A 72,089-nucleotide genomic window follows, 5' to 3' on the forward strand; every position below is an offset into this window, starting at 1 on the left:
TCCTACGGACTCGTAGACTAAGTGAGCACGCGCAATTTAAGGCCACGAGACCAAAAGTCCACATGAAGTGCGCCATTTGGGACAAGGCCTCATTGTCAAAGAAGGATCCTCTGAAGCCAGAATTTCGAGGATGGTATGTCATCGACATCCGTTGAAGGACTGTTCCAATGTCGAGGGTCCTCCGAATTTCAACCAAGGATTGAGTCCTTCGATCGAGAAATATCTCATATACAGGAAAGGATGCATATGTGTATCCTTTGCGCTCTTCGCTCGCTGAAATCACCCACAATCCTATGTGCGCAGCGACAAAAGCTGCGCACATAGGTTTCTTGCAAACTGGTTTCTTGCAGTTTCTTGCAAACTGATCGTTTTGCTTCACAAGAAGTCAATATGTCACCAGGAGTTATAGGGGATTACTTTTGTATTGGATCTGCTTTTAAGGTCTCAAAGGGGCGGATCCATTGACTTGCATGACAGAGCACTGAGGTTTCTGCAAACTAACGTTATCAAATTTATTGTACTAATGAGAAAAAAAAACATATCGGATGGCTTAAGTGTTAGTAAGTAAACTTGATTTTAAAAGTATACCACTGTGTTCTTCATTACAGTTAGTTGAACTTTGTTCATTTATTTCGTTGTTCTTTTATTTAAATGGCCTACCCTTAACGTTGTCAGTAATTACTGTGCTGCTAATTTCTGATATGGGAGTGTTTGTTAGAAAAATTGCTCCTAACAGACCTTGTATCCCTAGGGGACGGGACACACCAAAGCTTTTTTACGTGGCTGAAAACGCCTGGAGGACGCCAAATGCCAGCTGTTTTTTCAGCTGAGCGCCAGCTTTCTTCAGCCAAGCGCTTTGGTAGCGTGATTCTTGAGCTGTGAGCCCGTTGTTTGTTATGATACTTTGATGGGCGTGTGAGAACTGACATTGATGAGTGGAGCTTTTCACACATCTCTTGAATCTCTTTCAACTCTCGTCGCTCAGAGCTGAACGCTGAAAAAACGCTGAGCGCTGAAAGAAAAAAAACCCCGCTAAGTGCTGGCTTTTTTGAACACAGCCCTTCCATTGGAAACAACTGAAAACATGCGCCGGCCGTGGGCGTAAAAGCTTTGGTGTGCACGCCCCCTAATGCAGTGCCTGTTCTCGGAGCATGCGTGATGCACGCCCCTTCCAGCTCGCACTGTTTTGTAGTTTATTAAAATTTTAATAATTCTGAACGTGTCACATACACACCAAAATGCAACACTACACTCCATTGGGTCCGCAGCAACACACCTGCTACATAATAAAACTACAGACAGACAGACAGACAGACAGCGGTTTCTGCCTTTATTAGAGAGAAAAATATGTTCAGCCCCTCCTTCCGAAGCTTCAAATATTCGGTGTGATTTCTACTAAAGCTTCAAAGCTCAAAAAATGGTATTCGGACCAGCCCTATTTGACGCATAAAGCAAACAACCTAGAAACGTAACCACAGGTTTTAATAAGCTGTTGGCTACTAGAGGGTCCTTATCCATAAAACAGAACTGTACATCATAATAAGATGACTGCACAAATTACCTTTAATGTCGTTTTTTTTGTAGGACAGTAAGGAAATGCATATCAATGTTTTTAAAAAGATTTTTTTTAAAGTATTTTTATTAATTATTTGTTTTCTTTTAACAACAGACTTTAGTGAGATACATTGAAATATGTAAACACATTTATTAAGTTTGAAACAAATATTTATAATAATAATAATAAAGACATATCAGAATAATGTAACTAAAACATGTGTTATGTTCCAGTGTCTCTCTCTCTCTCTCTCTTTCTCTCTCTCTCTCTTGGGTGTGGATCAAAATATCATAACTTTGTTCTTGGCCACAATTAAATCTAGAATACTTGTTGATTTTCATTTTTATTCATCCAGAAATTATGTTCTAACTATTGAGACAAAATCGTGTCAGAATGGGGCTTTGTGCTACATTATTGACGGAAAAAAAAACATTTTTCTTTTCTGTTGATGTAAGAATTTGTATTTGTTTTTGTAATGGTTAATGTGAATTTGTGATTTTGTTGGTGTTTTATGTGAAATATTGTAATAAAGTATTTTTTCAAAATTCAAATTCTCTCTCTCTCTCTCTCTCTCTCTCTCTCTCTCTCTCTCTCTCTCTCTCTCTCTCTCTCTCTCTCTCTCTCTCTCTCTCTCTCTCTCTCTCGCTCTCTCGCTCTCTCTCAGGCTAATTACCATCAGCTGCAACTTGTGCGCATGCCTGAGTCTGAGCAGAGCAGTATAAATGCTGCTGTCTGAAGATCCTGTGTGGAGAAACACTTCTCCCCAGCCTTAGAGTGGAAATTGTTTGTGCTTGTGAAGTTTGAGAGAGAGAGAGAGAGAGAGAGAGAGAGAGAGAGAGAGAGAGAGCGCGAACTGCGCTTATAATCTTGAGCCAGGTGTTGGCATATATACTTATTTGCAGTGGGTTAGCTGTAGTTTCCTTTGGCTAACCAATCTATCCTTGTGTGGGTAATTAAAAGGTATTGTATCTCTTTTTGTACTAATTACTGGGAAATGTAGGGTGAGAGTGCCTTTTTATTTTGTAACTTTCTCCTGTTTTGTGGTCAGCTAGGAAGCTCAGGGAAGTTTATGTTGTTGGTTTTCATCTTTGTTTTCGAGTAGGGTAAGTAGCTTCTCTAAACCTTAATTAATTGCTGTTTTTTATTATTTTAGGCCATACTCTCTCCTGAAGATTTAGTCCTTTAGTTTTGTTAAACCTTCTTGATAATGGGAAAATAAACATTATCTTTTTCCTTAAAGTTCTGTTTTCACTCTGAGACTGAGGCTGAAGTGTGTTCTCCACGTTTTTTTTTCTTCTAGACCTTAACGTTACTTTTTATTATATTTCCTTTCTTTTGTTATCTCCCCTCCTTACCCCTAGACTGGGAGGGGAACATAACAATTGGGGGCTCGTCCGTTGCCGTCACTAATAATAATTGACAACACATGTATTTACGGGTAAGTCTAAGTTCTTCTGAGCTGTTTGGCAGTTTTTTCATGTGAGGGAGGGAACTGTGGTGGGGTGGAAAGATGGAGTTTGATTTAGTTGCGTTCACTCTCTCTCCTTTCACAGAAGTCTTTGAGCATTGTAGGAAAAAGGATTTATTGTTGATTGCAGACTTTTTCAATATTAATATTCCTACAGTGGCAGTGAAACGTGTTATCAAGTGCTACGTGATAAGCTTGAAGAGATGGGGATTTTGCAGAAAAACCTCTGCCAGGGAGGAGGCTTTGCCCGACATGGCAGAAGGAGCTCTGTCGGACTATAGCCCTCCTACTGTCCCTGCAGTAGAGCCTTCTGGTGATCCATTGTTAGAACTTAAAAATGAAAGAGCTTGATTTCATGATTAAGAAGAAGGAACATCAAACAATGCTTGTTAAACTGTGTGTTATAGAAGCAGAAATCGATCATGATATTCGATTGCGGTGAATGGACAGTAACGTGTACGAACGTGTTCTTTACTCCACGACGTAATGCAAGTCCCCCACTAACATTAATATGGACAAAGACGTAAGACCTGCCTTGACACATGCTAAACTTTTCACACAACCTAGCTCACCTCGTAAAAAGGCAGAAAAGTGAGCTTGTTTTTTCTGCCTGGATCCAAGTCACCTAATTTCTTAGTGTCAGGGCTGTAAACAGAAAACTGCTGCTTCACACCCTAAAAGTGCAGCTTTGGTGCACACCATTGGTGACATTAATTGTATTGCGGAGAGCGTTACGAGTGCGTATCAGCCATTATTACTGGATGGTACAGTGTGTCATTTGCCTGACTCCACAGTGGGTAAGTCAGTGAAGATTTTAAGAGACACTGGATCAGTCCAGTCACTTATTTCTGAAAATTCATTACCCGCTTCTAGTGTTTATGTCACGGCCCGAGCGGACCACGAACTACGTGGGTCACGCTCTTACCAAAGTTCCGCCTCGAGGAGGTCCCCAAAGCACCCCAATGACCAGACAAACGAAAGATAAGTAAAATGATAACAACTTTATTTAATTTAATTAAAAAGAAGAAAGGAAATGGGGAAGGGAAACTAAAAATGTCCTCTCGCCCTCAGGGGGAACACTACGGGCCTGGGACGTTGGAGGAGAGAGGTCTATGCTGTAGGGCCAAAGGATCACAGGGCAAGGGTCGGGCAGAGCTCCTTCGTCCTCGACCCACCTCCTGTATAGACGGTCTCCTCACGGCCCGCTTCGTCCTCCTGAGGGCAGAATAAAACACAGAGTGAGTGTGATGATATGTTCACGGGCTCACGTCTTCGTCGCTGAATCTTTCTCTGTTTCTCTATTTCAGGTTCTTCGGGCCAAGCTGGAGATGGGCTGCGTCACCTCGCCACAAGGTAAGTATTCTCTCTCTTCTAGGTACCACTATGTGTTCGAGCGTACAAGGTAAGTTCACCCTAGTCCACTACATGGTAAGTTTGTTCTTCCACTGGGATCTCGGGGCCTTCGAGACGAGTTGGGTAAGTATAGCTTTAGCTCGGTGCAATGGGTGTGTTCTCTCTACAGGGCATTCACAACGTGTTGGGTGAGTATAGCTTTAGCTCGTTACAATGAGTGTGTTCTCTCTACAGGGCATTCAAGACGTGTTGGGTAAGTATAGCTTTCCCTGCAAGTAAGCTTACAATGGGCCTGTATGGGCATAGCCTAAGAGCCCCGCACAGGTTTGCTCACTGGTGAAACGTTGGCCCCTTAGCGCTGGCCCTGCATGGGCAGCCCTCACTTAGCCCTCAGGAAGCCCTCACATAGAGAAATCCATAGAGTTAAATGAACACTGCTGGATGTATATATTGTCCCAATCTTACAGAGTGTTAAAAAGTAACAATGAAGCAGAATTAAAAGCGCTGTTATCCTCTCTCACCATCTCTGTCTGAAACCTAAAATTGCATTTTTACATCTTATTGGTAGAGTCATTTTCTTACTTTAGGTTGAGATTTTGTTTCATTTAAAGTCACCACTATTGTGATCAGTGTTTGATTTAGTTAAACTTGACTTGTGACTCTGACATTGTTCAATTGTTTGATTGCTATAACTTTGTGTGTTTAAGACATGTTTGTTATAGCAGAGTGCGATACTTTGGTGGTGGTCAGTTCAGTAAATAAAGTCTAAACGTCATCATATAAAAACGTATGTATTCATTTATTGTTTGCACACTTATCAGAAGGATCTTTCTCTGACAATGTGATACTACAGTATGAGATCCAGCTCTCTCTTAGCAGTTTGTTTTCTGAAGAATGTTGAAACACTGACACTCAAAATTAACTGCTGTACAATGTAGACACACAAATATCAAGAATCAGAGTATGAATCACAATGATGGTGACAATAAAATGAAAAGCTTCATGCTGCAATGCATGCTGGGTATCAACAAATTACAAATCTCATCCAGGACTCCCAGAATGCACTGCGGCATGAATAAATAATGACCTTTATTTACCATTTTCTTTGTCACCATTGTTGAGATTCATACTCTGATTCTTGATGTCTGTGCATCTACATCATTCAGTGGTTAATGTTTATGTGCAAACTATCAAAATCCTTCAGAATAATAAACTGCTATGAGAGTTCTGGACCTTACACTGTAGTATTTCATTATTAACAGAAAATGATGCTTCTGATAAGGGGGAAAACTATACTAATAAATCTGTTCATTAAATGATTATGTTTGACAATGTTTATGTATCAACCATCAATATTCAATAACTATAGCCTTTTCTTTGCTATAACATGTGTTTTAAACCCACTTAGATATAGCAGCCAGAAAACACTAACAAGTCAACAGTCAAGAGTCAAAGTCCAATTAAAACAACCACTGATCACAATAATGGTGACTTTAAATGAAACAGCCAACATCTTAATATAAGTTAAGAAAATGACTCTACAAGTAAGATGTGAAATGCAATTTTAGGTTTCAGACAGAGATGTTGAGAAAGAGGATAACACAGCTTTTAATTCTGCTTCATTGTTACTTTTTAACACTCTGTAAGATGGGACAATATATACATCCAGCAGTGTTCATTTAACTCTGGGGATTTTTCTGTATGAGGGCTTCCTGGAGGCTAAGTGAGTCCTGAAAGTCAGCTGTGTCTAAGTTTTGCCGCTCTTGTGGTGTTTGTCAAATTGCCGGCAAGCTGAACCAAAAACTTCCTGTTGCTCCCCTGCGGCATATCCCTGTTATGTGTGAACCCTTTGAGTGCCTGTTACTGGACTGCGTTGGCCCTTTGCCCAAGTCAAAATCTGGTTAAAAGTACATCCTGTCTGTAATGTGTACTTCTACACATTTCCCCGAAGCCATTCCTCTCCGCTCTGTGAAAGCCCACATCATTGTCCGTGAATTTATCAAGTTCTGTACTGTTTTTGGATTGCCGAAGGTCATACAAACTGATCAAGTTACAAATTTTACTTCAAAGTTGTTCTTACAGACACTAACTCAGTTTGGAGTTGTGCATAAACTATCTCAAGTGTATACCACCCTCAATCGCAAGGTGCTGTGGAAAGATTCCACCAAACACTCAAGATGATGTTACGTACTTACTGTCTTTCTAGTGGTAAAGAGTGGGCAGAGAGTTTACCATTCTTGATGTTTGCTATAAGGGAAGCAGAACAAGAGTCTCTTGGGTTTAGTCCTGCAGAACTCGTCTTTGGCCACACGGTGCGGGGCCCTGCTAAAGTATTAAGCGAGCAGTTGCTAGCTAAGATGCAATGCCTATCACAGTTATTGATAATGTAAGTTCATTTCGAGAACGGTTGCACACAACCTGTAATCTTGCTAGAGAACATTTGGTCGCAACACAATCTAGAATGAAGGAACGCTACGACAAAAAAAGTGTTTCTGGTAGATTTCAGCTGAACTATGAAGTTCTTGTACTTCTGCCTGAGCCTGGTTCAGCCCTACATGCTAGGTTTACAGATCCATACTCTGTGAAGGAGAAACTTAATGAAACTGACTATGTTGTCAGCACACCAGATGGTGGCGTAAAACTAGAGAATGCCACATTAACATGCTGAAGAAGTTTGTACGCGACTCTCCATCTGAACCCCCATGTAACCCTGTGACCATACCCTTACCAGTTTCTGTAGCAATGCCAGTTATTATCTTTTTCCTTAAAGTTGTGTTGAGTTTTCGGTCTGAGACTGAGGCTGAAGTTTGGTCTTGTTTTTTGTTCATGTTGTTTCTTTGTTCTAAACCAGGGATCCCCAAATCTTACCCTGGAGGGCCGGAGCACTGCAGAATTTAGCTCCAACCCTGATCAAACACACCTGAGCAAGCTAATCAAGAGCCGTTTCTCAATATGCGTTCTTGTCTGTACTTGCGTTCTTGTGGACTTGTGAAACGTCATCAGTCGCGGACCAAGTACTGTTCCAATTCAAAGTTCGCATCGAGCCCAAGTTCACATAAAATCCCCAGATGTGTTCTTGATCCGTCCATTTTATCGAGGATGCATCAGAGGAGACTTGTGTGGACTTATGACAGCGAAGTTTCACAGAATGCATTTCGCGTCAGGAGTTTGTTCTTCCGAGTGTGAACTTGCAAGTTCGAACTACGAAGGACACAAGTCCGAGTTTGGCGTACTTGGTATTGAGAAACGGCTAAGGTCTTCATGATCACAAGAAAATCACAAGTTTGATTAGGGTTGGACCTAAACTCTGTTGTGCTTCTGCCCTCCAGGGTAAGATTTGGGGAACCCTGTTCTAGACCTTAACGTTACTTTTGTTATCTCCCCTCCTTACCCCTAGACTGGAAGGGGAACATAACATATGAAATTATACACACTAAAAAAAAAATTGATAAAATAAGTAGTAAACAAGGCATACCGGGTAGTTTTAATAATGGAACATATATACCTCAAATCAACCAGTTAAAAGAGGGCTAACAGCATACTATATCCAGGATTACTGATCAGTGGCAGCATTAAACTTAGTAAGATGATCCTGAAATGGCTGCCATATAAGATTTAATTTGCCAAGGTTGCATTTTTAAGTCAATATAGATTTTTCTCCATGTGCAATAGTACATTATAAAACGGGCAGTTCTGGTTCTTCATTCTGATTGGTTGAAACGCGCTCTAAGCCGTGATAAAAAAAACGGTAACCTCACGGTTCAGACCACATTACATAAGTATCACTGCGCAACTGTTGCTGTGTACTGATTTAAGAAAATAAACACCAGTGTCTTTAATCATATTTTTAATTTGTCTACAATTGCACAATTAATGGCGATATCCAGATAAATGTCAATAAATATTGTTGAGTCATCTCGTTGATAGAGAGAAAACGTTGTCTGAGGAGTTTATAACTCAAGTTCATATGTCCGCTATTATCCACTGGGTGGCGATCTTACCCAATTGAAACACTGACGCATTCACTCAAAACTGAAAACACAGCGTGTTAAGTTTTGATGGCTCTGAATCTGATCTCTTACATAAGTTCTTCACAAAAATGGAATCATCTCCGCTTTTAGCTAAAAAATTTGAGAGGTGATAAGAGAACAAATGAAGGTAGGATTAAACTTTTTTTGTTTGTTTTTGTTTGAAAGTGGTGGTCTGTTCTTTCATTTGATGTTTTATGTTAATTAAAGAAGAAAATTTTTCTTCAAGGCATTAAACTAAAACTGGGTGCCAACTTAAACAAAAAAAAAAAAAAAAACGCTTACGGGGAAGGAGTTCAGCATGCTTCCAAGCATATTTGATCATCACTTCAACAGTTGCACAATATAAATGTTAATGTATAAATTAGATGAATGGTGATTTATAAAATAAACACCACAGTCTTAAATCATATTTTCATTGTGTCTTTGCTGCATCTGTGTTGGTTGGGAACTGCGCTCTGTTTCAGTCACACTTGATTCTGAGGAACTACTTTGTTTGGCGAGTAGAGTAATATTTGTACTAATATAATTACAACTTATTTGTGTTTTATTTTATAAAACCCCGCTAACGTTATGCATATGAAGTAACCGTTTTATAAACGCAATAAACCCCCTCGAAGCAGTGGGGTTACAGTGCATTTTATAACAGCTAAGGGGGTTTTAGGCATAAAGGATAATTCAGGTATTTAACACTTTGAGTCTCATTTCTGGTTTGTTTTGGATGAACTACAGTGATGGACACAAAAATTTTGACAATGGGTCGTGTCTTGACTTTTTGACTCGTTTAGAAGCGTCTCTTGACTGCTTCAGAATGGAAGTCAATGACCATGCACAAACATGTCATTAAAACAATGACAGTGCTGTGGTTGGATAGTGCAGATTAAGGGGAGGTATCCCCTTCTGACATCACAAGGGGAGCCAAATTTCAATGAGCTATGTTTTCACATGCTTGCAGAGTATGGTTAACCAAAACTAAATTACTGGGTTGGTCTTTATCACATGTTCTAGGTTGATACAAGCACTGGGGACCCAATTCTAGCAGTTAAACATGGAAAAAGTCAGATTATCCTGATATGTCCCTTTTAACTTCTGTATTGTAGCATGTTTCCAAGTGGAACGGAATATCACACGTGGCGTGGCTGGTGTTTCTTGCTGTAAATTGATATAGAAAAGTAGGCGTTTCATTTAGAAGGAGGAGGCAGGGTCAATGGATGCTCCCGTCTAAGCCATCTAGCTAACATCATCACACTGTAAAGTGAAAAGTTGGATCAACTTAAGAAAATACTTCAATTGGTAACATTCACATGTTTTCTTCAACTTAAAATTTGTCACTAAAACGTGACACATTTAAATTGAAAAAAAAAAATAGTTTTTACCAATTGAAGTTTTAGTGCAGAGAATGCTCGGCACAAGATTTTTAGATTTTAATGAGACTTTATGAGGGCACATGAATAAAAAACAATAACCCACAAGGATAAATTGTTTGTAATGAACATTGCAATATTACATAAAAAATGTGTTTATATTTCAGGGGGACTTTAAAATACAAATAAAAAAAATAATTTTTAGCCTTAACTATTGAGAAAAACAGTAATGACAATAAGAATGTAGAGACAAACTTCAGTAAAGACAAAACTTTGAGAGAAATCAGACTCGACCATGGGACCAGTTGTCCTCTGGGACATTAACAAAAAATTGCTAAAGATGAACAGATGTTAAAACGGTTAGTAAGGACTAAGTGAGCATTGAGATTATACAGAAAAAATAAAACCGGGCAAATAAACGTACAGATAAATTCCTAATCTTGTCTTTAAATGGTTTTTATATTAATTTATTGAATATGAATGTTATTTGCATTTGATTTTTCCATTTTATTTGCAAATAACTAACATAAAAGGTATGACGTAAGCTTTTCATATATGTTTACCTACATTTTAGTAAACTTATGAAGGAGGTGGGGCATGTTTGTTACTCATGGTACATAAATACGAGCAAATGACAATAACCGATTAAAACTAATTCTTCATCCTGATAAAACCGTTTTTAATTTGGATCACACTTTGGATGTTTTTCAATGTCTGCCATGTATCTGCGCTGGTTAATGTTTTTTCATGCTTTTGGTAAGTTTTCTTTATTTTGTATTATTAGTAGCAAAATTTTCTTTAATCTGCAATTGTGGTGTGTGTTCATATATATTTTTTTGATAAATGTGAAACTGACTAAAACAATAAAAGTGTTGTATACAGGTTTTAAGTCTGTCTTTGCTGCTAACCACAAAATATGCAAAGTATGAAGTACAGAAGGATAAACTCAGAAAACCGATACATTCTTACTGTTGTTTATTGTGAATATGGATTTGTTTTCTTGTGTTTAGGTTGGGTGACCGCTACTGATAGCTGCAGTTATAAGGGACTTATTGAACATCTCGGCTTAGACAGCGATAACTTTCAGATGAAGTCTCTCCGCCCGGTGTATAACTTTAGCAACCCTACTGAAGTTTTGGTAGACCTGTTTGTGACCTCCATCACAGATGTGGTATGAGTCCATCATCATCTATGACTGAATTCATTCAGACACGTCACGTGAGATGCCAATGAACTTTTCTATTTTTTTAACTATAGGATGAAAAAGCCCAAAGCTTCGCAACACAGATCACACTTATATTGGTAAGTGTTTTACAAACCTCTCTCATGTCATGCTACACAGTTTTACAAACCGTGTTACACTGTAAAAAGTTTTTTCAAATAAAATGTTTCACCTAAAGTGAAACTTAAGGGAAATTTTAAGTTGAGAAACTTTTCACATTTTACAGTGTATAGAAATCAAAAAATAAAATAAATATACTATAAGCATACAGAGGCTATATTGTTCATGGGTTGAAATCCCAAAGCTGGTCAGCCACTGATTATAATCACTGTGAACTTTATAACTTTCAGGGTTGGATCAATGAATTCACAAGGTGGAACGACAGCGACTTTTGTGGGCTCCAAACATGTACAATTGATAAAGATAAGATGTGGATTCCAGACATTACCATTGCCGAAAGGTCTTATAAATACTTCTATTGTAATATAAAAAATTGTCTTTTCATCACAGAGAAATGTGAAAATGGGTTGTTAGTACGTAAAAAATTACAAATAAAAAATAGATGTTATATTGATATTAAATAACAAAATGCTGCATAATTATATTGCTCAGTGTCATGAATTAAGCTGTAATATAATTAAACAGGGTTTCCACGGGTCCTTGAAATCCTTGACAGTTTGTGAATCCTGGGGAAAATAATCAAAGCCCTGGGAAGTTTGTGGAAATATACATACATAGATACAAGTCATTGAAAGTGCTTGAATCTATTTTATGAAAGAAGTTTTCTGGGAAAAAATTCCATATTCCTGTGTAGTGTAGGATAATATCATAAAAAATCTAGCCATTTAAGCACACATGCTAAACTGTTCACTTTAAATGCTTATATCTTCTGTATGTGACTGTTGATTTATACCAAAATGCTTTTTTGCATAGTTGTGTTTGACACATGAAAACGTCTCTGGTTACGTATGTAACTGTTGTTCCCCGAGAAGGGAACGAGACGCTGCGTCTCCCTTGCCGTACTTCCTGCGTCCCTGTAACGCCGTCTTTGGCAATATTTCAGATAGCAATATACTTCCTGACTCCCCGTCTTTGTCGTTAAGCCTCACCGTTGGTTAAATTTGATATACACATTCAGACCACTTACCCTTGGAGGCGTCCCCAAAGTGTCACCGCAGTGGCTCAGCGCGAGTTCCCTCGAAGGGGAATTGTAACAATGTATCTTAAAAGGTAACACGAAAGTGAAACTTGCTTTCACTTGAAATGTGTTCCCAATTTAGTCCTTGAATTTGAGGGTATTGGGCCTGGAAAGTCCTTGAAAGGTCCTTGAATTTGAAGTTAACTGAGGTGTAGGAACCCTGATTAAAGGTTCTGTTATTTCTGTGTTTTTGAAGCTTTGATTGTGTTTACAGTGCGCAATATAACGTGTTCATGTTTCACGTGTAAAAAACGTGGTGTTTTTCACACAGTTTACTTATCTGTATAGCGCTTTCCACTGTCATCAAAACTGTCCCCAGTTTTCATAGTCCAAACCGGACGTTCACTGTAGGCTTTGAAAGGCGAATTCTGTTAAACAAAATATATCCCTTGGCAGTGAACTTTGAGCTTTATCATTTTACATCGAATATTTATGCTATTATAGCAACATTACACACTAACTAGGGTTTAAAAATTGTATTAGAAAGATCGTGACCTTTAAATAATTATTCTTATATTATTATACTTATACTATTATACTTAAATTGTTTGATTTTAAGGTAGATATTAAAAAAACTAAAAAAAAAAAAATACACGACCCAACCCCTTTATATCTTTTGTATAATGTGACTAAATGTCAATGGTTTGTGTACACCAAATTCATTTGATGTCTTTCGTCATCAAATGAATATTGAATATTTTTTTTTGTTTTTCTTTTCAGCATCAAAGCAGAATTTGCATCTGTGGAAAATCCTTATGTAAAGATGTTCAATTTTGGTGGTGTAATCCTATCCGAAACCTTAGTTTTGACCACCGCCTGCAAGATGGACCTGTACGAGTTTCCCTTTGATGTCCAAACATGCGAGCTGACAGTTCAGTCTTCATTGAATTCAAGTAAATCCAAAGGCAATATGTTTAAAATCATTGTTCCCCTTCAGAATTGTCTGACATTAATATCATTTATTTGTTTATATTCCCTCACAGTCGATGAGCTTACAGTCAGTCCATTTTCTGATGCCTCATTTATGACTGCCAGCTCTAAGAAATCTTTTCAAACTCAAGGGGAGTGGGAACTCCTCAGCATTACCGTGTCTAAATCCAATATGTCTACTCTTGGATATGTATTGGATCAGCTGAAATTTCAGGTACAGGAAAGGGGGTAAAACATTACATTTACCAAATTATTTACATATATTTACAATAGTAACTTATTTTATAGATTAGTGAAGTCAGTAAGTATATACTGTGTACATACAGTCTTGTTCAAAATAATAGCAGTACAATGTGACTAACCAGAATAATCAAGGTTTTTAGTATATTTTTTTATTGCTACGTGGCAAACAAGTTACCAGTAGGTTCAGTAGATTCTCAGAAAACAAATGAGACCCAGCATTCATGATATGCACGCTCTTAAGGCTGTGCAATTGGGCAATTAGTTGAATTAGTTGAAAGGGGTGTGTTCAAAAAAATAGCAGTGTGGCATTCAATCACTGAGGTCATCAATTTTGTGAAGAAACAGGTGTGAATCAGGTGGCCCCTATTTAAGGATTAAGCCAACACTTGTTGAACATGCATTTGAAAGCTGAGGAAAATGGGTCGTTCAAGAAATTGTTCAGAAGAACAGCGTACTTTGATTAAAAAGTTGATTGGAGAGGGGAAAACCTATAAAGATGTGCAAAAAATGATAGGCTGTTCAGCTAAAATGATCTCCAATGCCTTAAAATGGAGAGCAAAACCAGAGAGACGTGGAAGAAAACGGAAGACAACCATCAAAATGGATAGAAGAATAACCAGAATGGCAAAGGCTCAGCCAATGATCACCTCCAGGATGATCAAAGACAGTCTGGAGTTACCTGTAAGTACTGTGACAGTTAAAAAACGTCTGTGTGAAGCTAATCTATTTTCAAGAATCCCCCGCAAAGTCCCTCTGTTAAAAAAAAGGCATGTGCAGAAGAGGTTACAATTTGCCAAAGAACACATCAACTGGCCTAAAGAGAAATGGAGGAACATTTTGTGGACTGATGAGAGTAAAATTGTTCTTTTTGGGTCCAAGGGCCACAGGCAGTTTGTGAGACGACCCCCAAACTCTGAATTCAAGCCACAGTACACAGTGAAGCATGGAGCATGATATGGGCATGTTTCTCCTACTATGGTGTTGGGCCTATTTATCGCATACCAGGGATCATGGATCAGTTTGCATATGTTAAAATACTTGAAGAGGTCATGTTGCCCTATGCTGAAGAGGACATGCCCTTGAAATGGTTGTTTCAACAAGACAATGACCCAAAACACACTAGTAAACGGGCAAAGTCTTGGTTCCAAACCAACAAAATTAATGTTATGGAGTGGCCAGCCCAATCTCCAGACCTTAATCCAATTGAGAACTTGTAGGGTGATATCAAAAATGCTGTTTCTGAAGCAAAACCAAGAAATGTGAATGAATTGTTAAAGAATCATGGAGTGGAATAACAGCTGAGAGGTGCCACAAGTTGGTTGACTCCATGCCACACAGATGTCAAGCAGTTTTAAAAAACTGTGGTCATACAACTAAATATTAGTTTAGTGATTCACAGGATTGCTATTTTTTTGAACACACCCCTTTCAACTAATTGCCCAATTGCACAGCCTTAAGAGCGTGCATATCATGAATGCTGGGTCTTGTTTGTTTTCTGAGAATCTACTGAACCTACTGGTAACTTGTTTGCCACGTAGCAATAAAAAATATACTAAAAACCTTGATTATTCTGGTTAGTCACATTGTACTGCTATTATTTTGAACAAGACTGTACATATATATTATTATTTTTTTCTTCTATAATTATTATTTTTGGCAGATCAACATAAAACGGAGACCTCTACTGTACATCATCAACTTCATATCACCAGTGTTTTGCTTTCTTGTGTTGGATGTGGCCTCATTCTTTATGAATTCAGCAGAAGGAGAGAAGCTGGGCTTTAAAGTGACTTTACTTTTGGCAATTTCTGTGTTACTGCTCATTCTTAATGACACGCTGCCCTCTACTGCCAAGGAGGTCCCATTGATCGGTGAGCCTTAATGTATGCTTAGTCTCCAGACAAGAAACGAGAACCATTGATTGTACTGCAGTAGTTTTTCGATTAATTGTACAGCCCTATATAGCCTCATTTTTGGACAAAGTGAAATGTGGAATATTTGCAGTAATTTGTGAGAGACAGAAATGTATCACAATGAATATAATGGATTTAACTAAAAAGTAACGATTAAATTATTAGTTTTTTCCTATCAAGATCATTATTTCATACGTTTTTTTCCACAGGGGTTTTCTGCAGCGTGATTTTCATTCTCATTGGTATCAGCATTCTGGAGAGCATTCTTGTGGATTTTCTGATGGCTAGAGGAGATCAGATTGAGGATTCCACATCTACTGTTACTGGTAAATATATATATAAAAAATATAGTTTTACTACAAAAAAGTTGCTTAAATTAACCATGGTTGTGCTACAGAAATGATAGTTTAACCGTGGTTTTCATAACATCTCGGTTATGACTGTATCCACGGTTCCCTGATGGAGGGAACAAGACTTTGTGTTGATGCCGACAGTAGGGGTGTGCCCTTGAAATCCCTCCATCAGGGAACCATGGTTACAGATATAACCCAGACATTCCCTTTCTGTCGTCCACTCGACGTTTATTTTTATTTATTTATTGTTTATTTATTTATTTATATAGCACTGTTAATACAACTCACGTTGCCCAAAGTGCTTTACAAATCACCACTCAAACACAAAACATTTAGAACAGGAAATACAAGACAAGTTTTAAACATATCCTACTCACATACACAAAACATTTAAAATAAACCCATTTAAAAATGCTCTCCATTTGAATTTAAAAGATGTTGTTTTAACGCAGCCTTAAAAGAGTACAAAGATTTGGCTGATCTAATAGCATAGGGAAGGTCATTCCATAATTTAGGGCCTGCTCGCGAAAAAGCTCTATCACCTCGATGTTTATATTTTGTCCTGGTAGTACACAGTAGATACTGATTTTCAGATCTAAGAGATCTAGAAGGGGTGTAAAATTTCACCAAATCGGACAGATACACAGGGGCTAGATTGTGCAAGGCCTTAAAAACAAGTACCAGGATTTTATAATCAATGCGAAGTCGTACTGGCAGCCACTTTAAAGAAATTAGTAAGGGAGTCACAGAGTCATACTTCTTTGCTGACTTTATCATCTTAGCAGCAGCATTTTGAATTTTTTGTAATCGCATAAGTGCTCGAGCCTCAACTCCATAATAAAGGGAGTTGCAGTAGTCCATTCTTGAAAAAACTATGGACGTGATTGCTCTCTCAAAGTCTGAACTAGATAGGAATGGTTTAGTCTTAGCTAGCAGACGTAAATTAAAAAATCAAGATCTCACCACAGCATTAATTTGTCTGTCTAGCTTTAAATCACTATCCAGAACAAATCCCAAGTTTTTCACATTAGATTTTACAAAACCGGTCAAAGTTGTTGCATTTAAGCACTGCAATACCTCATGCTTTTTTTGGCCCAAACACAATGACTTCGGTTTTATTTTCGTTAAGCTTCAAAAAGTTTGCAGCCATCCAATCCTTAACATCGTAAAGACATGCTAATAGAGTGTCAATTGAGCTTGAATTTAACTCACTCACAGGTAGATAAATCTGAGTATCATCGGCGTAGCAATGAAATGACACTTTATATTTACGAAAAATAGCCCCTAAAGGTAGCATGTAAAGCGAGAAAAGGATTGGAGCAAGGATTGAGCCTTGGGGAACTCCCCACGGAAGGTGTGAGCTTGAGGAATTACAGCTATCAATATTGACAGAGAAGAATCGGTCCGTAAGATAGGATTTAAACCATTTAAGAACATTGTCTTTTAGGCCAACACACTGTTCTAGGCGATTAATCAAAATCTCATGGTCCACCATATCAAACGCTGCACTAAGGTCCAGCAAAATTAAAATGACATTACTGCCATTATCCAGTGAGACAAAGATGTCATTTAACACTTTAACCAGCACTGTCTCCGTGCTGTGGCAGGACTTAAAACCAGACTGAAATGGCTCACTAATTGAATTTATAGTTATATATGTTTGAAGCTGCTTAAATACCACTTTTTCTAAAACCTTCGCTAAAAAAGGTAGATTTGAAATCGGTCTAAAATTATTTGGATCCTCTATTGCCAAATTAGGCCTCTTTAGTAACGGCAGAACTGTAGCATGCTTAAAAACTGCTGGGCAGATGCCCTGGCTAAGACATTTATTCGTTAGATTCAGCACCGTAGTCCCTACACTAGTAAAAATCTGCTTAAAAAGGTGAGGTGACAAAACATCACCTTTAGAAGACGATGGCTTGAGATGTGCAACAATATCCACCAAAGCTGGAAGGCTAATGAGATCAAATTCTCTCCATTCCGTGCTGCAAGGCACAGCTAAGTCACAAGACGGAGTTACCGGTAGTTTTGGTATTGTAGAGTGTAAACCAACAATTTTATCATTAAAGAAGTTCAAAAAGTCTTCACAGTTCAAGATAGAGGGATCAGGATACCTAGTATGCATAGGATTTATAACCGAGTTTATCACCTTAAATAAAATTTTAGGGTCGTTCACATGTTGAGCAATAACATTTGAGTAATACTTGTGTTTAGCATCTCTAGAGGCCATCTGAGGCCATCTGACGTTGTGTTGATGACGACAGTAGGGGTCCCTATATGTCTTGAGGTCAACAAAGCTGGCAGAGACCAGTCAAAATGTGCCATACTGAATGCTAAATGACATCACAACCGTCCAGTAAAGCGCAAGTAGGAAATGGTCTCACCATATAGGCAGAACACATGACCAAGAACTTGTCTGAATCTTACAACAGGGAGAAAACATTGCAGGAGGTATACCGCTGGTAGGAACACTTTCCCAACTGAGAGAGTGGAGAAAAAGACTGGACATAAGCATTGGCATAGTACCGATGAGGCTCACCTGGAGACTCAAGATCCGAGCCAATGAAAACTGCTCCACTCAGTTTTCACCAGAGAAGCCTAGTGATTGAAAGGGTACCAACCCATTCATCTGAAAAGAGAACATTGAACCCTAACTCAACTGAAAAGTTGAAAGGGTACTAAGGCAAGCAGGACGCCTGGCCAGCCACCCAGACCTAGATGTTGTCTCCCTGGAGAACACTGGCTGACAATGGCTAAACACGGAGATTGTAAAACTGTGCAAAAGTATTAGGCATCACCCAACTCGCAGCCCTACAGATGTCTGCCAGGGTAGCGCCCTGTGCCATAGACACGGCAGATCTTGAGGTCGGTACGCAAAGGAGATGGCGTCCATGATCCAGTGTGAAAAAAAAGAAAAAGAGCTGGTCTGAAGTTCTAATATTCTGGGTGTGTTCCAGGTAAAGGCGCAGTGGGCATACCAGACAGAGCTGAGACAGGGTTAGGTTTTCTCTAGTCTCAGCCTCAGACCTCACCCCCACAGACTGTTGGCTATACGTCTGAAGTTTTTCGTACACTTTTCTGGAAACCCTGTGAGAATGTTGAAAACACCAGACCTTCAGTATTGAAGGTCTGGCTACGCAAGACTAGGTCTTCTCCTCTGGAGGGGAGCGCTTGCAGGTTCACCACCTGATCCCTAAAGTGAGTGCTGGACAACCTTGGGTATGTAACCTGGTGTGTGCTAAAGTGTCCATGCTGAGGGAACCCTCAGTCAGGGCAGACCATAGCGGGCAATGAGTGTTGTCCGGAGAAGCAAACAGGTCGTCCAGGGCTTTGCTGAATGTCTCCCAAATGCACTGAACCAGGTTGGAGTAAAGTCTCCACTCTCTGCATGTTGTGACCTGTCGTGAGAGCATGTTGGCTGCACAATTTAGGATATGCGTGGCACGTAGAGACCTGAGTCTCTGCTGACTCCACAACAGAAGGCATCGGGCGAGTTGCGACATCCACAGCAACGTATGCCACCCTGATGGTTGAGGCATGCTGTCGCTGCGGTCCTGTCTGATCGGACCATCACATGCTTGTCCTGCAGGATAGGAAGTAAGGGGTTCAGCGGTAGCAGGAAAGCCAGCAACTCTAGTCAATTGATATGCCAATGCAGTCGAGGGCCCGTCCACTGCCCTGACACTGCATGTCCGTTGCACACCGCACCCCAGCCCAGTTTCGGGGCGTAGAGGTCACCACAGACCTAACCCTAACCCTAACGTCATCGACACAACCATGGCTATGCAAATGTGACCCAGTCTGTGAAAAACTCAGCTAATATTGTTAATGTCAATTTTGACTGATTAAGAAGATAATGACAATGCTAGTTATTGTTCTTATGAAAATAATTTTTTTTCCTAACTATGATATAGTAAATGTAGAAAGACCTATTTGTAGTCTGCATAAATCGAAAAAAATGAAACCATTGTGATTTTTATAAAAAAAAAACATAGCTCTGTCATTTCCTTGTTAATATTTATGCAATGTAAAAAAAATGCTGTATGAAATTAAAACAGCTTGGTTATGTTGGTTAGGCAAGTCAATTCAACCAACTATTTTATGTTTTGACTTGTGAAGTTGACATAACTTATAAAAACACATATCACAGTTAAGATGCTCAATACGCCATTACCATAAAAAATTCTTTGCTGCCTTACATTTTTTGTTTAATCAACTCTGATTTCTAAGTAATTTTAACTTACTATTATTTATTTTGACAAGACATGAGTTGCTACAACTTATTTCAACAATATTTTAAGTTATAACAACTAAAATTATTTTTTACAGTGTAAACATTGTAGCATTTGGTTGTAAAATCTTCTTAATGAAAACATGAAGTCCAGTGAGTGGCGTCCTGTGCTATAACGACAGCCTACGCTGTCAGAGATTGCAATACAGAGCTAAATCCAAGCTTTAAATTTTCACAGACACTGCAAAAGATTCAAACTGCCTAGCGGATCCAGAAACAGATCAAAGTGAAGAGCGGTTAAGCACCCTGGACTGTCTGAAACAAATCCTCATTGAGTTTCGGAATGCAGCCAATCCTAAAGGTGACACGAGGACAACCGGGTGCTGGCACAGAGCGGCAATGATAATCAACGTTACTTTCATTGTTGTCTACATTCTCACCATCGTTGTCTTCCTAATTGTAGTTAGTAAAGCTTGGTTCACAGTGTGATATCATATGTTTTTATTTATGAATGGCACAAGCCTTTTTGCATGCTTTAAAAGCATAATGTAGCCTAAAAAATTGATTGGTCAAATGCTTTTTCTCGTTTTTTCCATGTATGCACATATTCTTCTGTATATGACTCAAAAATAAAATATGATTCAAGCAAAATAGACATTTGTGTTTGTGCAATAAATAAATACTCAAGAAAACATTTACAATTGTAATTTTATAAGACTTTTTATGGGATGCCAAATAATATACATGTAACATGCATGCACGCACACACATTTTCATTAAAATTGTTTCTGAAATGCATTTCCTGGTGTAGAATTCACAAAGCAAAGAAAACAAAATTCAAACTTAAGAAAAAACTGACGTAAATAAATTCTTAAAGTTAGGATAACCTAACAGTTGTTTAAAACCTCTAAATTTAAGATGAGTTAATTTGATTGTTTCAAATGTGACAGGTTTGTGAAGTCAGAAACAGCTATTTTAATTCCCACATAGCAATTTTGTTCCGGCCCAGCTCCGGCCCACACAACCAGTTTTCCTCGGCCCACATACAACGAAGAATGACGGCCCTACAGTGGCCCAGTTCTGGGCCAGAACAAGGCCTACAAACAAGCCTACGAGGGCCCTTGCATGGGCAGCCCTCACTTAGACCCCAGGAAGCCCTCATGCAGCAAAACCCCCAGAGTTAAATGAACACTGCTGGATGCATATATTGTCCCAATTTACAGAGTGTTAAAAAGTAACACTGAAGCAGAATTAAAAGCTCTGTTATCCTCTCTCTCACCATCTCTGTCTGAAACCTTAAATTGCATTTTACATCTTACTTGGAGAGTCATTTGAAGTCACCATTATTGTGATTAATGTTTGTTTTAGTTAGACTTTTGACCCTTGACTTTTTGAGTGCTAGCTTTTCCTTGGTTGTGTTAACTTTGTGTTCATACTGTAAAACACATTTGTTATGGTAATAGTGCAATTCTGTGGTGATTGGTACATAATGGTAAAGATCATCATCTACTTAGTTTACTAATCACAAGTTTCTTATCTGTCAATCATGTATATGAGATCCAGCACTTTTATAGCAGTTTGTCATTAATGAATTTTAGAAACAAAAATTAACTGCTTTATATTTGGGACGTAGAAACATCAAGAATCAGAGTATGAATTTCAACCATGGTGACAAAGAAAATAGTAAAAAGTTCATTATTTATCCATGCTGCAGTGCATGATGGGAGTCCTGGATGAGATTTGTAATTTGTTGATACCCAGCATGCATTGCAGCATGAAGTTTTTCATTTTATTGTCACCATCATTGTGATTCATACTCTGATTCTTGATGTTTGTGTGTCTACATAACACACCAGTTAATTTTAAGTATCAGTGTTTCAAAATTCTTCAGAATAACAAACTGCTATGAGAGAGCTGGATCTCATACTGTAGTATCACATTATTGCCAGAGAAAGAAGGGTTCCAAACACTAAATTAATACATACGTTTTCTAGTTGATGGTGTTTAGGCTTTATTAACAGGCTAACCACCATCAAAGAATTGCTCTATTGTCTTTTCCCTGCTGTGAGCAACATGTCTTAAAAACACAAAGTTAAAGCAGTCAAAAAACTAAATAAGGTAAGAGTCAAGAGTCAAGTTCAACTAAAACAAACACTGATCACAATAATGGTGACTTTAAATGAAAGAAAATCTAAACCTAGAGTAAGAAAATTTGTGTTTCTATTTCTCACATCTGATTGTTAATGAAACAAAAGATCTCATGTTAACTGCAGTAACTTTTTCAAAATCTAACTCCATAATACACCCTAAACTGAACACTTTTGGCAAAAATGTAATTGAGCCTATTTAAGATAAATTTGGATTTACCTTTGTTACAAAGGTATAGTTAGACAGATTTTCTCTTCTTGTTTTCTTATTTAGTTAACTTTAATAACAGAGACTTCAATAGGTAGGTCTATAAGACCGAATGCAATAAAATGTTTAAGATAATCAATTATTTACTATGAAACTCAACTACTCTGAGACATGGTAATGTGTATTTGTCTGTAAACCTAATAGATGCGAACATGAACTCATTTAGCTCGGTGTAAGCGCGCTATTGTTGGGTTGTAAGCGCTGTGCCGCGTACATGATGCGTTTTCAAATCCAAGGCATCAGTCCAGTCCAACACAGTTTATCTAATCAACACAGTAAAAAGATCACTTCAAGAATAAAAACATGGCATCTTGTTCTGTTGTAAAACCCCACCTTTTTGAAGTATTCCACTGTATTGCATAGATGGGCTGAACGTGCTGAAAGTCGCAGAGGGGAAAGATCTGAAGTCTGCCCTGCTGCCGTTTTCTAATCTAATCTTTTACAAATGCGCGTTGTTGTTCGGTTTATTGGCGCATATTACTAACGCGCTTTTTAAAAAACAAAAACAATGTTGTCTCATTGACTTCAGACTTTAGAGCAGGTTTTATTTGATCATAGCATAGTTTATTTTAGTTGCCAAACTGCTAAAAATTACTTTATTACTTAGAATTTTTGTCTTGTTTTCAGTAGAAATATCAAAAAATTCTTTAATGAATGTGTATTTTTTTGCTAAGCAAAATGACCTAAGAAAATAATTCTAGTTTGTAAATCTGAGCTCAACCGCAACTGGGCTGATGACCTTAATAATAGTGTTGTTTTTGGCGGCCTGTTTTAATTTTAGTTTTAGTCTAGTCTTTGTGTCAAGCTGACATTTTAGTTTTTATTAGTTTTAGTCAGGTCATACTCTTTTTAGTCTAGTTAAGTTTTAGTCGACTAAAAGTCTGGGCATTTTAGTCTTATTTTAGTCAGAATTATCCTTGACTATTTTTGTCTAGTTTTAGTCGACGAAAACTGGTGACATTTTTAGTCTAGTTTTAGTCAATGAAAATTGTATTTTAGTCTCTTTTTAGTAATGGAATTCTATTTAACCCAGTCAATATAGTATAAGTACCTAGCAGTAGTATAGACAAAACCAAAATTTTCTTTTAGCCAAACCCATTAAAAAAAGTTATCTTGTTATACTATACCTTATAGATATAAGAATACATCCATTTTAGACATGGAAGATGCTCTGATTGGAATTTACTTGATTTGAAGATATATATTTTACTTAATTTTATTTAACCTCTGAGTGAGTAGCCGTTTCTCAAAACCAAAACTTCTCAAAACTTGTGTCCTTCGTAGTTCGAACTTGCAAGTTCAGACTCGGAAGAACGAACTCCTGACGCGAAATGCATTTTGGGAAACTTCGCTGTCATAAGTCCACACAAGTCTAATCTGATCCATTCTCGATAAAATGGGCGGATCAAGAACACATCCGGGGATTTTATGTGAACTTGGGCTTGATGCGAACTTTGAATTGGAACAGTACTTGGGCCGCGACTGATGACGTTTCACAAGTCCATAAGAACACAAGTACAGACAAGAACGCATATTGAGAAACGGCTAGTGACTTGACTGTAGGTAAAGAGTCTACATTAAAGTCTACATAATCAAAACAGAGTAGTCTAAGCAGAAACCCACACACAGGGCCACTGCTGGTCAGATGGGTGCCATAAGCTGACTTTTACGGTGGTGCCACCTTTAGTTAAAAAACAACAACAAAATCACAACTATAGTAGGCTATGTGTGAGAATAGCACTTTATTAAAATGCTATAGCACTTTATTAAAATGCTATTGTTATCATTTATAATTGTATTTTGACAGCAACACAAACTACAATTATACAAATATGCAATATAGTATATCTGTATTTGTTTTGCAAATAGCACTATAATGTGACAAAGCTAATTTTACGTGTCAGTATAAATCCAAGCAATTTTGGAGAATTACTAAATATCTTTCTTGTAAGTAAATTAAACAGCCAGCTTTAAGAAACATCAGATGTCTATTAACAAAAGCAAAAGTTTGTATGTATGGTTATGTTCTAAATAATACAGCTGTTTGATTGATTTAACACTCAAGCATTCAGTTAAGCAAGTTTAGTTAATTCAAATAATAAATAAGGACACAGCCCCTTGTTGTTAGCATATAAGTTATAAAACAACGTCTTTAGCATATATATATTTACCATGCTTCAAAACACAACGCAGCACATGTCATTTAAACGATTGAAGATGCAAACTGGTACATTGTTATATTATTTAAATCACACAGATAAGTTCGCGGTGCCAGCAGTCAACGCTATACATAGTAACAGGCTTGTGAACTCACCTGAAAACGATGCACAGGTTTCATTTTGGACTTTTCGTTTCCATTTGAAGACTTGATGCGGAGGTGTATTCGCGGGCGCAGCTGGCCATCAAACGTGACGTGACGCGTGTTACTGCGCAAACGCATTGCGTATGATATCAAAGCATCGCGAGAACAGACTGCTCTGCATGCTTTCTAATCGCTCTCGCTGTACGTTTACGTATTTTTGCGGATCGATTTGCAGAGCGCCATTGAACACACATGATAATTTGCAGTCAGGTGGCGGGGTGCCAGGAGATTGCTAGACGAAATAACGTTATAACATTTCGTCTCGTCTCGTTTTGGTCAACGAAAATGAAGACACATTTTAGCATAGTTTTTATTTAGTAAACCACTTTTAGTCTCGTTTTTATTCGTCAACAATATTGTATTATACATTTTATTATAGTTTTCGTCACATGACCAGCATTTACGTTACGTCTCGTCTCGTTTTCGTCACGTGATAAAGGTTCGTTGACGAGGATATTTCGTCATACTTTTCGTTGACGAAAGCAACACTACTTAATAATACTCTATGGTCCAAGGAAGCGGGGAGCCAGCTTATGTGAAGGCTCTCGGAAAGGGAGATCCTTGGAGGAGAGCCATACTTTCTGCCCACAAATATAGCAAGGGGCGGGTCGCCGGTCATAAATTGAGCATTTGGGTCTGGAATAGAAAGAACAGGAGCAGAGATAAACCGAGACTAACTTTTTAAAGGCTTCCTGAGTGCTATTATTCCAACGGAAACATTATTTAGTGGAGGTGAGTGCAGTGAGAGGTTTAGCAATCTGACCAAAGTTCCTGATAAATCGCTATAAAAATTGGCGAAACCAAAGAACCGTTGCAATTCCTTATGGGTGTCGGGGGCTGGCCACTCGGCTACTGCCTTAATCCTAGAGGGGTCTGGGCGTATCTCACCAGCAGCAATAATGAAACCCAGGAACGAAACCGACTCCTTATGAAACTCGCACTTCTCCGCCTTGACAAAAAGCTGATTCTCTAAGAGACGCCGAAGGACTCTGCGAACGTGCTGAGTGTGTACCTGCCTAGACGGAGAAAAGATGAGTAAGTCATCAAGATGCACGAAAACAAATTTATTGATCATGTCTCTCAACACGTCGTTAACCAGAGGCTGAAAGACAGACGGAGCGTTCGTTAGCCCAACGGTAAAATGGAGTATTCAAAATGCCCGGAGGGTGTATGAAATGCTGTCTTCCACTCATCTCCCTCCCTAATGCGCACTAGATGGTAATAATTGCGCAGATCTACAGAAGACAGAATCCGAAGAAGCAGCTCCAGGACAAGACACATGAGAAGACTGAGATCAAGTTAAAATAACACTATTAAGCCAATCCACGTGCGGGTTGTGCTGTACCAGCCAGGCATGACCCAAAATGATGGGAGAAAGGGAGGAGCCTAGAAGGTACAGCACAATCTCCTCACGGTGATTGCCGGACACAAAGAGACTAACCGGAGCTGTACAGTCAGTGACCTGAGCCATCTGCTGTCCTTTTAAGGTCCACATGGTGAGAGGAATTCTAAGGGTAACGGCAGAGAGCGCCCGAGTGACAGACGCGCACATGCTGAGCCGTCAAACAACACAAAACTGAGCGGGCGATCAGACCGAAGTCATGGCACTCAACTGCACAAAATTTTGTCAGAAGAGACAACAATAAGGAAAGTCTACAAATCTATGGTTACATGTAGGAATACATTTCAGTTCTTAATCCCACAATCACAGAAAGCTGTATGTTATGGACTGAAAGGTAGCTATACCTTAACTGGTATTTGCACAAGAAGCTGGTATTACATCCATGTCCTTCTGTGAACCATAGAGGTTATACAAAGGTGAGTTAAGTCAAACATATAAATTAACATGACACATCATTGCTTTATCTAATTAAGTTTTGTGCATGCAGACTCAATATTTAATTTATGAATCTGGAAGTTGATACCGAGTCAATAAATCTGCCATATTTTATTCCTTTCAACAGAACCACAGGTGAGCGGTCCGAGTGTTTAGGCAGGTGTTTGTAATAATCATGATTGATTTGTGCAGGTTATGTGCTATTTAAAATACACTCAACATTTTAAATGGATCAAAAAAGTTCATCAAAGTTGCTCTAAGAACGGTATTGTTCAAAATTAATATCATTTTATGAAATGTATTGATCCATTCAAATGTTGTGTAATTAAATAACAGAATATATCACTGACAGGGCATCAATCTTTCTGTCTCGTCTCCTAAAAGTGGTGTTTAGAGAATGTGAACGTGATGTCAGCAATGCATACTGGGAATTTAGGACACAGAAGCTGTGAAGGACACTGTGTAAGGAATAGACAGAATGAATGAATCCATCACCTCAGCTTACCAAGTTTCAGTGCCATTGATAAACGGATATTTTTTAATGAAGGGAAGGTTCTGCAGAAAAAGAAAAGTGTCCATCCAATGCATCCTCAGCAGAAATAGTGGATCATCCTGGTATTTCTCACTTACTATTTCTTGCATACTAAGGTGGCTTCAGACATCCTACTCATTTTGCATACTAATATTTGTTTACTTTTTTGTATGGAAGGAGGCAAGAAGCATGGCAAGTGTATATGTAATTTGAAAGAAGGTAAGACAGACTATTTCAAAGTGTACAATTTTCAAATGATGTGACATTGTAATACAAATGTTTATTAAATGTTGTACAAATTTACATGCAGTTCTAAATGCTAAAAAACTTTTCCTGAGTTATTTTAATTATATCTGAATATAAATGTTATTTGTATTTGATGTATTATTCATTTTATTTAGATATGCAAATTACTAACATAAAAGGTATGATGTCAGCTTTTCATATATGTTTACCTACATTTTAGTAAACTTATGGAGGAGGTGGGGCATGTTTGTCACTCACAGTACATAAAAATGAGCAAATGACATTAACCGGTTAAGACTGATTCTTCATCCTGCTAAAATCGTTTTTAATTTGGATCACACTTTTGTTGTTTTTCACTGTTTGCCATGTATCTGTGCTGGTTAATGGTTTTTCTTGCTTTTGGTAAGTTCTTTATTTGTATTATTAGTAGAAAATTTTCTTTAATGTGCAATTGTGATGTGTGTTTATATTTTTTATTTCATAAATGTGAAACTGGTTAAAACAATACAAGTATATACAGCCTTTAAGTGTGTCTTTGCTGCTTACAACAAAATATACAAAGTATATACGGTTTCAGCAGTAACAACATAAACAAGCTGCTTTCGTTGAAAACACGTAACATCCGGTAAACTTCCGGTAAAAAACGCAGATTACATAGGAAACCCAAACATTTTTTTTTTTTTTTGACGAGGTATTTGTTTACGAGTTCAGTTTCAGCAACTACTCAGACCCAACCGGAAGTAAAGTTCGGACCAGACCATCCGACGTCACGGCACATGCGTCCGATGAAACGGTCTATATGAAGTACAGAAGGATAACTTGTAATTTTTTATAATCTTACTGTTGTTTATTGTGAATATGGATTTGTTTTCTTGTGTTTAGGTTGGGTGACTGCTACTGATAGCTGCAGTTATAAGGGACTTATTGAACATCTTGGCTTAGACAGCGATAACTTTCAGATGAAGTCTCTCCGCCCGGTGTATAACTGGAGCAACCCTGTTAAAGTTTACCTGGACCTGTATGTTACCTCCATCACAGATGTGGTATGAGTCCATCATCATTTACTGCACCGAAACAATTCAGACACGCCACGTGAGATGCCAATGAACTTTTCTCTTTTTTAACTATAGGATGAAAAAGCCCAAAGCTTCGCAACACAGATCACACTTGTATTGGTAAGTGTTTTGCAAACCTCTCTCATGTCATGCTACACAGTTTTACAAACCGTGTTACACTGTAAAAAGTTTATTCAACTTCAAAAGTTACTTCAATTGGTAACACCTCAAAAATGTACGTTTATTCAACTAAAATGTTTCACCTAAAGTGAAACTAAAGGGAAATTTTAAGTTGAAAAACTATTCACATTTTACAGTGTATAGAAATCAGAAAATAAAATAAATATACTATAAGCATACAGAGGCTATATTGTTCATGGGTTGAAAACCCAAAACTGGTATAATCACTGTTAACTTTATAACTTTCAGGGTTGGATCAATGAATTCACAAGGTGGAACGACAGCGACTTTTGTGGGATCCAAACATGTACAATTGATAAAGATAAGATGTGGATTCCAGACATTACCATTGCCGAAAGGTCTAATAAATACTTCTATTTTTATATTAGAAATTATCTTTTCATCACAGACAAATGTGAAAATGGGTTGTTAGTACGTAAAAAATTACATATAAAAAATAGATGTTATATTGATATTAAATAACAAAATGCTGCGTAATTATATTGCTAAGTGTCATGATTTAAGCTGTAATATTATTAAAGGTCCCGTTCTTTATGTGTTTTTGACGCTTTGAATGTGTTTATAGTGGGCAATATAACATGTGTTCATGTTTCATGTGTAAAAAATGTGTTATTTTTCACACAATTTACTTAAAGCGCTGTTTTCATTGTCCTAATAATGGTCTGATGTCTTCCTTGTTCTATGAAGTCCCTCCTTCAGAAATACGTATCGAGTTCTGATTGTGTAGTTTGTTTAGTGTGTTGTAATTCGACAGCAGCTTAGCCGTTAGCTTAGCTGGCGACTGATGTATTCCTGTGGGCGGAGTTTAGTCAAAAACTGTTCTAGTGGCGTCATTAAAGCAGGAAGTAGAGGACTGTAGTCCAAACCCGCCGTTCGCTGTAGGCTTTGAAAGACGAATTCTGTTAAAGAAAATATATCGCCTGGCAGAGAATTTTGAGCTTTATTATTTTACAGGTATTATATATGTTCTAACAGCAACATTACACACTAACTAAAGTTTGAAAGATGGGATCAGGAAAAACGTTACCTTTAATATATAATTATTCTTATATTATTATACTTCTATTTATTAACTTTAAATTTTGAAATTCACTTTAAATTGCTTGATTTGATTTTAAGGTGGAGCTTGATTAAGAAAACTGAACCCTGACCCCTTTATATCTCTTGTATAATGTGACTAAATAGCCAAATTCATTTGATGTCTCTGGTCATAACATTGGATAATATTTGTTGTTGTTTTTTTCTTTTCAGCATCAAAGCAGAATTTGCATCTGTGGATAATCCTTTTGTAAAGATTTTCAGTGAGGGTGTTGTAGTCCTGTCCGAAACCTTAGTTTTGACCACCGCCTGCAAGATGGACCTGTACAAGTTTCCCTTTGATGTCCAAACATGCGAGCTGACAGTTCAGTCTTCAATGAATTCAAGTAAATCTGAAACCCAAAATTATATGCTGGTGAATGTTTAAAATCATTGTTCCCCTTCAGAATTGGCTGACATTAATATCATTTATTTGTTTATATTCACTCACAGTTGATGAGCTTACAGTCAATTCATTAACTGATGGTTCATTTATGACTGCCAGCTCTAAGAAGTCTTTTCAAACTCAAGGGGAGTGGGAACTCCTCAGTATTACTGTATCCAAATCCAATACTAGTACTTTTGGATATTATCTGGATCAGCTGAAATTTCAGGTACAGGAAAGGGGGTAAAACATTACATTTACCACATTAATTAGCGTGAAGTGACTAATAATGCTCTCTTCACCATAGTAACTTATTTTATGGATTAGTAAAGTCAGTAAGTATATATATTTTTTCCTTTTTATTGCAGATCACCATAAAAAGGAGACCTCTACTGTATATCATCAACTTCATATCACCAGTGTTTTGCTTTCTTGTGTTGGATGTGGCCTCATTCTTCATGAATTCAGCAAAAGGAGAGAAGCTGGGCTTTAAAGTGACTTTACTTTTGGCGATTTCTGTGTTACTGCTCATTCTTAATGACACGCTGCCCTCTACTGCCAAGGAGGTCCCATTGATCGGTGAGCCTTACTAGTATGCTTAGGCCCTGTCCCAAATGGAGACTTTCAGTCTCGTGGCCTTAAAGGACAAGTTCGGTATTTTACACTTAAAGCCCTGTTTTCAGATTGTTTATGGTGAAATAGAATGGTTTTGACTGAAATTTCGACATTTTCGGCTGCCCTGAGAATTTTCGCGTGTTTGTGTTTCAGCTCAGACCTCTACAATGGGTGTATAGGTGCACTGGAACAATCCTTCCTAAAATGCATTAAACTTTCGTTTACAAAGACGTGAAACTCACCGAGTGGTCAGGGGTGTTCACTGGTATGCTCACACAAAAATCGCTCCAAAAGACGCATTCCAACAGGTTTTATCGTAGTTTTTACCAACTCCATTGACATGTATTAGTTGTGCTGTGAGGTACGGTATTACTCCGCGCCGGGAACTTTGTTTCTATTCTTGCAATTGGCAAAGGCGGATTAGCGCCACCACCTGGGCTGGAGTGTTTATTATTCAAGCTCTAAGCGGAAGAATGTACGGGTGTGAGGCGTTTGGGAAAATAGGTCCACAAGTTAACAACGAATGCTAAAACAGCTGTTGGAAAGCATCTTTTGCAGCGATTTTTGTGTGAGCATATCAGGGAACACCCCTAACCACTCTGTGAGTTTCACGTCTTTGTAAACGAAAGTTTAATGCATTTTAGGAAGGATTGTTCCAGTGCACCTATAGACCCATTGTAGAGGTCTGAGCTGAAACACAAACACGCGAAAATTCTCAGGACAGCCGCAAATGTCGAAATTTCAGTCAAAACCATTCTATTTCACCATAAACAATCTGAAAACAGGGCTTTAAGTCTAAAATACCGAACTTGTCCTTTAAATTGCGCGTTCTCACTTAGTTTACGAGTCCGTAGGGTGTCCCATTTGTTATTTTTATGCTTTGAAGTGTGCTCATCAGCGCCTCCGTTGCCCCCTTGATGCGGTCTCCAGTGAAGCCTGCGCTGCAGCAGGCTTCGCGCACTTTACTAACCCAGAAGTCCTTGGGAAAGGGCAATCAGACCAATCAGACGACGGAAGGGAGGAGTTCACACTGACAAGCAACTTCTCTACCTATTACTGGTGTGATGCTCGAGTCTGTCCTAAAATACGACTCCGGTGCACCCACGTGGACTCGCATCAAGGGTCCCTAAAGTCTGGACTACGTGATGTCATCAAAGTGTGGACTCTGAGGAGGACCACAAGTCCGGAGTGTGCCATTTGGGACAGGGCCACAGTCTCCAGACAAGAGACGAGAACCAATGATTCTACTGTAGTAGCCTAGCTAACACCAGACCAGTCTCATAGAGAATGAGACATGGTCTGGGAACCACATGCTCATTTTCTCTTATTTGAGGCGTGGTTTACGAATGCCCAGAGCCGTTTATTGGCGCTACGAATGTCTATCAAATGCGTCTGTACGTAGCTCATAGCCAATCTTTTCAATTATATCAGATGACGTATGTAGAGCGACATACATTCAAGCGTCAACAACAACTTTTATTGGGTAAAGTTACATGTGCACACAGCTAAACCGGTAGCTGTTTATTAATATCGAAAAGCAACACAACTTAGTGGCACTGTGACAACCACAGTAGGTAGGCTACAGGCATAATGACAATATGATATTAATAAATACCACTTACCATTTACAGTGGGTATAGAAAAGAATCACCCCCCTTTAAAATAATCACATTTTGTTGCTTTGCAGCCTAAATTGAAGACAGACACAGTTTTTGTTTCATTCAGCTGTATTTACTCAGTGTAACTTATATCATCCAAGTGAAAGATTTAAATCCAACATATCAGAAAAAAATTAAATAATAAAAAAACATAATCACTGAGTTGGAAAAAGAATCACCCCCTTGTTTCAGTATTTTGTTGAGCCACCTTTTGCTTTAATCACAGCCTTTAGTCTGTTGGGATATGTCTCTACTAACTTTGCACATCTAGACGTTGCAATATTTGACCACTTTTCTTTGCAGAACCGCTCCAATTCAGTTAAATTTGATGGTGACCGTTTGTGGACTGCTGTTTTCAAGTCATTCCACAAATTTTCAATGGGGTTTAAGTCTGGGCTCTGACTAGGCCATGCAAGGACATTCACCTTTTTGTCCTTCAACCACTGTGTGGTCAGTTTTGCTGTGTGCTTTGGGTCATTGTCATGTTGGAAGGTAAACCTTCTTCCCATTGACAACTTTCTGGCAGAGAGCAGCAGATTTTCCTCAAGAATTTGACGGTATTTTGCCCCATCCATTTTTCCTTCTATCCTGACAAGTTCTCCAGTCCCTGCTGCAGAGAAACAACACCATAACATGATATTACCACATCCATGCTTTACTGTAGGGATGGTGTTATTTGGATGGTGAGCTGTATTGGATTTTCGCCAGACATATCGTTTGGCGTTGAGGCCAAATAATTCAATTTTAGTCTCATCTGACCATAACACCTTTTTCCACGTGGCCTTAGAATCTTCAAGGTGCGTTTTGGCAAAGCTCAGTCGTGACTGAATTTGGCCTTTCTTGAGGAGTGGCTTTTTTCTTGCAACCCTCCAATACAAGCCACATTGTTGTCACATGCACACAATGACCAGTCTTTGTCATGAATTCCTGCAACTGCTTCAGAGTTGCTTTAGGCCTCTTGGTAGCCTCTCTGACCAGTTTCCTCCTGGCTCTTTCATCCAGTTTGTAGCGACGTCCTGACGCAGGGAGGGTATGTGTTGTACCAAATACCTTCCTCTTCTTAATAATAGACTTCACTGTGCTTCTAGGCACTGATAAAGTCTTTGAGATGTTTTTGTATCCATCTCCTGACTTGTGCCTCTCCACAACTTTATCCCGGAGATCTTTTGACAATGCCTTGCCACCCATAGTTGATTGTTTTCTTCAGTTGCACTACCAAGGACTGAAATGCTTCAGGAAAAGCTTGTTTCATGCTGAGCTAATCAAAATGACCACAGCTGATCACAGTTGAAAGTCAATTGGCTTTGTGTGCTATTGAGAAGGTTATTTAACTACACCTGGTAGGGTTTACAAGTCATTTTTAGGAGGGGGTGATCCTTTTTCCAACTCAATGATTCTGTTTTTTATTTTGTATTTTTTTTTTCCTGACAAGTTGGTATTATATCTTTCACTTGGATGTTATAAGTTGTAAATACAGCTGAATAAAACAAAAATCATTTTTGTCTGTCTTCAATTCAGGCTGCAAAGCAACAAAATGTGCTTATTTTAAAGGGGGGTGATTCTTTTCTATACCCACTGTATTACCATTAATTATATACTTCTAATACAGCCTCATTCTGGGATTACAAGTAAAATGTGGAGTATTTGCAGTAATTTGTTAGAGACAGAAATGTATCACAATGAATATAATGGATTTAATTAAAAAGTAACAATTAAATTATTCATTTTTTCCTATCAAGATCTTTATTTCATATGTTTTTTCCACAGGGGTTTTCTGCAGTGTGATTTTCATTCTCATTGGTATCAGCATTCTGGAGAGCATTCTTGTGGATTTTCTGATGGCGAAAGGAGATCAGATTGAGGATTCCACATCTACTGTTACTGGTAAATATAAAAAAATAGCCATAGTTTAACTACAAAAAAGTTGCTATAGGTGGATGGATGCTACAAATTTACCTACAGAAATTATAATTTAACCATGGTTTTTGTAGTAAAATGTATCAGTTACGACTTTTACCACAGTTCCCTGATGGAGGGAACAAGACTTTGGCTGCGTCCGAAACCGCATACTGTATAGTAGGTACGATGAAGTACCTTCTTACTTGCCGTTAAAACAGTAGGTACTGTATAGTATGAATCCTTGTAGTATGAATGGGATTCGGACGTACTACATCCGCCATGTTGCTACATCACATGACATATGTCTTCATCACGTCATGTCATTCCAGCGCGAAAACAGCCGCATGATCTTCTTCTTCGTTGGATAACTCCTCTGCCAGGGCATCATGGGATAGTGAAGTGTCTATCGTATGCACACTGCAAAATCTAACCGGAAGTAGTAGGTCATCCGGGTACTTTTCGCATACTGTTTTTCGAATACTATGTATTCGGACATACTACTCGCCTCGCCTACTGCATTTTGCGTACTATATACAGTATGAAGTAGGCGGTTTCGGACGCAGCATTTGTGTTGATGAGTACTTCGACTCGCTTGAAAAATCCGCTCCCCTTCTCCCTCTCATAATGGGAGAGGGAGAGTGTTACTGCGCCGAGTCGAAGTACTCTTCCGCCATACAATATAGCGCTACGTTTTATTTTGTACCACCAAACTTGCTTGTATAACTACTCGTCTTAAATAGGAAAAACTTTGATGTGTTTGGTCACTTCTAACTTTATCTCTGTTTGGTACCATTGAATGAATGGGGCTAAGCTAAATGCTATCGAAGTGTCGCAGCGCGCCCCAGCGCTTACGTGCACGCACTAAGATGATAGAGGTATGTATCAACTCTTCTTAGTTAAGGTAATAACATAGTTTAATATTGAAAATTAGTAGACTATTCCTTTCAGAGCCCTTCATCAGGGAACCGTGATTACAGTAATAACCGAGACATTCCCTTTCTGTTGTCCACTCGACGTGGTGTTCATGACGACAGTAGGGTCCCTATATGTCTTGACGTCAATGAAGCAGGCAGAGATGAGTCAGTAATAACCGAGACATTCCCTTTCTGTTGTCCACTCGACGTGGTGTTCATGACGACAGTAGGGTCCCTATATGTCTTGACGTCAATGAAGCAGGCAGAGATGAGTCAAAACATGCCATACTGAATGCTAAATGACATCACAACCTTACAGTAGGCAATGGTCTCACCATATGGGCAGAACACATGACCAAGAATGTGTCTGAATCTTACAACAGGGAGAAAACATTGCTCGAGTGTGGAGAAAAAGACTGGACATACTGTAAGTCACAGTGTTGACATAGTATGGATGAGGCTCAAAACTCTAGCCCAAACTCTAGAGACACAGGTGAAACAGAGAACGCCTGCAGGTCTGTGAGGTGAGGAAGATCCGCTTCTACTAGAGGCTCAAAGGGGATCTCTTTAGTCCCGAGAGGACCACCAAGAGGTCCCAAGAGGGTATGAGGCGTGATCTAGATGGATTTAACCTCCTTGCACCCCTCAGGAACCTACTAATCAGATCATGCTGTCCCAATGATCTTCCCTCTATATGAAGGTGATGGGCCGCAATAACAGCTAGAAGCGAGAGCCAGGTCTGTTTGGGCCAAAAAGGTGCAACCATACTTCCGCAGGTGACATGGTCCGGTGTGCGCTAAAGTGTCCATGCTGAGGGAACCCTCGGTCAGGGCATACCATAGCGGGCAATGGGTGTTGTCCAGAGAAGCAAACGGGTCAACCAGGGCTTCGTCAAATGTCTCCCAAATGCACCGAACCATGTTGGAGTGCAGTCTCCACTCTCCGCAGGTCGTGACCTGTTGTGAGAGCACATCGGCTGCACGATTGAGGTTGCCCAGGATATGCGTGGCAGGTAGAGACCTGAGTCTCTGCTAACTCCCGAACAGGAGGCATCGGGCGAGTTGCGACATCTGACGCGAGCATATTGCACCCTGATGGTTGAGGTACGCTATAGGAAGTAAGGGGTTCAGCGTTAGCAGGAAAGCCAGCAACTCTAGTCAGTTGATATGCCAATGCAGTCGAGGGCCCGTCCACTGCCCAGACACTGCATGTCCATTGCACATGGCACCCCAGCCCAGATTCGAGATGTACAGTGGTAACTACAAACACCGACCATAAGGAACCAAGGGTTTTGCCAGGGGCTCAGTGTGCGTCTGCCCTGCAGTGTCAGGAGAACTTGGGTGAATAGCCAATGTTGAAGCGGTCTCATGTGCATCAACCCGAAGGGAACAACCGCGCCAAGGATGCCATGTGCCCCACGAGCCTCTGGAAGAGTTTAAGTGGGACCGTTGTGTTGTGCCTGACTGGGCATGTTGGTGAGATGCGCCTTCATCAACACAGAGTCCAGTTTGATCTGGAGAAAACAGATGCTCTGCATCGGGGAGAGTTTTTTCTTTTATCAGTTAACCCAAAGACAAAGACAGTCCAAATGCTGTAAAACTAAGGCGCAAAAAAATTCCTGCAAGTGTGCTAGAATGAGACAGTCATCAAGGCAATTTAGAATGTGTATACCCAGCCGCCTAAGAGGCGCTAGGGCCACTTCTGGGACCTTGGTAAAGATATGGAGGGACACGGAGTTGATGGAGGTTAGAGATGTGAAAGTACGCATTCCTCAGATCGATAGCCACAAACAAATCCTGGTAACAAACCTCCATCAGGATGCGTCTCTGAGTTAACATCCTGAACGGCATGCAGCCCCACTCCCTTCTTCGGCACTATGAAGTACAGGCTGTAAAAACCTGAGGACATCTCGGCTGAATGGACAGGTTTGATCGTGTGTTTGGCAAAAATGGTGACTACCTCCGCCCGAAGCACCACAGAGTTTTCTTCTCTCACTTAGATGAAGAGAATGCAGTAAAAGTTGGGAGGCGTCTGGCAAATTGTATCGTTGTAGCCGGGACGGTTTGTTTGCGCAATAGCCAATGTGATAGGTTGGTGTGAAGAGGAACATGAAGAACAATCTTCTTGGTAGTGCATGGGGGGGGGGGGGGGTGGGGGGGGCTCGACTTACCTGTGAAGGCATCACCGGAGGAGAGAGACATAACTGACGACTGCCATGTGCCAGAGAGTGCGATGCCGAAAGAGAAGAGAAATATTGCCCGGGTGGACAGATGGAAATGCTATTGTGCCAAGAAAAGGCGACAGCCATGACCGCAACGTTACATAGACATGTCTTCACAATGAGGGCATGTCCCCTCCACAAATGCTGCCTCAGCATGCTGATGCCTCGGACAGCCAAGACAACGATTGTGCCCATCAGCAACGGAAAGAAATCTGCCACATCCAAGAGTACAGAGGCGAAAAGCCACCCTTAACTCTTTCCCCGCCAGTGTTTTTTTTTCAAAGTTGCCAGCCAGCAGCAGCATTTTTTTTTTTTTTACAAAAGTTTAATACCTTCCAGAAAATGTTCTTCTTTTAATATATAAACAAACAATGTATCAAATAAAAGAACAGATCCTCTGCTTTCAAACAAAAAAGTTTCATTCTATCTTCATTTGTTCTCTTTTTATCCAATCTCAAATTCTTCCAAAATATCAAACTTTGAGCAAACAGCGGAGATAATTGCACTTTTGTAAAGGACTTTTGTTAAAGATCAGAATCAAAGTGATGATCAAAACATACTCAGAGTAAATGCTGTAGTGTTGGGTAAGTGCGCCACTTAGTGGACAATAGCAGAAATATGGATTGCCGTAAAAACTCGTCATTGGCAGGGAAGAGTTTTCTCTTAATTGATGAGTTAACTCATCATTGTCGGGAAAAGAGTTGAAAGGACATTTGCTCTGTATGGAAATTGTTCTTTTAGACAACTCTGACAAAACTAATGAAGCGCCCAGAGGGGATTCTTGCGCAAACAAGCGAGCTCAGAAGATCAAAATCTACTGAATGGTGCATGCCGTCTCCTTTTATACACACTGGCATGCAAATGCCTTTCGCACAATTCCATTGGCACTTTACATATGACAGACCAAATTGGCTCTCAAAAGCACACCCCTGCTGTCGTCATCGACACAACCATGGCTATGCAAATGTGACCCACTCTGTGAAAAAATCTGCAAAACTCATTGTTTTGTGATTAACTGTTTTCTTCATAAAATCATCCTATGTTAAAATTGACCGAGTAAGATAATGACACAGATTGAAATCAATCTTAAATGCTCCAAATCTCATTATTAGATTTCACAGACAGGGTCACACAAGGTAGTCAATATGCAAAAAAAAACCGGACAGTTAATACAATTTTACAATAATAAAACCATGGATTTCTGACCCAATTTTAATGCTTGTTGTTGTTCTTATGACAATAATTTTTTTCCTAACACTGATATAGTAAATGTAGACAGACCTATTTGTAATCTGCATAAATCGGAAAAAAAAATTAAACCATTGTGATTTTTATTCAGAAAAACCATAGCTCTGTCATTTACTTGTTTATATTTATGCAATGTTAAAAATGCTGTATGAAGTTAAAACAATTTGGTTATGTTGGTTATGCAAGTCAATTCAACCAACTATTTGATGTTTTGACTTGTGAACTTGATATAACTTATAAAAACAATTCTTAAGTTTGATAAGTTTAAATTGTATCACAGTTAAGATGTATCACAGCAATAGGCCAAAGTGCTCAATATGCCATTTACCATAAAAAATTCTCAGATTTCTAAGTAATTTTAACTTACTATTATTTATTTTGACAAGACGTGAGTTGCTTCAACTTATTTCAACAATATTTTAAGTTATAACAACTAAAATAATTTGTAAACAATGTAAACATCGTAGCGTTTGCTTGTAAAATCTACTCTATCTTGTTAATAAAAACATAAAGTCCAGTGGGTGGCGTCCTGTGCTATATATATGTAGACAGCCTGCGCCCTCTGGAGATTGCAATATAGAGCTAAAGCCAAACTTTATATTTTCACAGAAACTGCAAAAGATTCAAACTGCCTAGCGGACCCAAAAACAGATCAAACTGAAGAACGGTTAAGTGCAGCCAATCCTAAAGGTGACACGAGGAAAACCGGGTGCTGGCACAGAGCGGCAATGATAATCCACGTTACTTTCATTGTAGTCTACATTCTCATCATCATTGTCTTCCTAACTGTAGTTAGTAAAGCTTGGTTCACAGAGTGATATCATATGTTTTTTTATTTATGAAATGGCACAAGCCTTTTTGCAGGGTTTAAAAGCATAATAAAGCCTAAAAAACTGATTGGTCAAATGTTTTTTCTCGTTTTTTCCATTTATGCATATATTCTCCTGTATATGACTCAAAAATCAAATATGATTCAAGCAAAATAGACATTTGTGTTTGTGCAATAAATAAATACTCAAGAAAACATTTACAATTGTAATTTTATAAGACTTTTTATAGGATGCTAAATAATACACATGTAATATACATGCACGCACACACATTTTCATTAAAATTGTTTCTGAAATGCAATACCTTGGATAGAATTCACAAAGCATTCTTAGGAAGAAAATTCAAACTTAAGAAAAAACTGATGTAAATAAAATCTTATAGTTAGGATAACCTTACAGCTGTTTAAAACCTCTAAATGTAGGATGACTTCATTTGATTGTTTCAAATGTGACAGGTTTGTGAAGTCAGAAATGGCAATTTTGACCCAAGATGCCCAAAGATTAGTTTATTAATGAGGAATTTAATTGTCATATAATTAAAGCGTAACTGGCTTACTTCAGTACTGTGTCACAAAACACAAATATTTATTAAATTAATATTACTAGCTACATATTATTTCCTCCATAATAAATTGTAAAATTACTAATGTTCTGATTTGATGGAAATTTTGTGTCAATAGCCCACTTAAAAATCCCCTAACTGATAAAACTGCTGATGTGTCAAATACTTATTTTCCCCGCTATATATATATATATATATATATATATATATATATATATATATATATAGTTACACACACACACACACACACACACACACACACACACACACACACACACACACACACACACACACACACACACACACACACACACACACACACACATTCTGGTTTCCATGTTTTGTGGGGACATTCCATAGACGTAATGCATTTTATACCATACAAACTGTATATTCTATTCCCCTTACCTACCCCATTCCCTAACCCCAACCATCACAGAAAACGTTCTGCTACTTCACATTTTCAAGAAACATCATTTTGTTGGATTTATAAGCTTGTTTCCTCATGGGGACATCAAAATGTCCCCACAAGGTCACAAAAACACTGGTATTCCTATCTTTGTGGGGACAATTGGTCCCCACAACGTGATAATTACCAGGTACACACACACACACACACACACACACACACACACACACACACACACACACACACACACACACAGTATATAGCTTATATTGAGAGCGTTTTTTACAACTTACCAGATTGTCTGACCTCCTCACTCACTTTCTTTCTTTCTAGCAAGATCCTTTTTATTCCTGTTTCTATAAAGACAGAGCCCAGTTATGCTAATTTAAAAACCACGCCCGCCGGGGGGGGGGATCCAACCGTCGCCATTGACTTTGCATTACGTGAGGCTGCCTCTTTGTCATTTCTGGCTTATAACAAAAAACAGAATAATGCCTTAAAGCTGCTGTGTGATAAGGTGTACAGCTAACAAGCTAAAAAACCCAGAAATACGTTTTAGTAAGCTGTTGACCCCAAAAAACGAGCGTTTAAAGACACAAAAATGGATCGCCGACTACGTTCTAATCATAGTGGTACTATGAAAAGTTGCCTGTATCCACTTTTCACTGAAAACAGCGTTAAACAAACACACAGACAAAACTCAGTTGCTTCCCCAGATAAACAAACTATGTCCATTGTTTCCATAAGGCTGGCTTACTTGGAAAGCTGAATAAGGCTTTCTTCTCCTAACATCAAAAAACACACTTCTTCTTTCCATTGTTGTCGTATGAAGTGATGCCTGTTGACTTCTACTGGAAGAAAAAATGCTAATGTGCATCCTTGTCGTTCTTGCTCTCACGCTGATTGACATGTGGGCGTGCTTTTCTGTCGAAAAGTGCCCATAAAAAGTATATGATACATAACTGGTACCCATGGTACGTAAGGGGTACCCATGTTCGAAAAAATTTGAAACTTGTAAGTAAGATGTGGCATGAGTTTGGCCCAGAAATACTCTGTCACAAGCTCGACTGCTTTTTTGACTCATTGCATTAGTTTGAGAGTTGAATCCTCATGCTTACCAGTGTTAATAAGTCAGAATGCATGAAATAGCATTACCCCCCCCCCCAATTATTAGTAGTTTTAGTAGTACTCATTCATCTATAGTCATACTGTGTAATTAATTGCTTACAAAGTAAAATGCTATTTATGACCTTTCTACAGTCAAATAAGGATTTCATTTGAAACTTAGCGTTTAATCACCTGTTTTCTCAGAACAGCCCCATCTGAGCGCTGGAAGATTAGCTTTGATGTTTACCAACCGGACACGGTGGCAGAGTTTAAAAAGAGCCATCCAGGAAAGCCATACAGCCGCATGTGTGTGTGCAGGTAAACAGACTTTAAATGAGAGAATCTGATGATTGATTACATTATGATGAACACAGTCTTTGTTTGGGTTTTGTTTAATCTGCTGCACAGCTTATGAAGAACGGGCATTTTGTCATTTTGCTTTAGTTACACCAAAGCTACAGCACAAGTGTCATATTAAACATACAGGTGTAGAATATGTGTGAAATGGATTGAAACAACCGAGCATTTGGGTTGAAATTAACCCAACATTTCCCATTTAATTTGGTCTGCCAACATTTGACCCAACTGTAGCATTTTTGTGATATGCTTATACTGTGTATATGAATGGAAACACAATTGCAACTTTCATCTTTAATCATAAACCTTCAGAAAAATAGATTGGATAATGGGCCATGGGCTTTTATGTCAAAACATGAGCAGAAACAGCATGAAAACAATGTGGATAAAACAAATCTGCGTTATATAAACTACATTGACAGTCAAAAAGCATCTTAAAGTGCTTTGCTCATTAATGTACTGTATGTAAAATAATGCATTGTGAGTAATAGTGCTATTTAATGATTAATCGTGATTATACCACGGGTCTGTTGAATGCTGTATTCTTATTGGCTGAGAAATGTTCCGTTGGTATGCATTAATTTCCGATAACTGCACACCTAACTTGTCAAATGTCTTAAAAATAGGCACCAGAGCAATGTTTGTGGTAACCGTGGTATAAGAAGAATAATTGACTCCCGTCCTTTGAATTATTTGAAAATAATGCACACTCCGCTGCATTGCACCTTGGGTGTGTATAATTTTTTATAATTCAATGGCCCGTCGTCAATTATTCCTTACTTAATTGCTTACAAAATAAAAGTTTTTGTTTGCATAATATACACTGGCAAGAAAAAGTATGCAAACCTTTTGGAATGTGATTTGATCTTCATCTAAGTCAAGGGTATTGACAAACATAATGTGTCTAAAAAATATTACACAAAAAATTCATGTCTTTATTGAACACACTCTTTCAACATTCAAATAGCAGTGGAAAAAGTAAGTGAACCCTTAGAATTAATAACTGCTTGACCCCCCAGCAGCAATAACCTCAACCAGATGCTTCTTGTCAATTTTAGCCCATTCTTCCTGGCAGAACTGCTTTAGCTCTGTCATATTCTTTGGACGTCTTATGTGTATGGTCCTCTTCAGGCACGTGCACAGATAGGGCTCAACCTGTGCAGAACACATGCCCTTTTTGTCCTTACACTCCGAAGTGCCCTTTTTTGGAGGTGTTTTATTATTATTATTTTATATATATAAATGAATGCTATTGTTAAACATTTACCTCTGTCTGTGTGTTTTACAAATATATTTATCAAGTAAAATTATTAAAAAACTAAATATTTTTGGATCCGCTCAAACTGTCTGTCAAACATCTTAACTCCGCCCCCTGAGTGCAGCGAGCTGAAGTTCCACAGCAGTCAGAGGCAGCTGAACGTCTTGCAACGGTAAATAAGTATCTTGTTGTTTGAGTACAATGCTGTCTCATTACGAAAGAAACACTAGTATGTATATAACGGCGCATGTTTTATAAATTTGAGCAGAGCCGAATTATCCATAGACGGGATTGGTCGAGTGAGCAATCAGGGGGCACTAAGAGCACCAAACTGCGACCAAATTGAGTTTTTGACAAAGCGCGAGCAGTTTTTAAACAAGTGTTCACCCATGTGAAGGGCACCCGTGACAACAATACGGAATGCACGGTCGGGTTTTTACCGCTTTTTTTGCATGACGCGTCTCAATCGTTAAAATCGTTAAAATGTCTAGCCTACATTAACACCAAAAACATATCAGATTAGAAAGGTCTTAGACATCAGATGCCCAGTTGGGAAAACTGGATAGAGACGAAAAACGTGTAAAGGATACAAGTATGTACATTATATTGCCCTGTCACTCATTATAGTATGCAATCTGGATATAATTTATTGTATATGCATGTATCTTATCCATTGAATTAGTCAAGGGAGTTGTATGATTGTTGTATGATTATTTGGTTCATAACTTTTTATTCTGAAATCAACTGCATAGAGTTAAATCTACTTAGTATTTAGTATATTTATTAGTAATGCAGTTATTTGCACCTTCAAAAGACCAAGGTTCCTGGTCCTCAGCACAGTTTTTGCCAGGTAGGCAGAGATACATGTTGAATATGCTAATGGTATGGCTATAGTATAGTATAATCTCCTATTTTGATCTTTAATCTCCTATTTCCCCTCTTCTCAATCACATATCAATCACACAAACATGTTAACCAAATAATAAAAATGAGCTTATAAAACAAACAGAATACCTTAAAAAAAAATTAAAAATTATATATTCTACAATTAAATAAGAGCGAGTTCACAAGAGCACTTCACAAACACATGACTACAAATAGGCCTAATACAGACAAACACCCAGGATGTAAATTGTTAAAGCCAACTTAAAAGGGCAGATATCGTTTGCACTGTATAATGCCAAGCTATCATAAAATGTCATTATTCATTCATTAATAGTGATTTTTTTTCAATCATTAATAGCGAATAAATATAAGGCTATTAAGATGATTATTAAGTGATATTTATTTGGAGGGGGTGCCCTTTTTCAGTTTCAGCACATGCCCCTCAAAAGGTCTGTGCACGGCCCTGGTCCTCTTCAAGTCAACCCATAGCATCTCTATCGGGTTAAGGTCTGGGCTCTGCCTTAGCCATTTTGTTTTTCTGAAGCCATTCTGTTGTGGACTTGCTATGGGGTTTTGGGTTGTTGTCCTGTTGCATCACCCACCTTCTACAAAGTTTAGTTTACGTACAGACATTCTTACATTATCCTGAAGAATTGTCCGATATACTTGGGAATTCATCTTCCCCTCAATGATTGCAAGCTGGCCAGGCCCTGATGCAGCAAAGCAGGCCCAAATCATGATGTTTCCTCCACCATACTTCACACTTGGGAAAATGTTTTCATGATGATATGCCGTGCCCTTTCTAAGCCAGATGTAGCTCTTTGTTTTTTCCCAAATAGTTTAATCTTAGTTTCATCAGTCCACTAAATATTTTGCCAATACCTCTGTGGAGTGACAAAGTGATCTTTTGCAAACTTTGGGTGTGCAGCAATGTTTTTTTTTAGTAAGCAGAGGCTTCCTTTGTGTTATCCTGCCGTGGATACCCTGCTTGTTCAGGGTTTTATGTATTGTAGACTCATGAACAGAGATGTTAGCAAGTTCAATGATGCCTTCAAATCATTGGCTGTCATTCAGGGTTGTTTCTTTACCTCATTGATGAGTCTTCGTGGTGCTCTTGTCATTTTAACTGGGTGCCCACTTCTTGGTAGAGTAGCAACAGTCCCAAAGCGTCTTCATTTGTAGATTGTTTGCCTACCTGTAGACTGGTGAAGTTCTAAAGTCTTTGAATCCCTTTCCAGCTTTATATAAAGCAAAAATTCTTGATTGTGGCTCCTCTGAAAGCTCTTTTTGGCGAGACATGTCTCACATAGGCGTGTTCTTCTTGCACAGAGCAAACTCCAAAAGTTTGAGAGGTTTTTATCAGTCAAAGTAGCTGTAGTCCACACCTCCAAACCTTCATGAATTTGATTTTATAAAAGAGCGTTAAGAATTGTGCCATGACAAATTTACACCATAACAATAACATCAGGCATTGATACTAACACAAGCATACCATGTCTAATGTTTAGATTGAGAACACCAGCATAGTTTGATCAACACTACACTGTAAAAAATATTTTTGCACTTAGATTTTTTAATCAAGTGATGAGTTGCTGTAACTTATCAAAACAAGTTAAACTTGCTTTAGTTATGTCAACTTTATAAGTAACAGCAACTCATGACTAGTCAATACAGTTTTGATGTAAGTGCAAAAATATTTTTTTTTACAGTGTATTAGCTTTATTATTTTGGTCAGCGAGTTTATTAAGACCATCTGTACAGGTTGGATAAATGCTGTATTGCTTCTCAAAGACTCTTAAAGGGATAGTTCACTGAAAAATTTGAATTTACATGCGCTCAAGTTGTAGCAATCCTATATACGTTTCTTTGTTAAAGGTGACATAGAATGATTGAACAGGGTATTTATCCTTGTTCTGTGATGTGACATGTAGACAAAAATGATTTTGTTTGGGTCTGTAATGCCTTAGAAGCTTCCTAAAAACCTCTCTCAGATAGCTCTATTAGGGTGGGGGATTTTAAACAAGTGGTTTTGCACCTATTTGGCTCCCCCTAATGGCTTAACTTGCAATCTCATTACTGATTGGCTGACTTTGCTACCACTCAAAAAATGTAGCCAATTATTTTAAAGTGGTGGGGCAGGGAGAAGCCTGTGATGTCATAAGCATCAGTATTTCAGATTGGACCGTTTTCTGGCTGACATTTCTGAAAGAGGAATTTCTATGAGACTGAGATGTTTAGCATGTCTAGCACTTTTTATGTTTGTGAATGCGGGTAGACTTCCATTATTCAACAAAGACAAGAAAAAATGGTTTTTCATTCTCTGTCCCCTTTAATAAATGTTTGTTAAAAAATGTTAATAACCAAACAGATCTGGAGCACCATTCACTTCCAAAGTATAATTTTTTTCTTATTATGGAAGTTTATGGTACTCCAGATCTGCTTAACAACATTCTTTAAAATATCTTAATGTGTATTTAGCAGAAGAAAGAAATTAATACAAGTTTGAAAAAACTTGAGCATATACAAGTAAATGATAACAGAATTTTTTGTGAACTTTCCCTTTAAGTTTCATTTCTGTGGACCAATTTTCTTTCTGTATTTTACTCGTCTTTATTTCTATTCATTAAAATGTTTTTTCTTAATATTCTGTTCAGTTGCAGAATTGAAAAGTCTTAAATATTACAGTTAAATGTGGAATTGTGAATGTTTGGTACAAATAATAAATGTTGCCAGTCGCTCAATATGAAATGCTTGTTGTTGTTATTGTGGTACAGTCATATTAGTAAAGTCAGCTTTCCTATAGTTTGTTTTGTCTGTTTTATCAGTCTGTACAACGGTGTTTAAAAAGGGTTTTGTTGGTTCAGCTTAAAAATGTAAGTTATATGGTTGCCTTCAAATTTTGAGTTGATTTGACAAAAAAAAAATATTTGTCTCTAAATCTTGTTGATTTAACGCAAAACTTGTTTTTCAGTGAATGGGCTATAAAGTTAATTTGTTGTTCGAACCATTTACATTATAGCACATAACCAGCACAAATCTTATATAATCATGATTATTACAGACACCTGCCTAAACACTCGGACAGCTCACATGTGTTTCTGAAAGGAATGAAATATGGCAGATTTATTGACTCGGTATCAACTTCCAGAGGCATCAATGAAATATTGAGTCTACGTGCACAGAACTTAATTAGATTAAGTAATGATGTGTCACAATGATTTATATGTTTGACTCAACTCACCTTTGTATAACCTCTATGGCTCACAGGAGGACATGGATGCAATACTGCTGGTGCACCTTATACCAGTAAGGTATAGGTACCATTAAGTGCATAACATACAACTTTCTGTGATTGTGGGATTAAGAACCTACATGCAACCATAGACTTCTAGTCTTTGCTTAATGTTGTCACTTTTGTCAAAATTTTTTGCAGGTCAGTCACTTTGGACAAAAGCATCTGCTAAATGAATAAACGCACATGTAGTGTGCACATTTTTTTGTATTTAATATCTCCAAAGAAAACTTTATATGCATTTATTCTGTATGTGTCATAGAGATTTTGATTACAAAATGACTCATCTATATATTATAATGAATATTATTTACTCTTTTATGGTCTGGTTGCTCTGACAAACAGGATTTAATTGCACACTGACACTATTGATGCAGTTGTTTGCTTTGAAACACTGAAACCCAGTTGATTTCAGGCATTGTTCTTAAAAACGATTAAACCGATTGATAGATTTTCAAAGGCTTCTATAAAGGCACAAATTATATCTTTTCCCAAAATGAAAATAAGGCTGTGAAAGTTAGACTTAGCATCCATTTGAAAGACTGTCTTATATTGTAAAAAGTAAAAAGTTACTTAAATTGGTAACACCTAAAAATTTTAAGTTTACTCAACTGGTGTTACCAAATTAAGTAACTTTTTAAGTTGATCCAACTTAAATTTTTAGGTGCTAGCAACTGCAGTAGTTTTTCAAGTTATTTCAACATAAAAAATTAATTTAAAGCATTTTTCACTTAAACATGCAAGTTGTAACAACTTATTATTTTTTAGGTATAACCAATTGAAGTTTTTTTAAGTTCTTGTTATAAACTTCAACAATTTAAGTGGATCCAAAGTATATATAAGTATATATTCTGGAGAAAAATAAAAGTGTCCATCCAATGCAAACTGAGAAATGATCCGGGTATTTCTCACGAGAAACATTTTATGGTGCTTTTCACAATTCTGCATTGTGGCAAAGTAGCTTTACAGAGTTGTACAGGGAAATATAATGAAGAGGCTTAATAGTATTATTATAAAATACATGTAGCCTTCCTGCAGGTATAATGTGTTGCAATTTATCTTTTCAAATATTGAAAGAGTGCTCATGGGCGCCCCCTTTTCAGTCAATATGCGCCCCATGAACATTTTTCCTAAGCCTGCACTTGTGCAAGCTTTGAAACAGACGACTTCTTGACAGTCAGCGTAACGTCATGAGTTGTTACACTGTTGTTTTTTGGTCAATTTAAGCAATTAATACCCATGACTTCAAATTGTGTGTTGTGTTTATATGTTTGAAAAGTGGATGGGTTTAGGGAAGAAGTTTGATGCTCCAAAATAACCATAAATGTTTATGAAATCATTTATACTTTTGCAAATGCAGAGGATTAAATGCATCTAACCTGACGCATAAAGCAAACAACCTTGAAACTCTGGGAAATTTTTTAACAAAAAATTGCTGAAGATTAACAGATATTAATACGGCGAGTAAGGACTAAGTGAGCTTTGAGATTGTACAGAAAAAAATACAACCAGGCAAATAAAAGTACAGATAAATTCCTAATCTTGTCTTTAAATTTGCTTTTTATATTAATTATTCAAATATAAATGTTATTTGTATTTTATTTATTATTTATTTTATTTAGATATGCAAATTACTGACATAACAGATATGACCGCAGCTTTTCACATGTTTACCTAAATTTTTGTTACCTAATGGAGGAGGTGGGGCATGTTTCTCACTCACAGTACATAAATATAAGCAAATGACAATAACCTGGTTAAGACTGATTCTTCATCCTGCTGAAAGGACGTTTTTAATTTGGATCACACATTTTTCAGTATTTACCATGTATCTCCGCTGGTTAATGTTTTTTCTTGCTTTTGGTAAGTTTTCAATATTTTTATTACAATATTTAATATTCAATTATGATGTGTGTTTATATGTTTTATTTCATAAATGTGAAACTGAAGTACAGAAGCATAACTTGAGAAAACTGATACTGTTGTTTATTGTGAATATGGATTTGTTTTTATGCGTTTAGGTTGGGTGACCGCTACTAATAACTGCAGTTATAAGAGACTTATTGAACATCTCGGCTTAGACAGCGATAACTTTCAGATGACGTCTCTGCGCCCGGTGTATAACTGGAGCCACCCTACTAAAGTTTACGTGGACCTGTATGTTACCTCCATCACAGATGTGGTATGAGTCTAGCATCATTCAACTTCATTCAGACACGTGAGATGTCAATGTTGATGAACTTTTCTCTTTTATTTACTATAGAATGAAAAAGCCCAAAGTTTTGAAACACAGGCCACAATTGTATTGGTAAGTGTTTTACAAACCTGTCTCGTGTCACACACAGTTTTTTATACTTGTCATATTATAATCAGAAATTGGAAAATAAAATACATACTACAGTATAAGCATGCATAGGCTATATTGTGCATTGGTATACCAAAAACCCCAAACTGGTCAGCCACTATAATCACTGTTAACTTCATAACTTTCAGGGTTGGATGAATGATTTCACAAGGTGGAACGCCAGTGCCTTTTGTGGGATCTTTACAACTACAATTCAAAAAGATAAGATGTGGATACCAGACATTACCATTGCCGAAAGGTCTTAAATAAATACTCCTCTTGTAACATTAGTAATTGTCTTTTAATTACAGACAAATGTGAAAATGTGTTGTTAATACGCAAAAAAAAAATACAAACAAAATTTGTATTTATATTAAAAAACAAAATGCTGCATAATTATATTGCTCATTGTTACTTCATGTTAATGCATTTTTTATGTTAATAAGTTGAGCCATAATATAATTAAAACATAATATTCTTATAATATATACTTATAAATTTAAATTTTGAAATTCTTAATGAAATTGTTTAATTTTAAGGAGGATATTGGTCAAGAAAACTAAACTATTTAAAAAATACATGACACAACCCTTTTATATCTTTTGTAAATTAATGTCTTTGGTCATAACATTGAATATTTGTTTTTGTTTTTCTTTTCAGCATCAAAGCAGAATTTGCATCTGTGGAAAATCCTTATGTAAAGATGATGGATATTGGTGTTGTAATCCTGCCTCAAACTGTCATTTTGACCACCGCCTGCAAGATGGACCTTTACAAGTTTCCCTTTGATGTCCAAAAATGCGATCTGACAGTTCAGTCTTCGTTGTATTCAAGTAAATCTGAAACCCAAATTTATTTGCTGGCGATATGTTTTAAATCATTGTTCCCCTTCAGAATTGTCTGATATTAATGTCATTTATTTGTTTATATTCACAGTCAATGAGCTTACAGTCAGTCCATATTCTGATGCCTCATTTATGACTGCCAGCTCTAAGAAGTCTTTTCAAACTCAAGGGGAGTGGGAACTCCTCAGCATTACCGTGTCTAAATCCAATCTACCTACTCTTGGATATGTATTGGATCAGCTGAAATTTCAGGTAGAGGAAAGCGGGTTAAACATTACATTTACCACATTAATTAGTGTAATGTGACACTATCTCTTCACCATAGTAACTTATTTTATAGATCAGTAAAGTAAGTATACATATAATTCTTGCAGATCACCATAAAAAGGAGACCTCTTCTGTATATCATCAACTTCATATCACCAGTGTTTTGCTTTCTTGTGTTGGATGTGGCCTCATTCTTCATGAATTCAGCAGAAGGAGAGAAGCTGGGCTTTAAAGTGACTTTACTTTTGGCGATTTCTGTGTTACTGCTCATTCTTAATGACACACTGCCCTCTACTGCCAAGGAGGTCCCATTGATCGGTGAGCCTTACAAGTATGCTTAGTCTCCAGACAAGAGACAAGAACCAATGATTGTGCTGTACGTTAGAATCAAACGTGACATATAGATAGCTATAGTTTTTATAGTCGTGTTGGGTTCTACGCCGTAGCTACGCCATAGGCTGTGAGTAGCCTGACGCGCACCTCGCCAAAAACTTAACAGCACATCCGCTTTACGTGGACTGCAAGCAATGTGATTGGTTTACTAGAACCACTCTCGTCAGGTTAAAATATCTGTGTCGCATCTCTTTATAAGCATATCCGCCTGCTGTTTATTAACCTTCATCACTGCTGGTTGTTACGTTTGCTGTTTTAAAAGATGAGGAGGAAGATGGATACAAAAACATATAAACTTTAAACCGTAACTAAACCCCTGTTCAGAGCCTGACTCCACCCACTGGCAATATTTGAAAAATGCAAGAAAAGTGGGCAGATCCCAACGGAGATAGAGGGGACGAACTAAGCTCGTACCAAGTATGTGGAACACTTTATATCCAAATGTCAAAAAACTTACTAAAATCAATGAACAGCACTAATAAAGCATCATTCTTACAGATCATTAACTAAAAAAAGTTGGTTAAGGGTTTAGTTACTCTTTAATTAGGAAAAAAATTCTAGGAGGAGAAAAAAACTCTTGGGAGATTAAACGGGTTTCGCCGGTGGTCATTGGTCAGGCATCGGCTGGGTATCACGTTGAAGGATCAGTGGTGTGTTAAACTTCACGGCAGCTGGAACTGGGTCTGTTACAATGAAACATATGGAAAAACTTATCAACAAAGACGAGACTATAACAGTACTCCCCCCACTCCCTAGGCGTGACTCACACCCCGAAGTGGTCGGGAGCAAAACAAAACATGGAGATAGTCACTGGGTCCAGGGTGGTGACGAAAGTGGATGGAGCTTGGAGCAGGAGGAATTTGTTACTCAATTCAATATCGATTAATAAAATCCTATGAATCGATTCAGCCCACTGGCCAGGTGCGGCGCTGTGGGCAACACTTTAGTGAGAGCGTTCAGTGTTGTACAAGACGCGCTTTTGCCAAAACAGCAAGATGGCAAACAGCAGCTGCACTCCGTTCAAGCCTGTACCACCAATTTGTTCTTAAACATTGGTAATACTGCACACATTATTTAAAAATATACTTAGGTACTTTATTACTTGTGTGTCTACTTATTATCGAATCAATATCAAAGCAAACAAATCAATATTGAATTGAATCGAATTAAAGCAAAGCCTCAAGAATCGGAATCAAATCGTGAAATTCCAATGCCCAGCCCTACTGGGGATGAGTGAAGGAAACGTAGGCTCTGGAGGAGGAGACCTGGGCGGAGCCGAGCAAACAAAGAGCCGGAGGGACGCTGAGGTGCAGAAAGGGCAGGGCCGAGCCGATGGCTTTGGTGACTGACGAAGAGGCGGGGGTCCAGAAGCCCACGGTGAAGCCAGAGCGACCGAGGACTGAGGCGGAGATGGAAGGAGCACAATGGTGGGATGGAGTGACAAGGTGCAGCCGGAGAAGGAGGGAAAGACGAGCCACGGTGGAGATGAGGAAGTCTTAAGCCAAGGTGGAGCTGATGGGTCGGAGGGCAGAGGTGGAGTCAAGGTTTCAAAGGATGGAGGTGGAGGCATGGAAAACTCCTCCAAAACGGCTGGCAGATGGTTATGTAAACAGACGCACTTGTCTCGTGGGTGATTGGCTCGCTGACAATGATAGTAGGAGGCTGGGTGGGACCAGCAGGGACAAATAAAGGCTGGGTGGGACTGCTGTCTGCAGTATCCACCGGACCAGCGGATACTGCAGACAGCAAAACACATCATGAAAAGAGTTAAATAATAGTCCAGAATTCAGCTTCAGCTCACCCTCATCAGCGGCCCTTGTAGTCCACAAAGTCTCCCGAAGCGACACATGGTTTTGTCAGCTCACGCACCTGGTAAGACGTTTCGTGAGGCTCGGGATCTCGGTGATGTTGGGCTCAGCGGTATGCACATGCTCTCCTGTCACTGCAGGAATGAGCTATCCGTCTGCGGTGGGCTCAGGCTCTGTGTGGCGGGGTGATGGCTGGCTGGTCTCTGGTTCGGGAGTGGGGCGATGGAAAAAGCGAGTCCATTATTTTCCAGCACCCGCTCCACGAAAGCGCCAAAGTTCCCTCTAGGACCGTTCTCTGGCAGGCTTGCCTGACGGGGAAGTGGGTCAGGCACGCCAGATCTAAAAATGTATGGTCTATCAGCGAATGATCCCTCCGCTCCAGGCAGAGGAGCTGGATGGCGGGGAGATCCATAGAGGGGAAAAAAGGGGGAAAAACACTTTTTGGTCCAATTTTCTGTTACATTTGCTGGTGTATAAAGATGAGGATGAGGATGGATACAAAAACATATTAACTTTAATTAGGAATAATGCAACAAAGCAGGAACACGGGCGATATTAAACAAAACATGAGCGTGATAAAAACAAGATCGGACAATGACTGAACACAGTAAGGGTAATTATATGATGATGATAATAATTTAAATGAACAAACAACAGGTGCAGACAATGAAACATAAAGATAAACGTCTACATAGACGAGACTATAACACTGGTCTTCATACACAAATCATACACAACAAGCTACTTCTATTTCTTTGTTTGTGGTTACACGCGTGGATCCTGCCTACTAGCGGTCGCATGTGTAATTTCACTTAGACGCGGACGTCAACACAGAAGTATATATGAAAACTGACGCGTAGCCTACGTCGTTAAAACTTACGCACAGCTATATTAAGCCCCTAAATACGCTAAGAATAAGAATTGTTTTCTCTCGCAAACGTATTGTTTCACTCATAGACCGTAAAAAAAGATGGACGACGCCCGTTCGCTCTCTTCCATTGGTGAAAAGTGAAGCCGTCAGTGTCCCGATACGGCGCTGACATCCTGGGTCTTGAGTCTGCGCAGTATTGATTTCGGGACCAGTCCTGCGCAGTAGTGAGCAGGAACTAAAGCCGGGAAAGCAAGGCCCCGCCCCCACTCTCGCAGAATGCGCATATCACAGTTGTCAATCATGATGTGACACCACCGTTTTTATAGCATTAAATAACTAACTAAAAACAAACTTATTTTAAAAACAAACACTTGAATTTACAGCAGCGTGATAAAAACTACAGTAAATGACAGAAACCAGCTTCAGAAAAAAGATAATTGAAGTGTAATGAAATTGTTTAGTTGGTCTCAAGTCCCATTGAATAACATGGGGAGGCGGGGTTTATGACCTATACTGGGACCAGTCACTGGGGGGCGATCGAGACGTTTTGGCTTCACTTTTCAGGGCTTGTGCAGCACGCTTGGTTTCACTTTAAAAGGCATATATTAACCTATTGGAGTCGTATGGATTCCTTTTTAAGATCCAGGTTAAATAAAAAAATTTTTAAAGGTGTTTGGCTAAAAGTTTTGGCTTAAGTCATATCATTACTGTTGGATGGCATTAAAGTGATAGTTTAAAAATATTACCTTATGATTTACTCACCCACAAGTCATCCAAGTTACAAATGCCCATTCTTTTTCATAAGAACACATATTCAGATATTTTGAAAATGTCCTAGCTCTTCCAATCTTACTAACAGATAAATATAGGGCCCAGCTCCTTCAAGTCCAAAGAATGTATGTGCATCCATCCTTTGCAAAAGTAATCCACACGGCTCCAGGGGGATAAATAAAAGCCTTCCAAGGTTAATCGATGTGAATTTTTAAGAGAAATATCCATATTAAATAACGTCACAAATGAAAATAACTAGCTTCTGGTAATGCCACCATCTTAGACTTCTCTGAATTCAGGAGAGAGTATCAGCGTACTGACCGCACTTTTTGTACTGACGAATGTGGAGGATTGTTTCGCTCCCTGCTCTGTGCCTCAGCCCTCTGCAGTATGTGGTTAGTAAAAAATCCTAAACGAATGGCTAAAGGACACGTCAACTTATCATTTTTAAAATCTCTGATTGACCACTGGTGACCGAACATACTGCCGAAACGCACAGAAATGAGCACAAATGGACAGCTTTAATTGAGCCTTTTGACGATTATGTAATTGTTTCACCTGTAATTGCAATCCAGATTAGTTTAGAATTGTGCAGCCCTAACACAGCCTCATTCAGGAACAAGTCAAATGTGGACTATTTGTAGTCATTTGTGAGAGACAAAAAATTAATGTATTTGATTAAAATTTGATTACCGTGTTATATATATATTAATCTCTCTCAAGGTTTTTTTTCCTTCTAGGAGTTTTCCCACAGGGTTTTTCTCCTAGGGGTTTTTTTCATCCCATGGAGAGTCAGCTAACATTGGCTTAAATTATCACTTTCCTATATACGTTACATTATAACTACGCTCACTTGTACGGTTTATCTGTTTCTTATATTATCGATCGATTTTTCTGTGTTTTCTCCTACATCTATTCATGTAAAGCTGCTTTGAAACAATTAATAATTGTGAAAAGCGCTATATACATAAAATTGAATTGAATTGAATTAAAAAAATAATGATTATTTGTTTTTTTTTCTGTCAAGATCATTATTTCCTATGTATTTCCACAGGTGTTTTCTGCAGTGTGATTTTCATTCTCATTGGTATCAGCATTCTTGAGAGCATTCTTGTGGATTTTCTGATGGCTAGAGGAGATCAGATTAATTCAGAAGCACTTGAGAATTCCAAATCTACTGTTCCTGGTAAATATTTACCCTGAAGCATTCAAATATGAAGACAATTTTTTAGATCCCTGTTGCCCGAACTAACAATATGGTTTTGCTACAGAAATCATAGTTTAACCATGATTTTTAATAAAGCCATGTGACCGAGTCTGTGAAAAACCCAGCTCAAGTCATTGTTTTATAATTTAAATATAACCTTGATTTGTTTAATATTGATGGAGTATCATGACAAAGATTCAAATCAAATTTTGATGCCCCAAATCTCATCATTAAATTTTAGCCTGGATTTCACAGACAGGGTCACAAAAGATATTTAATATGCCAAAAAACACAGTTAACATGATTTTACATTTCCTTTGGTGTGTGTATCAGTACATGTTAACGATAACAAAAAGGTACAATACCCAAAGTAAACGATGACGCGAGTTATCGTCTTCAACGTAAATCTCTTTTCTTTGACTATAACAAACACACGGATTGTAGGCAACAGTTTACTTCCTGGGATTGGTGATGTAGACAAGACATTATCATAATTCCTCCCGCTTTGGACTCACAGCCTGTAAGTAAACTCCTTTTAGCATTGCATTGTGAGCGAATCTTTCAAACATATTAAGGAGCGTCACATTTCCTGTTGACGTCAAAGGTATTCGGGCCAATCACAACGTACAGATTAGCTGGCCAATCAGGGACACAGAGCTCTTCAGATCGAGTTTTGTACAAAATTTACATTTACATTTGGTAAATGCGTTTGAGGAAAGCAGGATATCTGGAGCTACAAAAATGTACGGTATGTGTAACATAAACCAACCAAACACATTGTATTATACCTAATACACAAAATTAGACCGAACTACACCGAAGACATTTTGTACTCATAAATAATAGATGGTAAATAATTGGTTAAAAAATTTAAACTGTTTTTGATTTTTTTTTTGCCAGAAAAACCAGCTCCATTGTGTACTTGTTTATATTTATACAATGTAAAAAAAAAGTTTTGACTTGTGAAGTTGACAGTGTCATACAATTCATAAGTTTGTTAAATTAAAGTTTTGAAAAATGTATGCTCGTTTGAAATAATTTTTTTTACAATATAAGTTTTGACCTCGGCAATATGGTGGATCGTTGACGTGTCACAGCAATGGGCCAAAGCGCTCATTTGTGACATTGTTGTTTTGTTTATGTAAACGTTCATCACTGTAAAAACATTTGCAGCCTTACATTTTTTGTTTAATCATCTCGGATTTATTAGTCATTTTAACTTAATATTATTTATCTTGACAAGACATGAGTTGCTACATCTTATAAAATAAAGTTGACTTATTTCAACCATATTTTATATCATATTTTATATTTTATTCATCTGTAGTCAAGATAAATAATAGTAAGTTAAAATGACTTATAAATCCGAGTTGATTAAAGGAACAGTAAGTAAGAAATATATCAATTAATCATAAAATGGCCCTTATATGTCACTAGACAATAAGAAATAATTTTCATTTCACTGACACCACTGATGTTTATGTTGTCATGTTGTGTGATTGCAGTACCAGTTTTGGCCACAATCCTACATAATGTTCCTTTAAACAAAAAATAGGCAGCAAATCATTTTTTTACAGTGTAAACATTATAGCGTTTGGTAGAAAAATCGACTCTATTTTTAAATCAGCTCCGCTACTATCTCGCGGAAAAAAACATAAAGGCCAGTGGGGGCGTCCTGTGCTATATATATAGACAGCCTGCGCCCTCTGGAATACAGAGCTAAAGCCAAGCTTTATATTTTCACAGACACTGTAAAAGATTCAAACTGCCTAGCGGACCCAGCAACAAATCAAAATGAAGAACAATTAAGTACCCTGGACTGTCTGAAGCAAATCCTCATTGAGTTTCGGAATGCAGCCAATCCTAAAGGTGACGCAAGGACAACCGGGTGCTGGCACAGAGCGGCAATGATAATCAACGTTACTTTCATTGTTGTCTACATTCTCACCATCATTGTGTTCCTGATAGTAGTTGGTAAAGCTTGGTTCACAGACTGATATCATATGTTTTTTATTTGTGAGATAGCATAAGGCCTTTTGCATGGTTTAAAACCATAATGTAGCCTAAAAAAATGTATTGGTCAAATGTTTTTTCTAATTTTTTTCCATGTATGCACATATTCTCCTGTATATGACTTATGAATAAAATATAAGTTAAGCAAAATAGACATTTGTGACATTGTTTGTGCAATAAATAAATACTCAATTGTTTACGATTGTAATTTAGTTAGGCTTTTTATGGGATGCCAAATTATACAAACACATTTTCATTAAAATTGTTCCTGAAATGCATGATCTGGGGCGGGATTCACATTCTTAGGAAGAAAATTCTTCATAACTGACATTTTATTAAATTCAAACTTAAGAAAAAGTCAAGAATATTTTGTATTCTTAAAAAAAAATCCTTCCACCATCCAAACCAACAAATAAAGAGATTTATAATAAAACTCACTTTATAACATCTAAAGTCGAGTGCTTTAAACAATCACGCGTGACCTGATGTAGCTTTATATCACAAAATGAGACAGAAAATAAACAATTTTATTCTATTTATGCTGTAAGCTATGCAGGATTATCATTATTAATATACAGTACTGTTATGAAAATACCAGACATAGCGTAAAAAACACAGATAAACCATATATGATCTTAATCATGTTTATTGTCTAAATGTTTCAAAACATCTTTATTATAAAAACAGCGATCGATCGTTGCACATCACTTCATGTACACGTCTGACACCTGGGGCACGTTCAAGCTCACACCGGTGCGCAACGTTTTGCTAAGGTTTCCTGGTTGAACGACATGTTTTCTGGAAACGGTGTGCAACGGTGTGCAACAGGTTTTAGATGCGTTTTCTCTTGTTTGGTGGGTGTGTCAGAAATGTCGGCCCAATCAGCGGCAAGATGTATAAACCAAACGGTACTAAAGAGACAGCTCGCGCAATGGGTTCATGTTGGAATGTTGTCTTTCATTCTGGACGGCAAGGTCAGTGACTGTTACATCGAGCGTATTTTACAGTATTAAACACACATTTATAATGATTTCATCAGGCTTCAGAAACATTTAAAAAAGAACACAAAGAATGGCCTCTCATCTACCGTAGTTGCAACTCTTGCGTCATCACAACAGGGTGTCCAACTCATCACTGTTTCTGTTTAATAAACGTTGTGCAACGTTTTGTCGGGGCTGAACACAGCCCTGATGATCCCTGACATCTTCTTTTATGAGTGTCATAATAAGACTTTTCTAACTCTAGCGGCCCCGGGCTTCACGTATGAATGAGACAAACTGAGTGTGAATGACTGCAGCTGCTCATACCCCTGTGTTTGGAATAAAAATTGATTAAATATTACCCCCCCTCCCCTGCAGAAATGTGATGTAAACATATAAAATTAAATCAATATTTCTCCAAATATGCATACTTTGAATTAAAAGCCTCGATGGATGTTGTTTTATCGAGTGCTTTCATGACGATCACGGAGGAGTATTTTTATCAATGAGTTCGGCTGAGGGTCATATTTCAAATTAAAGGTATGTACCGTTTTTTTATTTTCATAACTCCTGACAAAAATGAAGAAATTACTGTCATTATAGGATTTTCAGAATAAAATAAAGGTCAAAAACTACATCTTAACACTTTTTTATGATGTATAGTTGTTTAATGTAAGTATATTTAAACTAACAGTAATTTAAATTATGTAAATAAAGAGCTCTTAAGTGCGCAGGCATCCTCATGCAGGCTATCAAAGACACAATCAAATTGAAATTTGTTTTGTAAAATTGTGGTTTTTTACATCACTTATCTGTGAGCTTCATTATTTTAAAAAAATTTGTGTGTTCTCATAATCTTTAATTAAAAACGCAAATCATCTCAACATGACCCAACTTCAAATGATCCAATAAGTTTTTGATGGACGAATTAAATTCCAGTCCTGCCTTTTTCTTTTCAGAAGCCGTTTCACTCGGATATACGTCACCACAGGAAAAATAAGACAATCGCTACTTCCATTTCAAATTCTAATTTAAAAAAGAAGTAACAAAGAAATAATAACATCTTAAAGTTAGAATAACCTAACAGTTCTTAAAAATTAATTGATTAGTTTATTAACGAGGAATTTTATTCTCAAATAATAAAAGTGTAACTGGCTTACTTCAGTACTGTGTCACAAAACACAAATATGGATTACATTAATAATACTATAGCTAACATTTTATTTCCTCCATAATAAATTCATTATGAAATTACTAATTTTAGCTCTACTCTAAACCGCAATCAGATGTTCTTACCCAGCTAAAAGAAAAAAGTTCGAAGAACGTTCCCTGAAAGTTCCCGACGTTCCCAAAAACGTTCTGCCAACGTAAAAAGTGTCCAGTTTTCTTAAACAGTTTTCTGTTTTAATGTTCACACAATGTTTAAAACAACAACTGTTTATTATATTGACTTGTTTGATTGTTATGTAAATAGTAGAGAAACATTGAATTTTATTATTTTATAAAACATTATTTCTGAATGTTCAGTAAATATATTGCTGTAGAAAACACAATTCACTTATTAGGTTTAGATGTTGATGTTTTGTTTAGTTTTAAGTAACCATTATTGTGATTTGTGTTTGTTTTAGTTGGACTCTTGACACTTGACATTTTGCTTGCTAGTTTGTTCCCTGGTTGTGTTAACTTTGTGTTAATACACCCAGTGGCGTGTTTACCCACCACGCAAACCATGCAATTGCGTAGGGCCTCGCGGGCTTGGGGGGCCCCCTACTGGCCACAAGCTGTGCGAAAGTATGTTACGTTTATTCGGACCCAAATCTAAGGCACGGATAAAGCACGCGCGAGCGAGAGATGTGCAAGTATGTGTCACAAGGTGACTTAGGGCGGAACCAAAAATGGAGAGGAGAGGTTCCGCCCGGGCAGATTTTTTTAAACGCACCCTTCACTTCCTGGTCTCCCTGGCAACACAGATCACGGGCAGATGAGAAACAGGTGGGACGAATTAAGCAGGCAACTCATGATTGGAGGAGAGAAGAGGGACAAGACCCATAAAAGGTCCAAGGAAAGCCCAAACAAGCAGTCGTTGTTTCGGGCACGAGCGCCACTACTGCCTAGGGCAGACCCAAACCACACGCTCCGTCCTCGGAGGAGCCGGAGGACGCCGTTGATCCACAGAGCGCTTAAAGCGAGAGGAGAGAGTACGGCAGCCGAGAGAGGCGAAAGAGGACGGAGCTGTGAGAGAGTTAAAGGGACACTGCACCGTGCTTATTATCCCTGTTGTTGGTGTGTATCGTAGCACTGAGATACCGAACTGTGAAGAGAGCCATACCTACCCATAGCTGTAGTCAGCGCAGAGGTGAGAGAACCATTGGAAACCGATTCATTGTGCTTTTGTGTCCCAGCAGTCATCTGTGGAGAGAGAGAGAGAGAGCCAGCGTGAGCACTGAGATACCGAACTGTGAAGAGAGCCATACCTACCCAAAGCTGTAGTCAGCGCAGAGGTGAGAGGACCATTGGAAACCGATTCATTGTGCCTTTGTGTCCCAGCAGTCATCTGTGGGGGAGGAGAGAGAACCAGTGTGAGTGTTAAAGGAACGAGCAAGGAAGGAAACCCATACTTACCAAAAGCTGCAGTCGGTGAAGAGGTGAGAGAACCCTTTGAGGTCGATCCACCGTGTCCTCGTGTCCCGGCTGTAGTCTGTGGAGAAAGAGGGAACAGGGAAGGAGAGTGAGTCGACAAGCAAGGAGCTGTGTGAGATAGGCGGTGAACCGCCTCGAGCTAGCTACAGGTACACGGATAAGAAAGAGTCTATACCAACACTGACTTTGATCTATTCTGCCTCCAGGAAGGAAGAGGAGTGCGCCACGGGCAGAGGGAACCAGAGGCGGGAGCCCGTTCCCCGACGCAACCCCCACCCCCTGGCACTCACTTGCTCGTGGCCCCCTGGAGGGCAGAGCCGGACATTAGTTTTTAATTCCCCTTTCCCCAAATTTCCAGTACCTTTTAAATATTTAAATAAATAAAGAATATTTTTTTATACTTACCTGTTCCTCGTTGTTGTTTGGTCATTGGGTTGGTTTTGGGGACCTCCTCGAGGTGGGAATTGAGAAGGGGCGTGGCTTAACCACTAGCAGCCAGCCCCTGGCTTGTGACATATGCACGCAGAATAATATATGCGCGCATCCTCGCGAGGGCACATATAATATGGGAAGCCGAACTCATCAAAAGAAGGACGAAACTGCGCCACTCGAGTAATCTGCGCTGCGCGAACCAATTATATGCGCGGCTATGGCATTTAATCAGACCCTACGAGCGCGCAGAACACTATTCGCGCGTGGACAAGCGTCCTCGCGAGCGCGCAGATGAGCGAACTCTAGCACCTCTGCACAGCGCGCACAAAAGCAGCCACACAAGTGCTGGAATGAGCGCTCGCTCGACTCTCTTTGTGCTCTCGTAACTGCACAACATTCACTCGATGGTCAAGTTTACTTTAAAGACTTTGGGCTTCACACTTGTGATTGGTGGTTTGGTTTGATCGGTGACACACATCTTTTGTTCCACACTCGTACAGGTATAAACATGATAAAGACACCACGCAGGGGTTTAAATAATGTCTAAAATACATAAATCATATTCTGTATCTCATTATTGTCATTAAAATCTCATCTTTAGTGTATGTCTAGTCTATATGCTTGTTGTATCTCACAGTAAGTTTGTTTTTACAATATGAACATGAGAGTTATGTGATTCCCATCCATAAATTCAAGCAATAACCAACTTACAATATTGTTTGCTGGTGTTTGTTAGTTCAGTTTGTAAGATCAGTCTGAATCATAATCTAATGCTTCCTCTTTTTCCTCATTTAGTTTTTTTAGTAAGATGTCAGACACTGAAGTTGCAGTATTAATTACATTGTTTTAAATACATCCTAATACATTTGCAAGCAAAAGAAATATCTGAGAGGGTACATTTTTTTAAACCAAGAATTTTTGTCATGCCAAATTGTAACAATTTAGTGTTATTTTAAGCAGTGTAAAACAAAATAAACCCGGTTTATATATATCTCACTTAATTCTATACTGAATATTATTGTTGTGCAATTCAATTGAAAAACCTTGGGCAATGCTGGGGCATGGGGGGCCTTGGTTCTTGGACTTTGCATAGGGCCCCCAAAATGGTAAACACGCCACTGAATACACCACATTTGTTATGAACATGTAAAGTTAATAGTGTAATTCTGTGGTGGTTGGTACAAAATGGTAAAGATCATCACATAATTAATTTACTAATCAAAAGTTTATTTTCTTGATTCATACTCTGATTCTTTATGTTTGTGTGTGACAATTATACAACGCATATTTTTTGTCCAACGTTTCTAAAACTCTTTAATGACAAACTGCTGTGGAAGTGCTGCATCTCATTTACATTATTGACCGAAAATAAACTTTTGATTAGAAAATTAATTAGATGATGATCTTTACCATTATGTACCAACCACCACAGAACTACACTATTAACTTTACATGTTCATAACATAACGTTAACACAACTAGGGAATAAACTAGCAAGCAAAAAGTCAAGGGTGAAGAGTCCAACTAAAACAAACACTAATCACAATAATGGTGACTTAAAATGAAACAAAATGTCAACATCTAAACCTAATAAGTGAATTGTGTTTTCTACAGCAATATATTTACTGAACATTCAGAAATAATGTTTTATAAAATAATAAAATGCAATGTTTCTCTATCATTTACATAACAGTCAAACAAGTCAGCATAATAAACAGTTGTTGTTTTAAACATTGTGTGAATATTAAAACATGACATTGTCATAACGTTTAAAAATGGTAAAATTTAACATTCCTCTAACGTTGAGACAACACAAAAACATTCTTAGAACGTTAAGAAAACTGGACACTTTTTACGTTGGCAGAACGTTTTTGGGAACGTTGGGAACTTTCAGGGAACATTCTTAGATCTTTTTCTGTTAGCTGGGGTAAGTAAATATTTGTTTGAATATTAATAAAATGTATAAATATTATGTTTGAGAAGCATGTACTTCTTATAATTAATCTTAAGAACATTGCTATTATCTGTCTATAGGAAAAAAATTGTGAATCCAGCCCCTGGACCGAACAATAAAAAGCAGCCTGCAGCCTGTAAAATGTCTGCGCAGCATTATGCATCATGCGTAAACATTATTGATCAATTATCAAACGGTCATGAACAATTTATCGAGGGAAATGATCGTTATTAAATTTCAAAATAGATGGAACTCCTTCAACATTGATTAAAAATATTTGTGAGTTTCTTGCCTCGGAAGAAAGAATATTTAATACAAATGTATAATATGAATGAACTTGTATTGACTGTAATCATGACTCATTCTGCTTGTTTTTATAATTTGGAATTTGGGTGAAGAAAACTGATCCTAGACCAGTAGTTGTGGGCAGTTTTTTTCTCTCTTGAAGCTGAAGCAGGCAGAGGTCTGAGTGAGGAAACTTACACAGTGAGTTATTCATCACTTGTGTCAAACAAACTAATAGGGATAAGCCATGCCGAGACTTACACACACGCTCCACCCATGCAAATAAACAAGCAGATAAAATCACAATCCTGTCACTCAAGTAGATTTTTACATTTCTTATTGGAAAATAAATGTTATTTGTATTTGATTTATTATTCATTGTCCTTTTTGTTTATTCTAGGTATGCAAATTACTGACATAAAGACATGTTGTCAGCTTTTTACATACGTTTAACCACATTTTACTATAGTAAAACCAATGGAGGAGGTGGGGCTTGTTTCTCACTCACAGTACATACACATGAGCAAATGACAATAATGTGTTAAAACTGATTCTTCATCCTGCTGAAAGGAAGTTTTTAATTTGTATTTGGATGTTTTTCACTATTTGCCATGTATCTGCACTGGTTAATGTTTTTTCTTGCTTTTGGTAAGTTTTCATATTTTTTATTAAAAGTAGCAACATTTTCTTCAATCTGCAATTGCAATGTGTGTTTATATTTTTATTTTATAAATGTGAAACTGATACACTCTTACTTTTTGTGTATGGTATGGATTTGTTTTTATGTGTTTAGGTTGGGTGACCGTTTCTGACAGCTGCAGTTATAAGAGACTTATTGAATATCTCGGCTTAGACAGCGATGACTTTCAGATGACGTCTCTGCGCCCGGTGTATAACTGGAGCCATCCTACTAAAGTTTACGTGGACCTGTTTGTGACCTCCATCACAGATGTGGTATGAGTCTAGCATCATTTAACTTCATTCAAACACGTGAGATGCCAAACTGTTAACTAATGTTTGTTAACTAATTCTCTTTATTTACTATAGAATGAAAAAGCCCAAAGCTTCTCAACTCAGATCACAGTTGTATTGGTAAGTGTTTTATAAACCTCTCTCATGCTGCACATTTTTACAAAAAATAATGGAAAATAATACTATGAATAATTCATATTTATTTTATGAAATGTATTTGACAATTTTTTTCTATATAACATGTATCTATGTTTAATTATAAATACATTTTGCCATTATTCTGGCTATTGCACATTTTGTTGTGCATTATACTGAAAACCCAGAACTGGTCAGACAGCCACTAGTTATAATCACTGTTAACTTCATAACTTTGCAGGGTTGGATGAATGATTTCACGTCGTGGAACGCCAGTAACTTTTGTGGGATCCAAACATGTACAATTCAAAAAGATAAGCTCTGGACTCCAGACATTGGCATTGCTGAAAGGTCTTGCATAAATACACCTCATGTAATATTTTTGTACTGATGTTTTTCTCATTACAGAATCTGAGAATAGCAACAAAAAGAAATAACAAATGAAAACTTTGTTATACGTTACAGTATGGTTCTATTCATTGACATTAGTTAACTACATTAGTTGATTTAAACTAACAATGAACAATACTTCAACAGCTTTCATTAATCTTAATTAAATATTTACAATTTTAAAATAAAAAAATATTTTTATTAAAATTACAATTTATGCATGTGTGTGTATTTATATAAACATCATTTTTTTTCACAATACACACACATTTATAATGTAAACAAAAACTTTTATTCTGCAAACGATTAGTTGCGATTCATTGTTATGCACTCCTTGTAAATATAATTTTCAATTTTGAAATTCAGAAGGAATTAGGGGTATTTACAGGGTAATGGTCATTACAACCTAAAATGACAAAATGTTACAAGCATTACAAGTAATATGAAAATATTTAATAAATTCCTGACGCGACCCCTTTTGTATATCTTTTGTATATTGTAAATGAATGTCTGTACAGTAGTTTGTGTTGACGAAATATATTTCATCTCTCTGGTCTTGTGTGTTTGCTGCTTTTCTCTTAAGCATCGCGACAGAATTTGCATCTATGGAAAATACTTATGTAAAGATGTTCAGTGAGGGTCATGTACTCCTGTCTGAAACTTTAATTTTGACCACCGCCTGCAAGATGGACCTGTACACGTTTCCTTTTGATGTCCAAACCTGTACTCTGACTCTTCAGTCCGCATTGCATTCAAGTAAATCTGAAACCCAAATTGATATGGTGCCGAATGTTTAAAGTAATTAATAATAAAGTCTGGCATTAATATCACTTGTTTATATTCCCTTACAGTCAACGAGCTTACAATCAATCAATTTTCTGATGCCTCATTTATGACTGCCAGCTCTAAGAAGGCTTTTCAAACTCAAGGGGAGTGGGACCTCCTCAGTATTACCACGTCTAAATCCAATCTGACTACTTTTGGATATTTACTGGATCAGCTGAAATTTGAGGTACAGAAAAACATTACATTTATTAAACACTGTAAAAATATGCAGCATATGTGTGTGTATGTTACTTTAACTTAAAAAAATAAGTTAAACAATTTCAACTTGATTTTATAATTTATGTTAACATTTCACACGCCAAAACTTAAAATAGTATGTTGAATTAATTGCAAAACCAGGTTGTTTTAACTTCATGCTGCATTTTTTACACTGTATGTGACCCTGGACCACAAAACCATTCATAAGTAGCACAACAATACATTGTATGGGTCAAATTTTTTTTTTTTTTATACCAAAATCATAAGGATATAAAGATCATGTTTCATGAAGCTATTTTATAAATTTCTTACGGTAAATATTAATTCATCATCATAAGTAATATGTGTTGCTGTAAAGTGATGCAAAACCCTGACAAAAGGTATTTCTAAAGCCAGCAGCAAATGGCTGAATCCACAGGGAACTGTGTTCCAATTCCTGTTGAATTATCATCTGAAACCTTTCTCAAAGAATTCACATTTACCCCCAAGACAGCTACCCCATGGTGTGAGGACAGAGGAGTCACACCCTACCACACTTTCTCGTCCCCCTCTTCTCATGTTCTCAAAGCAAACTGTATATGGAATGCTAATTGTGCATACACAAAGTATTTCTTGTTCGGTGTCATATGAATTATGAAATGTTTTTATAAGTTGTTCCTTGGGTTTATTAATATGACAACAGGATTCAGTGTTAATCTGTGAAACTTTACCTAATGTTGGGAAATCAGTATATCATTATCACATTGCTTTGTTCTCTGGATATTTAAGGAAAATGGTAAAAGATTCAGACGGGACTTTCAATAGCTAGAAATGCAACCCCATGATGCTGTATCTTTGATATAGCATCATGTATTTCATTTTACTTTGAGGAATCTGTAACCAGATCTTCATCTTATTACCAGGTATGCAATGGTTTTTTGTTTGATTGTTTCATATTTGAATTAGAATGTAAATTGGATTCTGAATTATGTTTTACCTACCTGGTCAATAAATTGTTACGTTTTGCAGTCATTCTAATTTGCTCTTTATTATTGACTCTTCTAAGTTACTATAAAGTATTAGTAATCCTCTGTTTAGGCAGGGAATATTAGCATCACACGCTAATATTGGTTAACCTCTATTATAACAGGCAAGCCTCTGTTATTACAGGGAAGAATGAGTTATCCTCTGCTTAGGCAGGGAAGATTAGCACTACATGCTAATATTTGTTATCCTCTGCTATAGTAGGGAAGAATTGGTTATCCTCTGTTTAGGCAGGGAAGATTAGCATCAGATGCTTATATTTGTTATCCTCTGCTATAGTAGGGAAGAATTGGTTATTTGTGTGGCTACACATAAGTAATCGTAACACAGTCTCACCCCATGGCACTTGACCATGCGTCAATATGTTGACGCGGAGGGTATACCTTTCGCATCATTTTTTGACGAACTGGGGACTTCAATACTATTATGTCCGTTGCATTCTCTTTCCTATTTTCTTACCATTTTTGCGTCGGTTTAGGGTTAGATTACGCAAAATTAAACAGTGTACGCAAAATTAAACAGTGTACGCGAAATTAAACAGTTGTCACCTGGCGTTGGGGTTAGAGTTAGGTACGCGAAATTAAACAGTTGTCACCTGGCGTTGGGGTTAGAGTTAGGTTTGGGTAGGGATGTCATTATGTAAATCTAACCCTAAACCGACGCGAAAATGGTAAGAAAATAGGAAAGAGAATGCAACGGACATAATAGTATTGAAGTCCCCAGTTCGTCAAAAAAATGATGCGAAAGGTATACCCTCCGCGTCAACATATTGACGCATGGTCAAGTGTCGTCAAATATTGACGCCATGGGGTGAGACTGGGTTGGTAATCGAATGAATGAGTTCAATGTAAACATGAGTAAATAGAATGATCAAACGTTTATCCAAATTACACAAGTATATTACTTTGTTTCAGAAATACGTACAACACTGTTTATATCTTTTTGAAGTCAGATATGAAGTTGCGTATGTTCAAACGTCATTAAGGAAAAGACCGAACCCGCGATGATCCTTCACCATGCCATTTGGATTCTGCCGTTGGGCCAAACGGATGGATATATTATTTTTCCTCTTATATTGCTAAGGACTTCACTTAACTTTAAAGGCAATTTTCTTTATATTTAGATTTTTTTGCACCCTCAGATTCCAGATTTTCCAATAGTTAGCTCGCTTTATTCCTAACAAATCATACATCAACGGAAAACTTATTTATTTAGTTTTCGGATGATGTATACATTTCAATTTTGAAAAATTTACCTTCATGGTTTTGTGGTCCAGGGTCACATAATATTTAGTGTGATGTGACTAATAATGCTCTCTTTACAATAGTAGTTTATTTTATAGATCAGTAAGGTCAGTAAGTATTTTTTATACCATGGGTCTGTTGAATGCTGTATTATGATTGGTTGAGAAATGTTCCATGGGTATCCATTATTATTCGATAACCGCACACCTAACTTTTCTAATGTCTTAAAAACAAGAGCAATGTTTGTAACCGTGGTAGAAGAGGAATAATTGACTCCGGTCCTTTGAATTATTTGAAAAATATTTGTGCATTATTTACTTATAATTCAATGGCCCGCGTCAATTATTCCTTACATATATTTCTTGCAGATCACCATAAAAAGGAGACCTCTACTGTATATCATCAACTTCATATCACCAGTGTTTTGTTTTCTTGTGTTGGATGTGGCCACGTTTTTTATGGATTCAGCAGGAGGAGAGAAGCTGGGCTTTAAAGTGACTTTACTTTTGGCGATTTCTGTGTTACTGCTCATTCTTAATGACACGCTGCCCTCTACTGCCAATGAGGTCCCATTGATCGGTGAGCCTTACAAGTATCGCAACTAGAGGTAGACCGATTAATCGGTGTAACAAAATCCATGCCGATAGTTTTCCGAGCTGCGTCCATTGCTTTATATCATTATGAAGTAATTCATTTGCTGACCAGATGCTGCATTAGCAGAGAAACCTAAGTTTGTCATCAAGGCTAACAGGATGCTAATATTAGTAGTATCTCAAACAATTACACAAACTACACAAAGATAAATCCAACCCGAATGTGTAATGTCATGATTATTACCATCAATTTGCATTTGTTTATATTAGGGCTGGGAAAAGATTAATCGCGATTAATCCCATACAAAATAAAAGTTTGTGCTATGTGTAATTGTTATGTACATATAAATACACACACATTCATGTATGCATTTAGGAAACATTTACATGTATATATATATATATATATATATATATATATATATATTTATTTATATTTTCTATATAATATATAAATTAAAAAATTTATATATAAATAAAAATAATCTGACATGATTATGTATGTGTGTGTGGTTAATATACAAAATAATTACACACATATTTTATGCAAAAAAAAACAACTTTTATTTTGTATGCGATTAATCGCGATAAATCTTTTCCCAGCCCTAGTTTACATCCATCTGGTTACTTTTATCCATGATTTAGCTGGCTAGGCTGCATATTTTTAAATTAAAGGTATAGCGGAAGATTTTCGTTTTCCGGGTGGATTACCACTGTTATTGGTCATCCCAGATGTCAATCATTCTGATTATATGTTGAAGTATTACCGTCGCACGTGCTCCCCTCTACGTTTGCTTTCTGCACATGCGCACTTTCACGTGTATGTGTGTTGTGCTACGGTTTCAACCATTCCTTGAAGGTCGCGTTCTCACTGTGTTTTTTTCAAAATGTCTGAGGGTCGCAAGAGAAAAAGTGTCTACGAATTGTATGACAAGAAGAGAAAGGACTATAAATAAAGAAACAAGACCAGATGTTTATGGGAGACTATTTCACACGCTGGCGTGAGCTAAAAGGACAGGTTGGGCTTCCCACGCGAAGTTTCTACTGCAAAGGTACATTTTATCATGCTATTTGGAGAAATCCATTTAAAATCACTGCTGGTAAAAGTTGATGTAAGCTATGATTTGCGATGCTAGCCCTGGCACAAGTCATGAACCGCACAGACACGGTAAACATGCTGACAGAAACTTGTAAACAGAGCGAAGAGAAGAACTGAGCTCCTGCACGCTCTCTCTCTGTCTCGTGCACGCGTTTAACAGGCGTTCCCTCTCGGAAGCATTTTTTTTAAAAATATCGAGGGGCGGTTCTTTTAAATAATTCGGGAAAATCTTCCGCTATACCTTTAATAAAGCGAGAAAGTGAACCATATGCAGCTGTTGGTTACGTTAATATATCCAACGCATCAAAATCTGATTTCAGTTCTTTTTATCATCATGCCAATACATCTATTGTTATTTTAATTAGATGATCATTAAGTGTTAAAGCAACACTATGTAGTTTCCATGTAAAAATGACTTACAGCTCCCCCATATGGTTGAAAAGCGCAACAGTGCCTGGTATCAGACACTCTTCTGCAGGCAGGGGGAGGGGCGGAGCTGTGTTTCCTACCCTCCACCACCACTTTCAGAGTGTGCATGTAGCAGCTAGGAGGTTGCTCAGGTTGCAGCAACAGTACAATTTGTCCAGTTAAAAGTTATTCTATCACTGAAATAGTTTTAGAGACATTATTTAAAGGTAAAAAAAACTACATAGTGTTGCTTTAAAACTGAAGCAATTAATGTGTAAATTATATAATTTCAAGGATACTACTGGTTTTATTTCACAGAAGTATTTACTTGTTTATAATTAACATTCTTTTATTTATACATTTATTTCATTTAGTACATTTTTATGGTCCCGTACATTCTTTGTATTACTTTTGTAATAAATTCCGGTACATTTTCACTTTGAGTATTATGTTTGTTTTCATCCAGTATCCATTTTAAAAACTATTGGTATTAATCGGTCATCGGCAAGTGTAGTTATCTGTAAAATCCTCTAGGTTAAATCAACAAGCTCATAGTGCATTGCATAAGCACATGGTTATTTTTTGAGTGACAGCTAAAACATTAGATTTTTTCCAATGTATTTTCACAGGGGTTTTCTGCAGTGTGATTTTCATTCTCATTGGTATCAGCATTTTGGAGACCATTCTTGTGGATTTTCTGATGGCTAGAGGAGATCAGATTAATTCAGAAGCTCTTAAGGAATCCACATCTACTGTTACTGGTAAATATTTACCATGAAGCATTCGAATATGAAGATTTTTTGAATCATTGTTGCACAGATTAAGGTTTCAAAATTAAAAATTTGTTTCCTTCATTATGTTGGTAAAGTATATTATATTATATTAATATAGTTTCTTCTTTAAGAAAATTATTTTCAGCACAGATTTCCTGTCCGATTTAAAATTAAACTTGTTTTTTTAAGTAAAACAAAAAGCTAAGGTTAGTAAAGTTAAAGGGATCTTTAAAGATTTTCATCTGGGGAACCTCCTGTAGAAACGGTATCTTGTTAAATCTGGTTGAGCAATGGCCCAAATGTTGAGCACTTTGGCCAGTTGCTATGAAACAAGTCTGCCATTTTGCGGAGGTCAGAACTGCACTAAACAAAAAC

General features: G+C 37.7%; 4 protein-coding genes across 4 annotated transcripts in view; all 4 read left to right on the top strand.

The window, feature by feature from the left end:
* The first annotated feature begins 4,103 nt into the window (after positions 1–4,103).
* Positions 4,104–20,446, top strand: LOC135744843 (5-hydroxytryptamine receptor 3A-like). Its single transcript, XM_065263216.1, has 9 exons — positions 4,104–4,261; positions 10,779–10,939; positions 11,026–11,070; positions 11,341–11,450; positions 12,909–13,081; positions 13,172–13,332; positions 15,022–15,232; positions 15,484–15,600; positions 20,097–20,446. The coding sequence occupies exons 2-9, from the start codon at positions 10,856–10,858 to the stop codon at positions 20,345–20,347; spliced, it is 1,152 nt and encodes a 383-aa protein (XP_065119288.1). The 5' UTR covers positions 4,104–4,261; positions 10,779–10,855; the 3' UTR covers positions 20,348–20,446.
* Positions 20,447–28,209: 7,763 nt separating this feature from the next.
* Positions 28,210–35,577, top strand: LOC135744864 (5-hydroxytryptamine receptor 3A-like). Its single transcript, XM_065263246.1, has 8 exons — positions 28,210–28,293; positions 28,381–28,425; positions 28,735–28,844; positions 29,758–29,930; positions 30,037–30,197; positions 30,337–30,547; positions 34,009–34,125; positions 35,438–35,577. The coding sequence occupies exons 1-8, from the start codon at positions 28,210–28,212 to the stop codon at positions 35,575–35,577; spliced, it is 1,041 nt and encodes a 346-aa protein (XP_065119318.1).
* A 13,443-nt stretch (positions 35,578–49,020) lies between these two features.
* On the top strand, positions 49,021–64,993 carry LOC135744863 (5-hydroxytryptamine receptor 3A-like). The gene is made up of 9 exons (XM_073814131.1): positions 49,021–49,086; positions 49,245–49,405; positions 49,487–49,531; positions 49,717–49,826; positions 50,228–50,400; positions 50,504–50,664; positions 50,787–50,997; positions 55,577–55,708; positions 64,827–64,993. The coding sequence occupies exons 1-9, from the start codon at positions 49,050–49,052 to the stop codon at positions 64,991–64,993; spliced, it is 1,197 nt and encodes a 398-aa protein (XP_073670232.1). The 5' UTR covers positions 49,021–49,049.
* An 88-nt stretch (positions 64,994–65,081) lies between these two features.
* LOC135744862 (5-hydroxytryptamine receptor 3A-like) overlaps positions 65,082–72,089 on the top strand; it is an 11,814-nt gene continuing 4,806 nt past the window's right edge. The window contains exons 1-5 of the mRNA XM_065263244.2: positions 65,082–65,125; positions 66,114–66,286; positions 66,382–66,542; positions 69,210–69,420; positions 71,571–71,702. Of these exons, the coding sequence (XP_065119316.1) occupies positions 65,082–65,125; positions 66,114–66,286; positions 66,382–66,542; positions 69,210–69,420; positions 71,571–71,702 (721 nt within the window). The remainder of the gene's footprint in view (positions 65,126–66,113; positions 66,287–66,381; positions 66,543–69,209; positions 69,421–71,570; positions 71,703–72,089) is intronic.

This window comes from Paramisgurnus dabryanus, chromosome 3 (genome assembly GCF_030506205.2).
Source record: "Paramisgurnus dabryanus chromosome 3, PD_genome_1.1, whole genome shotgun sequence".
NCBI lineage: Eukaryota > Metazoa > Chordata > Actinopteri > Cypriniformes > Cobitidae > Paramisgurnus > Paramisgurnus dabryanus.

What these genes read in the sequence shown, in the direction of transcription:
- LOC135744843 (XM_065263216.1), top strand. Translation starts at nt 10,856, where the DNA reads ATGAAGTCTCTCCGCCCGGTGTATAACTTTAGCAACCCTACTGAAGTT. An exon ending in GACATTACCATTGCCGAAAG is followed by an intron (nt 11,451 to 12,908) that starts GTCTTATAAATA and finishes TTTTCTTTTCAG; the next exon opens with CATCAAAGCAGAATTTGCAT. An exon ending in TCAGTCTTCATTGAATTCAA is followed by an intron (nt 13,082 to 13,171) that starts GTAAATCCAAAG and finishes ATTCCCTCACAG; the next exon opens with TCGATGAGCTTACAGTCAGT.
- LOC135744864 (XM_065263246.1), top strand. Translation starts at nt 28,210, where the DNA reads ATGAAGTCTCTCCGCCCGGTGTATAACTGGAGCAACCCTGTTAAAGTT. An exon ending in GACATTACCATTGCCGAAAG is followed by an intron (nt 28,845 to 29,757) that starts GTCTAATAAATA and finishes TTTTCTTTTCAG; the next exon opens with CATCAAAGCAGAATTTGCAT. An exon ending in TGGATCAGCTGAAATTTCAG is followed by an intron (nt 30,198 to 30,336) that starts GTACAGGAAAGG and finishes TTTTTATTGCAG; the next exon opens with ATCACCATAAAAAGGAGACC.
- LOC135744863 (XM_073814131.1), top strand. Translation starts at nt 49,050, where the DNA reads ATGTATCTCCGCTGGTTAATGTTTTTTCTTGCTTTTG. An exon ending in AATGTTTTTTCTTGCTTTTG is followed by an intron (nt 49,087 to 49,244) that starts GTAAGTTTTCAA and finishes TTATGCGTTTAG; the next exon opens with GTTGGGTGACCGCTACTAAT. An exon ending in CACAGGCCACAATTGTATTG is followed by an intron (nt 49,532 to 49,716) that starts GTAAGTGTTTTA and finishes CATAACTTTCAG; the next exon opens with GGTTGGATGAATGATTTCAC.